General features: G+C 36.5%; 1 protein-coding gene and 1 pseudogene across 4 annotated transcripts; both read left to right on the forward strand.

The window, feature by feature from the left end:
* The first annotated feature begins 14,397 nt into the window (after positions 1 to 14,397).
* On the forward strand, positions 14,398 to 54,367 carry TMEM144 (transmembrane protein 144). Of its 4 annotated transcripts, none has more exons than XM_045986721.1 (12): positions 14,398 to 14,530; positions 18,602 to 18,773; positions 20,951 to 21,073; positions 23,253 to 23,352; positions 25,078 to 25,158; positions 33,785 to 33,866; positions 35,758 to 35,834; positions 38,099 to 38,217; positions 40,593 to 40,712; positions 41,979 to 42,076; positions 45,867 to 45,920; positions 52,810 to 54,367. In XM_045986721.1, the coding sequence occupies exons 2-12, from the start codon at positions 18,665 to 18,667 to the stop codon at positions 52,891 to 52,893; spliced, it is 1,047 nt and encodes a 348-aa protein (XP_045842677.1). In that variant the 5' UTR covers positions 14,398 to 14,530; positions 18,602 to 18,664; the 3' UTR covers positions 52,894 to 54,367. The 4 variants fall into 4 exon arrangements, with proteins under 4 accessions (XP_045842677.1, XP_045842694.1, XP_045842690.1 ...); XM_045986727.1 differs by having other exon boundaries at positions 14,521 to 14,658; XM_045986738.1 differs by lacking the exon at positions 41,979 to 42,076.
* On the forward strand, positions 28,460 to 29,744 carry LOC123930480 (annotated as a pseudogene).
* Positions 54,368 to 72,089: the final 17,722 nt, after the last annotated feature.

Consider the following 72,089-nt stretch of genomic DNA (forward strand, 5'->3'; position numbering starts at 1 on the left):
AGGCCAAAACTAAAGGAACTACATTTATTCTCATATTGGATTTGTTGCCTGTGTAAGTTTTTCACCTTCATGGGTTCTTTTTATTATGTTTTTTCTAGGTTCATTGAGGTATCATTGACAAATAAATATTGCATATATTTCTGGTTACATGATGATTTGATATACATACACATTGTGAAATGATTACCACAGTCAAGCTAATTAACATATCCATCAGCACACATACAGTTACCTTTTTGTGAGTGTGTGTGGTGAGTATGCTTAAAGTCTCAGTAGCAAATTTCAAATTTACAAGTCAGTATTATTAACTAGACACCACACTGTACATTACATCCCCAGACTTACTCATCTTATAACTGAAATGTTGTACTCGTTGACCAACATTTCCCCCAGGTCCTGGCAATCACCATTCTACACTGCTTCCTTGAGTTTGATTTTTTTTAGATTCCATATAAATAGTGAGATCATGCAGTTTTTCATTTCCTTTCTGTGACTTTCATCCATACCCCCAATGACACTTCTCATTTGGCATTCCACCATAAGTATTACATTGACTTTCATAACGTTGACTTTCACCCTGTGAGACACATGGTCATGCCAACCATCAAGGTATGAGAGGCCATATATGTTCATTGGAGGGCATGTTAAAGATTATTTTTGCAAAAGGATATCCTGGCTAAGATAGGGCTCAAGAGATATTATATTTTTGATGAGTAAAACTAAGCAAAAACTTTAATTGAATGTGGCACTGTAATAAGTTGTTTGTCATCTAAAGATGTAGACTTTAAGTTACCTAGATAAACTGTTCCCTTATTTTTAGATAATCAACAGGTAAGCCCTTCAACTATACAAATTTAAGGCATGTCCTTTGTTCTTAACAAAATTGTGATGACCTGTAGGCCAAAGTCAAGTATTGTGGTTCAATCAGTCATTGTGTAAGGTAGAATCAGAACTAGATCTGTGAGCATATAGATTTCATTTTTTTATTAGTTTTAGTATCATTATTATTACTACTGGTTGACTTGTTTCTTTGATTTTGTTTTTGGGGTTTTTTGTTTATTACAATTTTTGAGGATTACTTGTAAGAGATGAGTCACAGAAGGGAGAAGTAGCTTTCCTAGAAGATAGCATGAACAGAATACTCCAACATCCAGAAGATATCATAGTGAGAAGAGACATCCTCTGAGGTCCTTTTAGAACCAACGACGCTCTGCTCCCTTGGTGAGCTAGCTATGAGAACATGGCTCTGGTGCCACATACTCATCAGTCACAGCAACAGGAGATCTTTTTTCGACTACTTGGTTGCTAGTCTGGGGAAGCTAGAACAAGAAAGGAGAAATATGAAAGATGTCACACTGGGAGTGTGAACACCTGGGAGGCTCCCTTTGGAGATTGGCAGACAAAACTGCAAGACTCTTGGATGCTGAGGTCTTGTAAACATGGTGTTGGAGACATTGTAATCTGGGTATTAAAAATAAAAGAGATTTAATTTTATATATGAAGACTGGTGAGGATTTCTTCCAACCTCCTTATTAGGTACAAACTTAAGGGTCTTGAACAAGATTACCCAGGAGGAGACCGCAACTTGTGCATCAATATTTTAATCTTAAACTCTAGGAAGTTTTAATAATATCAGCTAAGAAAGTAAAAATAAAACAAAAAGTCTTCTCTGCCATAAAGTCAAAAGCAACTTTATCAGAAAATAATTATTTCTCCCAAATACACGATGCAACCATAAGGTACTGTAAAAGCCCAGTTCTTAGAGTATCTCCTGATTTCTTACTGAAAAATCTTCTCTAAAATCAGATTATCAGAAACCCTTTAGTTTGAAATGATTTCAGTAGGAAAAAACATCCCACTCTTGTCTGGAAGAGTAAAGTTGTGAGGCAGCAAAGCAGCCTTGATTTCCAGGCCATCTGTAGAGTTTCAGATAGTGGATCTCTGCACATAACATCTGACATCTACTTTAAAATGTTTCCAAGAAAGGTCCATTTCACAGTTCTGGACTGATTCTGGCCTCTTTACAGATAGCACCACTTTGCTTTGAGCCCATGGAAACTCTTATGCATTTACGTTACAACTAAACTCCACTCTTGCAAAGTTCTTAACTCTTCCTTCCTTTGCTGAAACACTCCACGATTCCTTTGATGTGCAATCGCCCACATCACAATGAGTCAGTAAACGGGATTTATTTAGTCTACAGGTTTTTCCCACAGGCTATCAGGTGTATTGGGCTAGGAAAAGACCATGTCTTGGATTTTAGAGTCTCCTTTAAGCACAGTAAATTATCTGTATTTTATCCTATTCCTTAAGCAGAAGTAAAAAAGTGATCTGATTGCAAATCAAAGTATGTTTATAGCTGAAAGTTTCCATGTTATAAACACAAAAAATTCTTAAAACCAAAGACAGAAAAAAAATCAGTCTTTAAAATGAAAACAAAATAAAACAAAACAGAGTTGGTTTCCTTTCACTTTGCTAGAACTCAGACTGTGCCTCTTAGAATACAACAATGGTCAACAAGAGGGGGTTTTCTCCTTATTAGTATGATGAAGCAAGTAATAGGATATGACCATTGCATCACTTGAGAGATACTGATGAACTTGAAATATGAACCTCCAAAAACCTTCTTCCCAGTCCTCATTCTTCACCTATGACATTATTTTCTAGCTCACCGAGAAGCAGAAAACAACAACAAACAGAAGAGAATATGCTCCAACTCCCAGCACTTCTTCCCACCCTCCTGCAATTGCACCTGGATACTATTACTATGGGTGACCTCTCAGTGCACCTAACAAGGGCTATATCTATCCCCTCTGCTCTCTTGCTAGATCCCACCTACTCACGCCCATGCAACCGCATTGTTCCAGTACTTCGCTTCTTTTTTCCCCTGGTAGTCAGCATGCAGGTCAGTCCCCAGCGATCTCCACTCCTGGTATCTACGCCATTATGTAATCTCTTCTCTCACTGAATCAGGGAAGAACCACATGACCCATAGAATACTGCGAAAGCAATGGTGTGCGACTTCAGAAGCTATGTCATAAAGGACAATGACACTTCCACTTTTTAAATTTCTCACCCTGGGAATAGCCGCATCATGTCATGAGAACATTCAAGCAGTCCCATGGTGAAGCCCATGTGAAGAGGAACTGAGGTCTTCCACCACCAACTAGATCCAACTTGACAGTCACGTGAGTAAGGTAACTTGAAGGTAGAGCCTCTACAACCACTTCTTCAGATGTCTGGAACCTCAGCCAACATCTGCTGCAGCTCTATGAGACATTCAGTGAGAGTCCACCCAAGACGCTCCTGAATTCTTGACTTGCAGAAACTGTGAGAGATAATAAATGTTTTGCGTTCTTTAAGCCACTACATTTGGGGATAATTTGTTGTGCAGCAGTAGATAACTAGTACCTCTCTTGTGATCAAAATACTTCCGTGGCTCCCAATTTTTCTCAGAGAAAAAACCAAAGTGCTCTTGATGACTTATATCCTATTCATCGTTACCTCTCCAACTTCATCTCCTGTCTCACTTTAGTCCCAGCTGTAATGACCTCTTCACCATTCCTCAAATATGCTTCAGGGCCTGTGCTTGCCATTCCCTCCTCTTCTCCCCCGCCTCTTTCAGGTCTTTACTCAAATGTCTCTCTCTGGGTGAGGCTTTTCCTGGCTGCTCTTCCAAAAACATAGCTTCCCTATATACACTCACACCCACACACATTCTCCACTATCCCTTTTCTCCTCTCTTTCTTTTCCCCCACCATATATTACTATTTGATATACTCTATAGATTCCTTATTATCTGGTTCCCCTTATTAAGGCGAAAGTTGAGTCGATGCAGTGAATTTTGTCTACTTCCAATGCCTGGGGCAGTGCCTGCTTTGTTATAGTACACACTCCATAAAGATTTGTCCAATGAGTATATGAATGTTAAGGCTGTAAGAATACTCAATAGTGGCTTTAAAAATGCTTCAGACATAGACCTTTTGTGACCCACTCCAACTTTATAAAGCTCCTTCTAAAATTTACTGCTAGAAGGGGCTTTTCTTTCCTAAATAATTATTTCACCAATAAATGCAGTTAAATGGTAAACTATTCAAACCAACTGTTTGCCTTTTTCCTTGTGAAACTCAGACCAAAATTGAAATTAAACTATAGTAATTATGTGAGTCCTTAGGGTCTGCGCCTTTTGTTTCATCTTGATTTTTTTTCTTTTAAGTTCCGTTTTTTATCCTTTATTCTAATTATTTCACTGTATGTTCCCATTCCACACTGCTTCAAAGACATTATGAAATTAATATAAATAAAAACAAGTAAATACTATTTTCTTAAACTCAGAACAGGAGATTAAAACCATCATTGGTTTACTATACTTATGGAAATACGAACTTTTTAAGGAACAAAGCTTTAACCCTTTTGCAAATCCTTTTAAAAAGTCAACATAAGGTAATAGTTTTATTATTCATCAAGATAAAGTTTATTGTAAAATATTTTACAGACAAATATGCTATGAGTCAAGACAAGAATTTTTTTTTTAAGATTTTATTTATTTATTTGACAGATAGAGATCACAAGTAGGGAGCGAGGCAGGCAGAGAGAGAGAGAGAGGAGGAAGCAGGCTCCCTGCCAAGCAGAGAGCCTGATGCGGAGTTCGATCCCAGGACCCTGGGATCATCGTGACCTGAGCGAAAGGCAGAGGCTTTAACCCACTGAGCCACCCAGGCGCCCCAAGACAAGAATATTTATTTCAACATTAAGTCATCAATTCTGAGTACTGTAGTATATTTTATCCAATTTCAAATTATTCTTGGAAAATTTTATTTGCTTTCATTATATAATAAAACTCTTCTTGAAAATTATTTGTGTTAAATTGTTTCCTTCTTTTCCAAAGAAGCCGGAAAGAGTTCTTTTAAACACCAAAGTACAGGATTACACTATCTGACAAATCAGCAGGGGTTTTTGTTTGCCTTCCCACAATTCATAATTTCTCATCATATATAGAGACCCTCACAATGGGGAGCAGGAGCACACACCCTATAGGATTCTCTAGGATCACTTAGCAACTAGGGCAAAGAGAGAAAATAACTGAGATTTTCTTAAAGCTGTTATATCCATAACTATCCCAAAAGATCATAAAATGATAAATAGAAGTTTAGAGATTACATATGGGAAACATTGGTTTTGATTCTATAGGAAAGTAAAATAGTACTTGACGGTAGATGTCTTACTTTGTAAATACTTCTCATATTTAGTGAATAGTTGAATAAGATCAATAAATAATAAAAAATTATATAATATATATACATATGTATGTATATAACCTTATTTTAAATGTGATATAGTTGGTACAGTTCATCTGACTGAGAAAAGAGTATAACTGCTATAAAATAATCACAAACTTAAAATGATAATATTTTCATAGATTTTATTTTTTAGAACAGTTTTAGATTTACAGAAAAAATGAGAGGATAGAACAGAGTTTCCATATACCACCTCTCTCCCCTCTCACATTTCACGGAACTATTATGAACATGTTGCATTGGTATATATCATTGCACATTAATGATGTGTTGCATCATTACACTCAATGAGCCAATATTGGTAAATTATTATGAACTAAAACCCATAGTTTATATTAGGGCTCATTTTTTAGGTTGTACAGTTCTATGGGTTCTGAGAAATGTGTAATGCCATATATCCACATTACAGTATCATACAGAGTAGTTTTACTGCCCTTACAATCTCTGTGCTTCATATACTCATTCATCCCCTCCTTTCCTTGAAATCTTTGCAAACACAGGCCTTTTTCTGTCTCCACAACCTTGCCTTTCCCAGAACATCATATAGTTGGAATCATACAGTGTGTCGTTTTTTTCCAGATTGGCTCTTTTCACTTAGCAATATGCATTTAAAATTCCTCTGTGTCTTTTTGTAATGTGATGGTTCACTTCTTTTCATTTTTAATCAATATTCTATCATACGATGTACTATGGTTTGTGTATCCACTCACCGATTAAGAGATCTCAGATGATTCTCATTTTTAGAAATTATGAATAAAACTGATATAAACATTTGTGTAGGCATAAGTTTTAATTCATTTGGCCAAATACCTAGAAATGTGATTGCTGCATAATATGGTAAGACAATGTTTAACTTTGAAGAAACCCCTCAACTGTCTTCCAAAGGAACCATACCATTTTGCATTCTCACCAACAAGGAATGAGAGTTTCGGTTGCTCCACAGACTTACCATTAGGTCACATTGTCAGATTTTTGGATTTTAGCTATTTCATTACATATAAAATGGTTTTAAAATGCAATTTAATTTGCAACTGCTGTTTTAATTTGAAATTGCCAAATGATATATTATTATATTATTCTGAGCATCTTTTCATATGATTGTTTGCCATTTTTGTATTTTCTTTAGTAAGACATCTGTTTGAATCTTTATTCCACTTTTCAAGTCATATAGTTGAGTTTTAAGAGTCTTTTAAATAATTTTGGATGAAAGTTGTTCATCAGGTATGTATTTTGCAAATATGTTCTCCTGTATGACGGTTGCCTTTTCATTTTTTTTTAATAATGTCTTGCAGGGTAGTATTTTTTTATTCTAATAAGTCCAATTCATCAGTTGTTTACTTCATTGATTGTGTTTTTAGTGTTGTTTATGAATACTCATCACCAAACCCAAGTTCATCTAGATTTTGTCCTATATTATATTCTGTAAGCTTTTAAGTTTTGTGCTTTACATTTAGGTGTATGGACCATATTAAGTTAATTTTTGTGAGAAGTGTAAGGTCTGTATCTAACTTTGTCTTGCACATGGATGTCCAATTGTTCCAGCATCATTTATTGAAGAGCCTATACTTTCTCCACTGAATAGCCTGTGTTCCTTTGTCAAAGAACAGATGATTACATACGTGGAAATCTACTTCCTTGGCTCTCTTTTCTGTTCCACTGATCTGTATCTATATTTTCACTAATACCACATTGTCTTCATTGCAATACCTGATCGTAAGCCTTGAAGTTGGGTAGTGTCATTTCTCCAACTTTGTTCTTCTTCAGTACTGTGTTAGTTATACTGGATATTTTGCCTTTCCACATATACTTTAGAATCGATTGGTCAATTTTCACAAAATAACTTGTTGAGATTTTTATTGGGATTGCATTGAATTGATAAACCAAGTTGGGAAGAAGTGATATCATAACATTACTAATTCTTCTATTCATGAACATGGGATATCTCTCCATTTATTTGGTTCTCTGATTTCATTCATCAGAATTTTGTAGTTTTCTTCATATAGATCTTGCAAGTATTTTGTTAGATTTATAGTATTTTTTTATTTTAGTGAGTGCTAACATAAATAGAATTGTTTTTTATTATAAATTTTATTGTTCATTGCAGGTATACAAGAAAACAATTGACTTTTCTATATTAACCTTGTATCCTGTAACCTTTCTGTAAGTGCTTGTTAGTTCCAGGAGTTCTTTTGGCAATTCTTAGGAATTTTCTATATATACAATCATATCATTTCTGAACAAAGACAGTTTTATTTCTTCTTTCCCAGTCTGTATACCTTTTATTTCTCTTTCTTCTCTTACTTTATTAAGTAGGACTTTCAGGATAATGTTTAAAAGCAGTAGTGAGAGGGGTTACCCTTATCTTGCTCCTGATCTTAGTGGGAGAGATCTAGTTTCTTACCATTAAGTATGCTTACTGTAGGTTTTTTGCAGATGTTCTTTATCAAGTTGAGGAAATTCCCACTCTTTTCCTAGTTTGTTGAGTATTTTTTTCATGAATGGGTATTGGATTTTGTCAAATGCTTTTGCTGCATCTATTGATAAGATCATGCAACTTTTCCTTTTTAACCTGTAGATATGATAGATTACAGAAACTGAGTTTTGATTGTTGAACCAGTTTTACATAGCTGGGATAAATCCCATTTGGTCATGGCATAATTCTTTCTTATCTGTTATCTTGCATTGTTACATAGCTTATATTAGCTAATATTTTGATGAAGATTTTTGCATATATGCATCTATAAGAGATATCGGTCTGTAATTTTCCTTTCTTGTAATTTCCTTAACTGATTTCAGTAGGAGGATAATTCTAGCTTCACAGAATGACTTAGGAAGTGTTCTTGTTGCTGTTTTCTGGAAGAGATCATAGGTAATTAGTATAAGTTATTCCTTAAATGTATAATTCACCAGTGAACTCATCTGGACCTGATGCTTTCTGTTTAGAAGGCTACTATTAATTGACACAATTTCTTTAATAGATACAGGCTTATTCAGATTATCTATTTCTCCTTGAATGAGTTTTGGCAGATGGTGTCTTTCAAGGAATTGGTCTATTTTATCTAGGTTATCAAATGTTTGAGCATAGAGTTGTTCAGAATATTCATTATCCTTTTAACATCCAGGGGATCAGTAGTGATACACCTTTTTCATTTCTAAAATAGTAATTTGTGTCTTCTTTTTTTTCTTTTTTTAATTAGTCTGGCTAGAGGTTTATTAATTTTATTGATCTCTTTAAATAATCAGTTTTTTGTTTCATTGATTTTCTTTATTGATTTCTGGTTTTCAATTTTATTGAGTTCTACTCTAACCTTTTTTTTTTTTTCTCCTTACTTAGGATATAATTTGTTTTTGTTTCTGGTTTCCTACTGTATACAGTTAGATTATTTATCTCAAAACTTTCTTTTCTGATGTATGAATTCTATAAGTTTCCCTCTAAGCACTGATTTCACTTCATTTCATAAATTTCATAAAGAGTATTTTCACTTTCATTTAGTTTGAACTTTATTTCATTTTGAGAACTTTTCTTTGATCCATGACTTATTTAGGCATGTTGTTTATATTCCAATATTTTGGGATTTTCCAACTACCTCTCTGTTATTTATTTCTAGTGTAACTTCACTGTGGCCTGAGAGCATGCTTTCTATGATATTTATTCTTTTAAACTTGTCAAGATGTAGTCTATGGTGGTCAGAGCTCTATTTGAGCTTAAGGAGAATGTCTAGGCTACTGTGATTGGATGAAATGTTAAATAACTGTCAATTAGATCCAGATGATGATAATGCTATTCAGTTCAACTTTATCTTTACTGATTTTTTGCCCACTGGATCTGTCAATTACTAATGGAGGGGTGTTGAAGTTTCCAACCACAACAGTAAATGTGTATTGATTTCTTCTTTCAGTTTTAACTGTTTTTGCCTGTACTCTGACACTCTGCTGTAATGTGCATAGATGAGATTGCCATGTCTTCTTGGAAAGTCAACCCCTTTATCAATATGTTATGCCTTTCTTTGTCCCTGATAATTTCCTTGTTCTGAAATCTTCTTTGAAATTAAAATAACTATTCTCAGTTTCATTTTGATTAGTGTTAGCATGGTATATCTTTCTCCATCCCTTTTAATCTGTGTCTATATAATTAAAGTGGGTATCCTATTAATAGCATGTATCTGGGTTCTGTATATTATTTGCTCTACTGTTTAATTACTGTATTTAGAACACTCACATTTAAAATGATTATTGATAGAATTGGATTAATACCTGCTATAATTTCCTATGTGTTGTCCTGTTCTTTGTTTCCTTTGTCTTCCCCTTTTTTTCTACTTCCTCTGGTTTCAGTTAAGCATTTTATTTTTCCACTTTCTCTCTCTCTTGGCCTATCAGTTAAACTTCTTTTTACCATTTTTTTAAGCAATTGCCTTAGAGTTTGCAGTATACATTTACAACCAATTTAAATCCACTTTCAAATAACACCATACCTCTTCACAGATGGTGCAAGTACTTTTTAGTAGACTATTCCCAATTCTTCTCTCATGCCTTCTGACTTTCCTGTTATTTTATTTATCCTATAAGCTATATAACCATATAAGCTATAACCACCTAATATGTTTTGCTATTTGTTTTGAAGTTATCTATTAGATCAATTAAGAATGCAAATAAAAGATCTTATTTTTGCCTCCATTTACTTTGTTTCTAATGTTCTTCCTTTCTTCATCTTGATCCAACTTTCTGAACTATATTTGGTCCTCTCTATGAAAAACTTCTTTTAACATTTCATCCAAGATAGGCTTACTCGTAATTAATTAATTAATTAATTTAAAAAATCCATTAGTTTTTGTCTGAGAAAGTCTATATTTCCTCTTTACTTTTAAAAGAATAATTATACTTAGTTCAGATGTCTAGTTTGATGGACTTTTCTTTCAATATGAAATATTTCACTATATTCTCTTCTTGCTTGCATGGTTTCTGAAGAAAAGGCTGATAAAATTCTTACCCTTGTTCATCCGTAGATAAGGTATTTTTATACCAAACTGGCTCCTTTCAACATTTTTCTTCATCTGATTTTCTGCAATCGAATATGATATTCCCACATGTAAATATTTTCTGGTTTTACCTTGTTTAGAATTGTACTTCCTAGACCTCTGATTTGGTATCATCTGTCATTAATTTTGGAAAATTTTCAGCCATTATTACTTTAAATATTTCTCTTCCTTTCTCTTTTTTCTTTCCAAATTCTCATTACCTTGTGTTACACTTTTTTGGTGTAATTTTCCACAGTTTTCAGATATCCTATTGAGTTTTTTCAACACTATGTTCTCTTTACATTTATGTTTGCAGAGTTTCTATTGCCAAATCTTCAAGCTCACTGACTATTCCTTGGCTGTAAAAAAGCATTCTTTATTTCAGTTGCAGTGGTTTTTGGTTTTGTTTTTTTTTCATTCTTAAAATGAATGAAAAGCATTTTCTTTTCATTCTTAAAGTTTTCATCACCCATATTACACATTTTGTCTTGTATGTTAACTTTTTCCAACAGAGCTCTTACCATATTAATAATAGGTATTTTAAATCCGAAGTCTGATAGTTCCAAAATCTCTACCGTATCTGAGTTTGGTTATGAGGCTTGCTTTATCTCTTTAGATGTGTTTTTTCCTGCCTTTTAATATGCCTTGTAATTTTTTTTACAAGCCAGATATGATGTATCAAATAATAGGCACTGTTTTTTACAAGCCAGATATGATGTATCAAATAAAAGGCCTGTTGTAAGCAGGCCTTTAGTGTGAGATTTTCTTTTTACCTTGCCAGAGTTAGGTTGTGTTTATTATTTGCTATAGCTGTAGGTGTTATAGGTTTCAGTTTCTCCTAATATCCTTCCTTCTGTCTCCTGTTTTGTCTTTGAGCTTTCCTAGGAACACCTTAAACAGTGTCCGTGTCTTGCAGCTCTCTCAGTTGTAATCCACTGTTATTGTTGGAACGCTTTTAATATGCTCATAAGGTATTGGGGAGTGGAAGCACTCTATACTCTTATGAGTAAATCTCCATTTTTACTGAGCCAGGATCCCTGAACTGTAACCTTCAGAGAAATTTCCTAACCCTTTTTTTTCTTCATGAGAGACAGGAAAACTAGAAGGAGCTCAGATCACCCAATTATTCTTCTTCCAAGTCTGATAAAGCTCTGATAAAAATGTTTATCTAGAAGACTAGGCTTTATTTCAGAGAACGGAGGTTCTGGGCATGTTTCATAATGGCTATATTTCCCCTCCCTTTGCCCGAAGCAAGAGGAAATTTTTCTCTGATCTTTACTGTGAGAACCCAGCAAGACTCCTGAAGGTCAACTCCTAAGGTATGGGTGCTTCCTGGTCACTGGGTCCTCACCATTACTGTTGAAGAGCCCTCTACCCATTACTGGCTCCAGTTAGGTCATAAGGTATGATTCTCTGCATTTACCTACCTTTGCAGTTTTCAGGGAGGTGATTTACCTTGTGACCTCAATTATCTGGTAGATGTAAGAAGAGTTGCTGATTTCAGTGTGTTTAGCTTTCTTCTTATCTGCATGACAGGAGTGATAACTCCCAAGGTCTTCAAATGCCATAGCAGAAACCAGAATTCTAATGATATTTTTAAATACATTTTATCTTTCGACCACATAAAAGGGTGAGGTACACAGATCTTATTATGTCAGTAATAACATAAAAAGGCAAACAAGTTTAGAGAGAGTAAATGAATTTTCTAGAGATAAATGGCTAGTATATGAAGCTAACCTGGATCTCCTAGTGCCTCCCCAAACTTTTCCAATATAGGCTTTTATGTTTAGACATTAATGTATATGAAATAACTCGAAAGAAGAATTTTAGTTTAAGCAGAGGATCATCAGGGATTGGATTAGGTCTAATGGCATGATGTGAAAAGCACTGGACTTGAGACATCCTGTAATAAATGCCCTCAATCCTGACTCAGCCCCCAACTCACTTTAAGATTTTAGGAAGTTCACAACAATGTGAGTCTCAGTTTCTCAATGTGAATCTGAAGTAAGAATGAACCACATGATCACTGAGGTTTCTTGAAATCATGAAGTGAAACAATTCGAGGTTGGACTTAGGCCCTCATATTTTGGGGGGAGAGAGGGTTTGTGAGGAAAGGAGAATTTGTTTCCTCAAAATTTTTCTGAACTCTGAATTTCTAAATTAATCTCTTCCCTTAGGTGAAAAGCCTTAGCTTCCTTAATTTTTTATATGATGTGATACTTTTCCTTCCCATCTGCTGCTTACATTATTGGGTGTGTTTATTTGTTTGTTTGTTTGTTTGTTTATTTATTTATTTTGAGAGAGAGAGAGAGCATGAGCAGGGAGGGGCAGAGGGAGAGAAAGAGAGAGAGAGAGAGACAATCCCAAAAAGGCTTCACACTCAGCATGGAACCTGAGGCAGGGCTCAGTTTCACAACCCTGAGGTCATAACCTGAGTCCAAATCCCAATCTGCTGCTTAACCGACTGAGCTACCCAGGTGCCCCTGCTTTTTCATTACTGTTTATGAATATGAATACTGTTTAAAGATTTTATTTTTATTTATTTATTTGACAGAGATCAAAAGTAGGCAGAAAGGCAAGCAGAGAGAGAGGAAGGGAAGCAGCCTCCCAGCTGAGCAGAGAGCCTGATGCAGGCCTCAATCCCAGGACCCTGGGACCATGACCTGAGCCAAAGGCAGAGGCTTTAACCCACTGAGCCACCCAGGTGCCCCATGAGTACTGTTTAAAGCAGGACTTCCTTCCAGGATACCTCATCTTTGAGCAGTCCTTATGCTTTCTTCCTCTTATAACTCTAACAGTCATTACCAACTACTGAATTGTCACTGTTAACTGTCACTTCCTCAGAGAGGCCTTCCTTGATCTCTTAGGCTAGGACAGAACCCAGCACTTCCCCTTTTCTGAACTTAATTGTTCATATCTACGTCTTTTGCTCTTCCGGAATCCATATGAAGGTAGGACTGCTATAGGTAACAGCTGTACTCCCAGGGCTCTTGAGTCCAGAACAGTGCTGTCCAACAGAACTTTTTGCAATGATAGTAATGTTCTGTAATCTGCATACGTGATTACTGAGCACTTAAAAAGTTTCCAGTACAAATGAACCACTGAATGTTTACTCTAATTTGAATTCAAATAGCCATATGCAGTTAATGGCTACATCCTTGACCGTAGAGGACTAAAGCAAAGTTTCTCAAAATCAAAATCGAAATGTCAGGAATCAGTATTTTAACTCCTTCTCCTGGTAATTCTTCCCACCAATAAAATTTGACTATTGATCTAGAATGTGATTCTCAAGACTGGCTACACATTAGAATCATCTGGAGGAGAAAATGATTCCTAAGCCACATTCCCAGAGGTTCTATTTCAGCTGGTCTGCTGTGGGGTTTGGGTATTAGTATTGTAAAAAACTAAATAAAGCAGAAAACCTCTTCAGTGATCATAATGTACAATCAAGTTTCAGAGGCCTAGAACGTATGTTCTCACATGGTACTCAGTACCTATTAGATAAATATACAGAAAAACCGGTCTGTGTGCATTTAGAAATAAATGATCAGTGATTACAAGTGAAATCTTGTGATGCCACAGAGATGTTAGTGACATTAGTGATTCAGAAGAATTACTTGATGGTGAGGATAAATTCAGCTTTAGATAGCCTTTTACAATTGTATGAAATTCCTTGGCCTTTTGTTTCATCCATAATTAGTACAAATACCACCTAACTCTGTCACCTTTAGAGGGTGACTCGCACAGAGCTCCATGAAGGATCAGCTCTTAAAATACACAAAAGCCTTTCTTGTTTGCTAGTTGAGCCACACAGGGCCCAAGGACACCTCCTCAGGGTCACATGAGTCACAAGACCGTGCTTCCCGCGCAGCAGTTGCAGGAAGGTGTTTCTCAACCTGCAGCCCGGGGCGGCCTCCACGTCTCCTTTATGGCAGTGCTCCCTCCTTCTCCCGGCGTTGTGTCCTAATTGTCCCCGCAGGAAATAATGGCTGGCGGGGCAGCCGGGTCGCGCGGAAGCAACAGACCTCTGGGTCATAGGTGCTAGAGCCCGCCCATCTCCCGCCCAGTCATAGGTAATTTGTCCCGGCAGGAAGTAAAGCCCGGTGGGGCTGTCCCAGCAACCCGGGAATAGGCGGGTGCAGGCTCTGCGGAGGCGCAGTACCGACGGACCGAGTGGGTGCTGAGCTGGAGGGAGTTTTAGCGCCAGCCCGGAGCACAGTGAGTACGAGCAACCAACTCAAAGTAACCCGGTAACCTTGCGGTGGAGCGTCTCCTGATTTTTCTGAATGCGCTAATGATTAAAAAGAAAAAAGAAAAAAAAAAAAAAAGATCAAAGCTCAGAATAAGTATGTTCAAGCACTGAGATTTTTTTTTTTTTTTTTTTTTTTTTTTTTTTTTTTTTAAAGCACGGAGAATTTTACCGAAGATGTCGGCAGATCTTTCCAGGAGAGTTGAGGAAATTAACATGAAACTAAAACTGAAATCTTAGTTGCAGTAGAAGAAGCATTATTCATTAGAACGTGCCAAGTCCTAACAAAAAAAGGTCTACGTAGAAGTTTAAATTGACAGGAAAAATTGAGAAGGAAAACATTTACAAATAAATGAAATAAAAGTACAAAAATAAAAAATGAATGAATAAAATATCAGAGGACACTTGAAGGCAAGCATTTAAAAACTATTTTATTTTAGTGGTTTGAGACTTGTTAACAAGTCTGCACTAAAAAGAATTGGGAGTTATGTGCTAAAAGTGATATTGCTTCACTTTTGCATATAAATTTTATTGATTTAGGAAGGTAGATTCTTCCTTAACGATGGTGCGTATAGCCAACTTGCCAGCCCACATTGAAATTAGGTCATTTGCTTTCTGAAACGTACTAGAGCTGTATGCAATAAATTTCATTTATTTGCAGGATATAATATGGATAATGTTCACTCAGCAGTCAAAATGCAGTTCATGTACTCGGATTAGCTCTTCAAATTATTACTTCAATAGCAATGAAATCTAAGAGGTTTAGGGCTGTCAATGGTCTTTAATAAAGCCATCTTTTCACTTAAATAATTTGCCACTTCTGAAAGTTAGGCATTCTCTTATCAGTTTGTGTTTATAGAGGTTTTGTTTCACTTTGCTTATTTTAATTTAAATGGAAAAAAATTAATTTCTTAGCTATCACCAAATCATGTGTCTTCTTAGTCCCATGATATCCTTCCCAGGAAACTCCAGTTCCTCTGAGCTATTACCATCCTGATACCTTAGCAGCAGTACACCTGCTTGACTCTTGAGCAATATTCCACGTAAACCATTGCAGGGCTAAACTTTACTTGTGCCTAACAATAAGACTATTATTTTTATTGAAGTAGTGTTATTATGTCACTGTTTCAGTATGTCTCAGGGTCTCTTCCTCAATTACATCCCCAAGGAGGATATTATCTTACCAGCATTTGTTTTGGTTTGTTTTAAGAAAGCACATACAATTTCAAATAGATGTTTTTCTTACTAAGATTTATTGAGTAATTTTGAAGTTATCCCTGTTTTCAGTTAAATTATCCTTAATAATGCCAAAGGATATATGTCATAGGCAGTTCTATATTTAATATTCTCTGCAAGAACACATAAGGAACAATACATGGAAAAATGAAACACCTTTTTTTTTTTTTTTAAGATTTATTTATTTATTTGAGAGAGAAAGAGAGAGAGAGACCACACCAGCAGAAGCATGGAGGTGGGTACAGGGAGGGACAGAGGAAGACAGAGAGAGCATCTCAAGCAGACTCCCCACTGAGCATAGAGCCCCATGCATGGCTCAATCCCAGGATCCCGATATCATGACCTGAACTTAAACCAAGGTCAGACGTGTAACTGACTGAGCCACCCAGGTGCCCTAAAATACCTTTATGTTAAATATCATTGTAAAATAAAACATCAAAGAAAGGTGATTTCAGGTGTACTTTATTCAACGCATATCCCCAAGAAGTCATCATAACATTAAATTTGGAGGGGAAAAAAAAGACTGGATTGAATACCTTCCATTCCAGAGGGCTAAAGGAGATGAAGTGAACCAAAAAGTCAGTGCACAAAATATGATTTCAAAATGATATTGTGGGAAGATTCTGATTACCTCCTATGATAAAGTGACTCTTTTGTGTTATTTTTCCCTCATGTAGATTATACAACTAAAAGAGTAAATTATATTCAATAGCCTTTTCTAATGTTATGAAGAATGTCTGATTCTTGGCTATTTGTGGTTTGGATTCTTTTCTTCAAAGGGAACCAGAACTTTTTAATAAGCTTAGCAGGGCTCTCCAATAGAACGTCCTCTAATGGCGGAAATATTCTATCATCTGCATTGTTCAGATAACTACCGGCTATACGTGGCTATCAAGCATTTGATATTAATTAGCTTGGCTAAGGAACTGATTTTTTTTTTCTAATTTTAATGAAAATTTAGTTATCCACATGTGGCTAGTGGCTACCAGATTGCACAGATGGTTAACTGCCTCACATTGTTCTGCTGACCAGGTGATAGTATTGTTCCCCATACCACTGTCGTTCTTGTACTTTAGGAGATTCCTTTTTTTTTTCTTCCAATTTTTTATTTAAATTCTAGTTAATTGACATTTATTGTAATATTGACTTCAGGAGTAGAATTTAGTGATTCATCACTTACGTATAACACCCAGTGCTCATCACAAGTATCCTCCTTAACCATCACCCATTTAGCCCACCCCCCACCCACCTCCCTCCATCAACCCTCAGTTTGTTCTCTATCCTTAGGAGTCTAGGATAGGGATCCCTGGGTGGCTCAGGGTGGCCTGGGATCAAGTTCCGAATCAGGCTCCTTGCTCATCAGGGAGCCTATTTTTCCCTCTGCCTGCCACTCCCCCTGCTTGTGCTCTCTCTCTCTATCTGACAAATAAAATCTTTAAAGAAAAAAATGTCAAAAAAAAAAAAAAGAGTTTAGGAGGTTCCTGAAGGGATACCTCAAGGACCTAAACCTTGAAGAGACTTAAGAAATTCTTGAAGAGATCTTTAAAGGATTCTTTTATCTGTTTAGTTATTTTTCTTTTTAAGTCATAAAGATACAAGGTTTCATGAACAACTTCAACTAATACACACCATGAGGGTACTGCTGATGAGGACAGTGCCTTTGTCTCTAAGTAATCCCTGAATCGATAGCAACAACACAATCTACATGTGCCCTTAAGCTCCTATCTGAAATTTTTAAAAAAACTTTTGCTTTTGAAGCACTGATAGTTCTTTTTTTATATATTTATGTAAAAAAGAGAGGCAGAGGGAGAAAGAATTTTAAACAGGCTCCATGCCTAAGGCAGAGCCCCAAATGGGACTCGATCTCATAACTCTGAGATCATGACCTAAGCTGAAATCAAAAGTCAGATGCTTAAACAACTGAGCAGCCCAGGCTCCTCAGACTGTAAGTTCTGAAAGTCTTCACATTTTTCATTGTCATTTCATTTTTAATTGTCACAACAACCGATTGAAGTAAATTGAGTCCTGGTCCACCACAAATCTTTTCATTATGCCAGTCCATGTACACAAGAGAATTTTTTTATAAAATAATAAGAATTATCTGCAGAAGCACCTGGGTGGCTCGGTCTGTTAAGCATCCAGCTATTGGTTTCAGCTCAGTTTGTGATCTTGGGGTCCTGGAATGGAGCCCTGAGTTAGGCTCTGAGCTCAGCGGGGAGGCTGCTTAAGGATTCTCTCTCTCCTCTCCCCCTCATCTCCACTATCTCTATTTTTCTCAGATCAGTGAATGAATCTTAAAAAAAAAAAAAATGTCTCCAGATTTTAGAAGAAGTTAGATTTTCAAGCTCTGAAGTCAAAGTTGGGGTTTTTTTTAATTGTAGATTAATGATCAAAAACTATTTGTTGATAAAATAAAAGAAAAAACAAATGAACATGGAGTATGAACATAATACATAATTGCATAGTGTCCTAACTTTTTATCTGGAAGAAGGAATTTTAGCATACTTTCGAAAAGCTCGAAAAATATCACATAGTAATCACAATTTATTCATAGTCTCACAACTTTTTTTTTTAAAGATTTTATTTATTTATTTGACAGACAGAGATCACAAGTAGGCAGAGAGGCAAGCAGAGAGTGAGAGGGGAAAGCAGGCTCACTGCTGAGCAGGGAGCCCAATGTGGGGCTTGATCCCAGGATCCTGGGATCATGACCTGAGCCGAAGGCAGAGGCTTTAACACACTGAGACACCCAGGCGCCGCTAGTTTCACAACTTCTTACTGGTTTTATTTTTATTTTATTTCAGAAGCTCTTGAAAAGGACATCAAGTGCAAAGTGAACCAGCTCACTCTCAGGCAGTACTGGAACCATGAGCAGTAACGGAACAGACCTGACCATTGGTTTTGTGTCCTCTTCTGTAGCTGTCCTTTTGTTTGGCTCAAACTTTGTACCACTTAAAAAATATGATACTGGTGATGGTAATTATTCTTCCTTCATGGTTAACTTTAAATTACGTATAAATGTGAAGTTCTCTTTTTTGGTGTTTTTTTGTTTTGTTTTAACGATGGCTACAAATTTTCTTGTACCTGGCATCACATGAATAGAACTTAATGAATAAATCCTTCGATAATGCTCATTCCATTTTATCTGAGATTTAGTCAGTATAGATTAGTCTTAAGGTTGTGTTTCATGGTAAAGCTGGGAGAGTGACTATCAGGAAAGATTTTTAGCCTTATCTGTTATGTTTACAGAAGAAGAAATTTAGTTCTACCAATATACACTTGTTTTGAAAACGCAAATTGCAAACACACTTCATACAATAGAGAACAGTTTGAGTTTGACATGGATTTTGTGCTTATGTGCCATTTTGACTCTGATACAGCACTAAGTGAGCACAGAAAATGGCACCCAGATGAATAAAGGTGCGTGGGAAAGCACGAGATGTGTTTGCTCGCACATCCCTCAACATTCCAAGGCTCCCTCAGCACCACACCTGTTCACGTCTGGTGTTAGGATTCCCCCATCCACCAGCTTCACAATAGTTCCCAAGCTGCCTCAGTTCTGATGCCCACTCCCATAAGCAACCTTCAAGTCTTTTTCAAGTTGAGGTGCCATATTTATTGTAATACTTGTGAATTTCTTAACCACTTAGCCAGTGTAAAACTGTACTTTCTTTTAATTAGGTTCCTGTCTTTTTTTAATTAGGTTCCTATCTTTTTTTTAATTAGGTTCCTGTCTTTTTCTTTAAACACATTGTTGATGAAATGTTTTTTGAGCATTGTTCCCTTTTCCCCATAAAAACTGTGGTTTTTATTATGTGATTTTGCATAGCGCAGTGTTCAGGAATGCACGTGGCATGTTAGAGTTGACCTGACTGTAATGTGAACTTTGAAAAAGAGAAGGAGGAGGTTTATTGATTGTTTTTGTTTTTTAATCCACCTGCCTATACATAGCCAGGAGTAGAAGACGTTCAGACGTTATGCTGAACACCTGTTGGGAAGCCCTTACTTTATCACCTCTGTTCCTTCTGCCTTGTTACTACTTAATAGAATTACAAATCTTTTTCCCCAGAGCTTTTCTCCTCGTTTTCTTTGGAATTAGGATGGAAATGGAAACTATTAAAAGAAGAAAAAAATCTATACTAAGGGGTAGAGGAACTGGTTTTCAGGTGTCTCCCAACAACTGTGATCCTGGACAAGTCTCACCAGCTTTTCTGTTCTCAGTTCTCAATTGTAAAATGAAGAACTTGTAAGATAAAGTTCGCTTTCATCTCTGTGATCTTCCTTTGTTGCCCTCGGGGCTGACAGCCATTTTTTTTTTCTCTCCTCCACCATGAAATTGAATTGAAATAGGCAAAAATCTTCCACAGGTAGAGTCAGAAGTGCTACTACACTGAGTTATCCCTGCCCTAGTATTTCTTCCTATATCGACTATTTCTTTAACTTATGAATCCCTAAACCCTTGAGGGAACAGAAGCCTGGTACAGCTAGACTTCATATCACCATGTCATCTTCAGTAACTGGCAGATGGCAACCCAGAGCACAGAAAGGAGAGTGCCCCAACCCAGAATGCTAATTCTCAGGTTTGGACTGTCAGGCTCATCAAAGGCATTCAACTCTAGCTGTGAGGGATCTACCTGTGGCCATAAGTGGCTTTGTTTTTATCCCAAAGGTGGTATAAATGATCCCGAATGGTCTAAATTACCATTGTGATATTCTGAAGTTCTTAATGCTGTGTTTTGGTGAAAGATGGCACTAGGTGTAGCATTCGAATAAAAATATATAGATTTGGGCTTACCAGTACTCTTCGGTAGAAAATTCTTGATTTGTTTAATAGGTGAAACAAACAAAAGAATGTTAAGCAGGAATGCACTGTCCTTGGCACGGTCTGGCGTAAACAGTATATTTAAATTCGAGCTCTACAAACCATTAGCTGTTGAGACACATTGCTTCATCTCACATTCATTTTCTCTTACCTTTAAACTAGGGTTAACTATGATGCATAGTAGTTGTAAAAATTACATTAAGTGTGCAAAGTACCTGCATGTAGGCATTCAGTAAGTGGTGACCATTCCTATAATATTGCGTTGATATCCCTAAGGGTTAATTTACTCAAATCAGTTTGAACCACTGAAACCAATTTCTTTTATTTCCAGGAATGTTTCTCCAGTGGGTACTTTGTGCTGCCATATGGTTGATTGCCGTGGTGGTCAATCTGATATTACATTGCCCTAAATTTTGGCCTTTTGCAATGGTTGGTGGCTGTATTTGGGCAACAGGTAATGCATGATTTAATTTATTTGGTAATCACTAATATTATGATCAAAATAACTGTGGTTCATAATAAAAAGAGATAGCACAAATAGCAATTCTGAATAATCCTTAGTCATGGATATAAGAAATTAATTTCATTCGGATGCTCCATGAATATTTTGGGTACATATTCTGACCTTTTCCTCTTAATGATTTCTTTCTTAGTTCCTGATAAAAATTATAGCAAAAATGTTTCAGTTGCTCTCTATCTGCTCAAGCATAACTCATATATTAGTTTAAGTGCTCCAGGCTTTCTTTTCTCTATGTTAATTGGAAAATATTTTTTAAAATAGTAGTCTCTACTAATATACTTAAGACTTGTTCTTAAAAGTAGGCAGACACATTTTCATTTCAAAAGCACTGGCAAAAAAAAAAAAAAAAGGCAAACAAAAATCTTCCCTCTGTTGCTTTATCAGTATCTGAAATTATATAACTGGAATTTATACCTTTGTTTGGCCCGTCAGGATAGTTTTTCTTCTATTAATATAAATATATCCTGGGAGAATTCTATTCTATTTAGCAAAAAGATTTCCAAGTATCAAGGATTTGGGGAGGTTAATTTGATTAAAAGCAAATAAATTTTAAAATATTAAAAACTTATCGGGTACCCACCAAATTTGAATCTCTGCAGAATTAAATGATTTAGTGAAGTTCCTGAGTTCGAAGACAAAAGAGTTCACTTCTAAATTTCCACTGGAATTTAAATTATTATACCTCATTTATACCTTGGTACAACTATGTTTATCACATCTAATGGGGAGAGGGAAACAGAAAGCTCACTGTATCCTACAGCTCTTTATAACAACTATAATATTTATAATTACCCAGCAGGCTCTATTGGGATTCAGTGGGGAGGGTTGTAATTTGAGAAATGTTGCAGATGTGGATGCTGTAGGTCATAGTAACTGAATGGAGATGGGGAGTAGAGGAAAGGGAGCAGCCAATGATGATGTAGGGATTTTATCATAAGTGATTAGGAAAGTGGTGGTATCACTGATACAGGTGATGAAAATAGAAGTATGTGTCCAAAAAGAAAAATGATGAGTTCAGTTTGGGACCTTTTGAGACTGAACTTCCTGATGTTCCCACATTGGGGGACATCTGGTTGGAGATCTCTTGTTGGGGACAGACACTAAAACTGTGGAGAAGGTCCAGGCTAGAGCAATAGCACTGGGAGTATGTGTCTCTAATTGATAGCTGAAATCTTGAAAGGGCAAGTGCCCCAAGAAGGCTATATAGCAAGAGGAAGAATGTGTTCAAGGGGAAATATTTAGGGGGCACCTAAATCCAGACAGTATGACAAGAAAGAGTAGCCTGTGACAGAGAGAGACAGGAAGGAATCAGGAAATGAAGGCATCTTGGAAGCCACCAGAGGAAATCTTTCAAGAGAAGATTGCAGAACTGAGGCCAGACTGCTCAGTGGTTAGAACTATTAAAAAAAAAAAAAAAGAAAAAACAATCATGCATTTGGCCTTGAGTGACCTTCCGGAGCACAAAGCACTGAATACAGGGTTCTAGAAGGTATGTCAGTGAGCATGGGGAGCATAGTCTGGGGCCATATTGGGCCAAAGACTTCTCTGTCAGTGCTTGGCTCTGGTTCAAGTCTAAGAGGACAGTCCCCACTGATTTTATCATTGACAGTTTCTACAAGAAGTTATAAAATAGAGACCTATGTTAAGGATAAAGCGTGTTAGTGCAATTAGGCAAAGAGCTAATTCATCATTTTTCTTTGTAGGATTTTGTTTTATGCCTAGTTCTTTTAGCAATCATTAACCTGAGTTTAATGCCCAAAAGTGTAGTTATTTTATTAAAAATTGAGGAATTGTGCTTGTGCTTTCCTAAATTTGTGAAAATCCCATAAGCTTCATCTGAAGTTAAAAATTAATTCAATTTGGGGCACCTGGGTGGCTCAGTGGGTTAAGCCTTTGCCTTCGGCTCAGGTCATGTTCTCAGGGTTCTGGGAAATAGCCTCTCTGCTCCGCAGGGAGATTGTTTACCCCTCTCTCTCTGCCTGCCTCTCTGCCTGCTTGTGATCTCTCTCTCTGTCAAATAAATAAATAAATCTTTTTTAAAAAATTAATTCAGTTTATAAATTTATTTTTGTATTAGAAATAACATATTTTTTTCTGTATGTTATATCTCCAGGGAACATTGCTGTTGTCCCAATTATCAAAACCATTGGTTTAGGCCTTGGAATCTTAATCTGGGGATCATTTAATACCTTAACTGGCTGGGCAAGCTCAAGGTAACACAAAGCAATTTCAACTAAGATTCTCTACTGATGTAAGGCCAGTCTTAGGGATTGGGCTAGCTGAGAGGAATAACCTGGTTTTTACTCTCACAGAGATTATAGCTGGTAAGACATACACATGAAATATGCTACTTTTAATTATTATTTGCCTGAAATTCTAATATCCCATCTAGATACTTGGTTAAGATATAGGAGAAAATTAGCTCCTCAGAACAGAAGAAGGAAGAAAGGAGGGAAACTGATGTGCATTTTCCTTTTTTATTGTGTGACAATTTCTTGGACATGTTATATGCATCATTCTCCTCTCATTTTCACAAACATGAGGTAAGCAATGCCTTATAAGAGAGCTGAGAGACAAGGAGACTGAGTAACTTGCTAAATGTCACGAAATGAATAAGCTAGGCTTCAAACCCAGGTCTTCTAGTTCTAAAGCACATATTCCTTCTGGAGCCTGGGCCATGGTCAAAAAACCATGGCCCACCTTCCCAGCCACTTTTGTAAATAAAATTTTTTGGAACACAACCAAACCCATCCATTTCACATTGTCTCTGGCTGCTTTTACACTATAGTGGCAGAGCTGAGTAATTGCAAGAGATCTATCTTGCAATATCTTGTAATATCTACCTAAAATATCTACTCTCTGGCCCCTGCCAGCCCCAGCTCTGGAGGGATCCAGCAGGGTCACCATAAACCACATGGTGTCCATTTATATTTCAAGTTAAATAAATTAAAAATTAAAAAATAAATTTAAAAAATAAATTAAATAAATTAAAAATTTAATTAAAAAATTAAAGTTAAATAATTAAAATTAAAAATTAATAAATTAAAAATAAATGATAAAATTAAATATTCAGTTCCATGCTGCACTGCTCATAGATCAAGTGTTCAATAGCCACAGATGGCCAGAAACTACCCTGTTACACTGTGCACCTGTAGAAGCCCCCCCAATTATCATAGAAACTTCTATTTGATTGTGCTGCCCTTGTTTAGTATTCAAATTAACACTCAAGCGGAGTTTGGGAAAAGAAGTAGAAAGGAGGGTGTCACTCTTACCTTAATTTGGGGGCTCCTCTTCCCTCTCAAAGCATTATAATAACCTCAGTAATAACAAAACAAATTAACTTCCAATCTGTTCTTTCCTGGCCTTTCCCCATTCTTCGACCAGCTTCTTACAGGTGCAATTTTCTTTTGCTGCTTCTGCTTGCCTCTTTCATTCTTGCCCTGAATGGGCAACAGTGCTAACAGTAATTGTTAGTAACAAATGCTACAGTTGATGTCAAGGCATGAAAAAAAAAAAAAAAGGTAATGCCAAAACATTGCGATCTTTAACCAAGCAGTGACTTAAACGTCTGTCTCAATAAACACTGTACAAAATTGCAGCCAATTAATTAGGATTCACTTAGGCACTAATGTATTTTGTTTTCCTTCTTCCTTAATCTTAATAAGAAAGGACACTCACAAGAACTTTTATGTATACTAACTCATTTTAGATATCTTTATAAGAAGGAAGGGATATATATGACAATTATACCTACCTTCTAGGTATCCCATTTTAAACATGAGGAATTGAGGCATGGTAAAGAGTTGTTCAAGTCGCAGTTAGTAAGAGAGGGATGTAGGATTTGAATCCAGGAATCTGACCCTGAGTCCATGCTCTTGAACACTATGATGAACACGTTTTCAAAACTAGCTACACTGATGCAGCTTTCTCAATTCCAGGTTTGGCTGGTTTGGAATGGATGCAGAAGAAGTAGCAAAACCGGTGCTAAATTACGTCGGTGCTGGATTATCAGTAGTGAGGTATGCAGTTGTTTCGGACTTAACTCTTCTTCTAAAAGTTTAGAACGCATTTTAGAGATCCCAATGTGTTTACGTTTTTTTAAACCTGCATTTCATAAAAGTGCCATGATTTGCCCTCTGATTCTTCATTTATATTCACAGATTTGGCTTTCGAGGACAAAAGTGTCAGCTCTTGGAAAGCCCCAGCTTTAGTTCTCAAAAGCTCTGAGACCCCTGGAAAATCATTGAGCTGCTTTGAAGCTCATTTTCATTTACCTGATCTCTAGAAAAATCTTAGTACATAGCTCCTAAATTAGAATCAAAAGGCACATTATTTTGCAAACTCAGCTATACTCTATAAATAAATGTTATGCTGGCTCCCCAGTGCCCCTGGAGTAGTCCTTGATTCTCTCCTCGTATCTCTTCTCATTACTCACTTCCTCTTTGCCCACCCCCCACCTCACCTCCCCTCCCTCCCACCCCCCACCCCCCACCCTGTTCCCACATCCCTGCTGTCACTTCATCTCTGCTCATCCCAGTCAGATAACTACTCTCTCACATATGAAAACATGTATTCATTTAAGTATGTGTTTTGGGATGTATCTGTGTCTAGTCATATGCACTATGTGGATGAAGATGAAAATGACTTTAAATCTCTATAGGTCAGTGTTCAATCAATAAAACTCCAGCAGGAATTAGGTCACCTTAAATTCAGTCCCCTTTCCTTTCTAGTCTCCATTTATATTCCCTGTCAGTGCTTCACATAATGGATAGCCATGCCTAGAAAGATTTTAGTACTTTTTTATTCTTCAGGGAAAGAACACTCTATTTCTCTTCCTCCTGCAGTGATGGCTTTTCCCCAGCCACATTTAGGAACAATCTCTTTGTCATTGAAATGTTGCCTAAGAGAGTGGTTCCAGGCCAATTGGAGAAGAAATAACATAGATTATTCTAAAAAAGCAGATTCCTGACATTTTTGGTTAGAGGCAATTTTATGTATTCTGTACAACTCACATGGCATCCTAGCTTTGAATAGCTCTCACAAAAACAATTTCTTTACACCCCAAAATTGTAATGTAGCATGCCTTAGTTTTGACTTAATAGTAATTTAAGGCCAATTTACTCAGTCTTTCAGGCATTGTTTTTCTCCATATTTCTTCTTTCTTTAGAAAATGTCCATTCTCTAAAATTGCAAATTATTCATGTTCTACCCACTTCTATCTGTATGACCTTGGGCAAATCACTTAATTTCTCCAAGTCTTGGTTTCTTCATCTGGGGCTAAAGTGAGGGAAATAATTGTGTCACCCTTATAAAATATTTTGAAGATGAAATGAAAAGAAATATGCTAAGTGCTTTGTATATTGCTAGGTAGATAGCTAATACTCTAAAATTTGGGTAATTTGTATTATAATTATCATTATTTGTATCAATAGCTAGTTCATGTTCAATTACTGGTTTCCCCTGGAGGGGGAATTATTCAGCTCTGTAGTAAGCTGTCTGTGCACTTGGAGATCATGCGGCTTGGTTTGGAACTTAGTCTATGGCACAGGAATGTGATGATCTCTTCCTGTAGGGCATTCCACCTCCCTTCTGGGTTTCTTTACCAAGAGGACCTCTGGAAGCTTTTGTTTCATTATTTTAACTCCATTAAATCAGTTAGTTCAAAAGGCATTCATTGAATAAGCTTAGAGTTTCATGGACTGTATAAGGAAACTTAGAATATGGTCACATTTGTTTAGTCACCTCCTATTGCTTTTCTTTTTAAAGGAATAGGTCAGATAGATTGTTTCTAGCCTTACATTTTTCCTATATGTGGTATCACTCAGTTTCTACAACTAAAATCACTCTAGGTATTTTATTTTATTTTATTTTATTTTATTTTATTTTTTGGGGAAGGGGGTTGGCAGAGGGAGAGAGAATCTTAAGCAGGCTCCATGCCTAGCATGGAGCCCCATGAGGGGCTCAGTCTCATGACCTTGAGATCATGACCTGAGCCATAATCAAGAGTCGGACACTTAGCCGACTGAACCACCCAGTCACCCCAACTCCAGGTATTTTAAACAGAAAAGCATTTCACATAGGGGAATTTTCACAAAATTGTGATAAGGCCCAGTGGTGCAAAAGGAGGAAGAGTGCTCCGCCCAAAGCCCTGAAGCCCACGCTCCAGCCAGCCCAGCTGCCTCTGCCCTGAGTTACCACCACTGCTGAAACTACCGGAGCCGCCATCAAAACAAAACAGCTTCTCCCAACTTTTAAGCCTATTCATATGCCTCCTGCTGGCACAACTTAGTTGCTAATACAGTTTGGGATGACACAGTTTTCAGCTTTCTAGGCTCCATGGTTCAGGAGAGAATAAATAAGGGTGGGTGTGAAGCAGACACCAAGAACCGTGTTCTCTAAAACAAACTTAAATGAAGATCCAGGAGTCAGAGTTCATATAAAAGCCAATTTCTTTTCCAATTAAAAAAAAAAAAAGTGCTTTAGATTATCCTTGAGGCTGCTCCCCATTTCTTACTCAACTTGCTGTTCCTGGAGAGTTGTGTGTAAGGAAATCCAGTTTTTGTTTCCAGCCCTTACCTTTCTTCAGAGCCACAGTCCTTGTATCTAACTAGGGTCAAACTCCACATCGCTACCGAGATGCCCCCAGGCACCTCCTCCCCAACCTGAGGTGAAATAACCAGTGGAAGAGAACCCTGCTGGGTCAGGCACATGGTCAGCAGTCTATAGACACTAGCCATTAGTTCTTTTCTCTCTACCTTCATTATTTCCCAGTCAGAATTACTTTTCTTGTTCTCCTCTTCCCTGCCAACTGGTTACTCTTCCTGTGTTCCCTCTCTCATAGAATGTAATAGCCATAGTTATTCAAACTCAAAACCCTAGTCATCTTGAGCTTTTTTCCCTTTCATACCCCATCCTATATCTAATCCTGTAAACATTTTTTCCTAATGTTTCACAGGTTCTTTCTCTCCTTTCCCCCAGTTCCTTAATATAAATTCACCTGTATGTGATTATAAAAATCTCACATCTAGGTGCCCTTAAGAGGCTCAGTTGGTTAAGCATCTGACTCTTGGTTCTGGCTCAGATCATGATATCAGGGTCATGATCTCAAGGTCATGAGATGGAGCCCCTAGTCAGGCTCTACACTCAGCTTGGAGTCTGCTTGGGATTCTCTCTCTCTCTCCCTCTCTGCCTCTCACCCTGCTTGCTTGTTCTCTTTCTCTCAAATAAATAAATAAAAATCTTTAAAAAAAAAAAATCTCAGAGCCACTGCCAAGGAGTAGCAACCCCCGTTGCCTAAGCTTACATCCTTAGGGAGGAGACATGGCAGATGACCTCAATGCTGCCAACAGGAACATGGAGGTCTGTAAGATCAAGAAGCTCATCAGGAGCTTGGAGGCAGCCCACAGCAATGGCACAAGCATGATATCATTGATCATTCCTCCCAAAGACCAGATTCCACCAGCTGCAAAAATGTTAGCAGATGAGTTTGGAACTGCATCTAACATTAAGTCCCAAGTAAAATGCTTTTTAGTTCTGGGAGCCATTACATCTGTACAACAGAGACACAAGCTTTAAACAAAATACCCCCAAATGGCCTGGTTGTTTATTGGAGTACAATTGTAACAGAAGAAGGAGAGGAAAAGAAAGTCAACATTGACTCTGAACCTTTCAAACCAATTAACACATCATTGTATTTGTGTGACAACAAATTCCGTACAGAGGTTCTCACAGTCCTCCTTTTGGATGACAGCAAATTTGGCTTCATTGTATAGATGGTAGTGGTGCACTTTTTGGCACACTCCAAGGAAACACAAGAGAAGTCCTGCACAAATTCACTGTGGATCTCCCAAAGAAACATGGTAGAGGAAGTCAATCAGCCTTGTGTTTTGCTCTTTTAAGAGTGGAAAAGTGACGTAGCTATGTTCAGAAAGTAGCTGAGACTGCTGTTCAGCTGCTTATTTCTGGGGACAAAGTGAATGTGTCGGGTCTGGTTTTAGCTGAATCGGCTGACTTTAAAACTGAACTAAATCAATCTGATATGTTTGATCAGAGGTTGCAATCAAAAGTTTTAAAATTAGTTGATATTTCCTATGGTTGTGAAAATAGATTCAACCAAGCTATTATCTACTGAAGTCCCCTCCAACATGAAATTCATTCAAGAGAAGATTTTGATGAAATCAGGCAGGACACAGGCAAGTACTGTTTTGGAGTTCAAGATTCACTAAAGGCTTCAGAAATGGAAGTTGTAGAGATTCTAATAGTCTATGAAAGTCTGGATATAATGAGATATAGTCTTCATTGCCAAAGCACAAAGAGGAAAAAATTATCTAACTCCAGAACAAGAGAAGAATAAATCTTGTTTCACAGACAAAGAGACAGGACAAGAACATGAGCTGATTGAGAGCACACCCCTGCTGGAATGGTTTGCTAACAACTATAAAAAATTCAGTGCTGTGTTGGATTGTCACAGATAAGTCATAAGAAGGATCTCATTTTGTGAAAGGATTTGGTAGAATTGGAGGTTATCTTGCAGTACCAAGTAGATTTCCAGAGAATGGAATATCAAGGAGGAGATGATGAATTTTTTGACCTTGATGACTACTAGGTAGTCGACACAGGTCTGGCAAAATGTGCCTCACCCTCCAGCATCCAACCCAAGAAGCATACCTGTGGTGGAATCCAAACAGTTCAATTATATAAGAGAATATTATGAAAATGTATACAGCAACAAACTGGGCAACCTGGAAGAAATGGACAAATTCCTAGAAACTGACAAACTGCCAAAACTGAAACAGGTAGAAACAGAAAATTTGAACAGACTCATAACCTGCAAAGAAATTGAATCAGTAATCAAAAATCTCCCAACAAATAAAAGCCCTGGGCCAGATGGCTTCCCTGGAGAATTCTACCATACATTTAAAGAGAGTTAATACCTATTCTTCTCAAACTGTTCCAAAAAATAGAAATGGAAAGAAAACTTACAAACTTGTTCTACAAAGCCAGCATTACCTTAGTTCCAAAACCAGGCAAAGACCCCACTGAAAAGGAGAACAAGAGGCCAATATCTCTAATGAACATGGATGCAACACTTTTAATAAAATACTAGCAAATTGAATTCAACAGTACATTAAATTATTAATTTATTACTCATTTTAATTTATTAATTTATAATAAATTATTCACCACAATCAAATGGGGTTTATTCCTGGGCCACAGGGGTGCAGATCTCTGCCTTACAATTCCAGAATTTAATCCATGAGTTTAATTAAGTTCCAGAACTTAATCCATGAGCATTGGATATTGAGAAGAAAACCGAAACAAAACCAGACCCAACCCTGTACTTCGGTTTGTCATGGTGTCACTGCAGCAGCCTAGAACTAAGTTCCTAAAATGCCACTTTGGACTAATTTAGAAAATAATTCCAGTTTTAACTTTTACTTGGTAGTAAAATTGGTTGTTCCTCTATTTTATGAAAGAAAATTATTTTTTTAACCTACATACATAGAATCAAAAATACTTTTAACTACTGTAAACTTTCAAAAGTTAATAGAAATGAGATAATTAAAAGCAAACTCACATCTACTTTACCTGGTTCCATTTTTTTCTATTGCCAGCATAACTTTCTTGTATCTTGTATCAATCATCACTCTTCTAATTAAGAACCTTGGAAGACTCCCATTGGATTCAGAATAAATCTGTCTCCTTAGCCTGGTATGTCCTCCACCATCACAGATTCAACCCTTCCTAGACTAGCTTTCTCTCTATATTTTCAATTCATTGACCTAGATTATTTATCACTCCATACCCCAGACACTTCCCCCAGCCCAAAGACACTTTTCTCAGCTTCTTTGGCCTCCTGTAAATATCAGTTGAGATTTCTTGGGTTGTTTTCTTGTGTTATTTTCTTTATTTCCCTTCTTCCTAATTAGAGTGAGTTGCCCCTAAACTTCCATTGCATCTTGAACTCCTATTATAGAAGGGTCTGTTTTGTGTTATTCTTACAATTCCTTTATCCTTGAACTGTGTTCTCCTTTGAAGGACAAAGTCTGTTATTTTCTTGGAATACCATCTCTCCCACCATCACCATTAGACTTTGCCACACAGTGCTTGAAACTTAAAAGATGCTCAATAGAGGCTTGTTAAATTGTCAGGGTAAACACATACAAACAAGTTCTATTAATAGTAAGATGTACAGAGGTACAAATCTAGGGAAACTGGAAAGATCAAAAATGTAAAGAAGCACTCCTATGTATAACATTGATTTTTTAAAAATTTTTCATGCTTTTGACAATATTCACAGACTTTATCATGTATCTTTGTGTCTTAGACACTGTATCAAGTTCTGTAAGTCTGTAGCCCAAAAGGCTTTGTGATCTATTTGGTTTTATGTTAGTATACATAAGATAAATTTCATTAGCTTGTCCTAACTTAGTGCCCTGCACCCACTCTTGACCTAACTGATCTGACTTACCTATTTTGTGACAAACACTAGTCACACAAGCTCAAAACAGCTGAATTCTTGGTCCTGATTTTTTTTTTCTCATGCTCAAAACCCCCCTCCCATCCAATATTCTCTTTATTTCCTAACATATCTTGAGATTTTACCATGTTCCCAAAAGTACGCTAAGAATTTTGCATGCATTGTTATTTAATTCTCATCACATTTCAGTAAAATGGGCCCATTCCCCATTTCTTTAGATGGAAAAAGTTGAGACTTAGAGAGCCTAAGTGATTTGTAAGAGATCATACAGTTGTTTGAAGAAACACTCAAAGACTTTCTCCTTGGTACTATTCAAGTATTTCTAATATACCATCTTATATTGTCATTAGGAAAACATACTCATCTATACAAAGTTGAGGGTTTTCATGATAATTTTGAGAAGAAAATGCAATTGAGATGTCTAATAATAGCTTTGCAAATTAGCAGGTATGTAAGCACACATTTAACTAAGATACACGTTTAATTAGGTTTCATGCATTCATTTTTACTGAGTGTTAAGTGCTTTGAGGATCTTGAAGGAGATCTTATCTTCCATTGAATTAGAAAATCTGTAGAGAAAAAATTTCACAAGGACTTGTGGTAAATGTTCTGGATTATGCGATGACTATTCTTAGTATTGTGGGAATTCAGAGAGGAGGAAGAGTCAGTGAGGACCGACCTGGGAATGGGGAGGATTCTTGTCACATTCAGCCTTCAGTTCTTCTTTAGTATGGATAAGAAGAGGAGAGTGTGTGCTGTGTTCAACTAAGAAAGAGAAACAAGCAAGAGCAGGTGGTTGTGGAAGATGGGGGTGGAGGAGAGGTTGGAGCAGGGACAGGTCAGAGACGAAAGTCGCTGTGGAGAATTATGTGGAGTAGGTTATGGAGTACATAATGCAGAGAGTAATAAAACTCAAAAAGGACAGTTACATTTGCTATAGAAGGGAATATAGAACCGTTCAACTTTTGAAAGCAAGTAAGAGGCTGAACTAAGTAAGCTAAGAAATTTTAAATTCATATTAAAAAAATCACACATTATCAGCCCTTGTCTGCACTTTGCTACCTACACTATTTCAGCCTCCTCTGTACTTTGAAAACTCCTCATATATCTTTAACTTTTGAACCATGCAAACATATTTTTTTTAAGATTTTATTTATTTATTTGACAGACAGGGATTGCAAGTAGGCAGAGAGAGAGGAGGAAGCAGGCTCCCTGCTAAGCAGAAAGCCCGATGCGGGGCTTGATCCCAGAACACTGGGATCATAACCTGAGCTGAAGGCAGAAGCTTTAACCTACTGAGCCACCCAGATGCCCCCATGCAAACATATTTTTGAAAAGGAATGTCAAAAGTATACCAGAGTTGTTAATTTCCTTAAGTTAATTTAATATTTTAACACATTTTAACCTATTTCCATGGTTCAAAAGTCAACAATGGTAAGCGAAACATTTGTTACAAAGATAGTGGACATGAATAGAAAATGCAGAATGCAAGAATGTCAAAGGGGGGAAAGTCATTAGGCTTATGCATGTGTTTTCATCTCTTAAAATATGCTCTGGAGATCTTTCCATATCAGAGCACAGAGGGTGTCCTCATTTCTTTTTTTATATCTATGAAGCATTCTGTTGTGTGACCGTGAAGACTGCCTCATCTGAGTGTGGGTGTAGTGGCCACAGCATCTCTTCTGTGGGGGCTGTACAGTTCCCTGCTCACACCCGTGGTACCTATCTGCTGAAGTTTGTCCATCAAGGATGTTGTTAAACGTCTAGGGTTTTGTCAGTATAACAGGTGGTTTTCACTTTCATTTTCTTTTAACCATGTGATTCCAGAGTTAAGAATACTTCCATTCTTCCAGAGTTAAGAATAATTCCAGAGTTAAGAATAAAAGAAGGATGCAGCTATAGACTAAAACAAGAAAATCAAGAGAAAGATCTGATTTGGGGGAAAATTTTTTGAGTTAGGCTTCTAACTCGTTGCAGTTAAGGACACAGGGGATGTCAAAGAGAATGGCATCCTAGAGAAACGGCAGGACCCCTAGAGAAGCAGTGTGGCAGTAATTGTCCGAGCATTAGGACTGGATTTAAGCTGTGTTTTCTCATAAAATGCAGGCAGCTTGCTATTGAACCAGGGTAATGATAAACATCACTAAAATTTATTTTCTTTACAGTGCTTTCATATTTTTGTTCATCAAAAGTGAAATACCAAATAACATGCGTTCTGTGGACACCACACCATTAATGACAGATCATGTGAGTACAGTGTGAGAAACAATATGATTTGAAACATAAAATTTAGATAAAAGGAAGATTTGAAACAGATGAGAAGGCAGTTTTGTCATTGTTTTTCATTCAAGGCCATTGACACTATATTTGCATATTTATTATAGTTAGGTCTGTGTGGCAACCAATCAAGATTGCCATAGGAAAGCTTCTCAGCAAACTCAGAGGTCTATTTATAGCTGTTAATGGTAGATCCCAACTAGAAGGTATATACACAAGCCCATATTTTGGTATGGCTTAAGGATTTCTGCAGTGGGAGGACCCTAAGTACAGAAGAGTAATGTGAAAGTTACTTAAGAAAGAGGGAGGAGGGAGGTCTTAAAGTAGGCCAGGGGAGAGCAGTAGGGAATAGCTCAGAGGCAACCAATGAAATGAAAAATCAAGTTGTATGAAAGGAGGAGTAGTACTTGATTTTCTTCCTTTTTCTCTCTCATCACATCCTGTTCCATTCAAAGGTAATGATAAGAAATATGTAAGAAGTTGCTGTTCGACCTTAAAGAACCTGAATTAGTCTGGGGTAGCAAATCTATATTAAACAGGGACAACCTGTAAGAGATCTGACAAAGCACAAGGGCCAGTGGCTACATATACAAAAATGATTACAGGGCGAACCCCCATGGCCATGAGCCAGACTCCAGTCCTTCCTGTTTCAAGTCTCTCTTCTGTCTGCTGTGGGTCCAGCGCTATCCGACTGCCCTCAGAAACCAGAGCCCTACACCCCCACATACACATTGCCTCCCTGGAAGGTACTGGCTCTACTCCTTACTTCAAAATTAACCTTTTCTTTTCCCTTCCTTCTTCCTTTCTCAAAACCCTTATCGAATAAAGTGACTGAAATGTTAGCTAAATTGACACTAAATTTAGCTAATAATTAGCTTCAGGATTAAAGAAAAGAGATTTATTAACCTATAGACATCTTTAATTTGTAAAATGTTGCAGAGAGAATGGAGGAATTGAGACAGCGTGGAAGTGTCCAATATTCCTTACCTCCCCTAGGGATTCAGATACTTCCTGACCAACCACACTTCACACCTAGGGAGAGAAAAAGAAAAATGCAACTCTGAAAAAGATACATAATAGGTTAACTGCCTTAGATTTTTCTAGGCACGGTGGAAAAGTATAAGCAAACCCTAGTGTGAAGATACATAAACGGCATGATTGGGTAATATGCAGCCATGCATTATGAGCTCCTCATCATTGAAAGAAAGCATTGCTGCCGAACATGCGTGAACACATGACAAGTAATTCAAATCCAGTCTCTTAGCTCTTACGAATGCATGAGGAGAATCACATTAAAGAAATTTCAGCTAAAAGACAAAGATGATTACATTTGATATTGGAACTATTAGAAATTGGCCTATAATTTTTCTTGACTTAGAATATTAACCTAAAAAAGAATCTTAACCTCATCAAGAAACATGGCTGGAAATGTTTTATTAACTAATTCAGTTAAAGAAAACTGAATTTAAAAAGCACCTGTCAATTTTAAGTATTCCATAGAAGAATATGAGTTTTCCTTGGTTCTAATTTTTTATAGATTATTAAAACATGCAAATGAAACACAAACATTGTTAACTTATGTTACTTTTGATAGGTGTATCAAAATAGCCATAGGTTGAACTGAAAAAATTTAAACAGAGAAGTTACCAACCGCCCAACCTTTTCTGAATGAAAGAGTCACAGAATCACAAACGTTGGAGTCTAAAGATAGGCACAGGATCAGAATGCAGAGTGTCACGTGCTCCTATTTTAAAGTCTGTTTGAGAAAGAAAGATTAAAAACATTGAAAATCTTCTTGACACCAGGGTGATTATCAGTTGAATGCTGTTTTTGTTTTGGTTTGTGCCACTGTTTTCCATAGGTGATCAACAACACTCAAGATTCCTGCCCTGACTGTTCTTGGGTGGATAAACTTTCTACAACACAACAGCGCACAGTGTAAGAAGAGGTTCTGTTACTGTCTTTCATTTTTGGGTAAAGCAAGGATTCCCGGAGTGAAGTGGTAGTCATAAGTTCAAGAAGCAAATGGTAACATAGGCTTTGACTCTCATAGTTCCATGGTGGACAAACTTTCTTGTCCCCTGCTGAATTTTTAGGTACGGGGAGGTCCATGATCTCAGTGTTTCAGGAAATTCCTAAGCCACTGCAGTATCTCTAGCCAATAAGTAGCTGACAAAACCAATCTCCTTTTGCAGCACTTTTGTGCCTAAGGTAAAAGAGGTAATACAGGCCACAGCATATATTAATCAACAGGCCTTCAGCAATTATAGTCAAATTAGGCAATACAATTCTCTAATACTGCTTGGCCTCCACTGAAAATCCCTACACTCATATTAGATGATTTTATAATCTCAAGATATTCATTTCCAAATATAGTAATAGAATATTTTGGGTCCATAATAGTTAGACCCCTCACTGTCATAAAGACTGAGTTTGGCTCACCAGGAGCCCTGTATTTTAGAGTTTCTTGTGGTATGTTTTTGGATTAGCAGAGAAATATGGAAATATGTAAGTGGTACCTTGCATTTTACAATCGGTGACTGTTTTGAACTTTATGTGGTGACACACATAAGCACTTCAAGAATATAAAGCATTTCCTCTGTTAGTATCCACACTAACCTCACAGTGGGGAGGAGGCTGTGCCTGATGCCTAAGAAATGCTCAATAAATATTTCAATCAATTGAGTGAAAGAATGAGCTCACAAACAAGCTTCAGAAGATAAATACATTGCTGTTTTTGCTTAGAGTAAAACAGATCTCTCAAAAAAAGGCAACAGCAAAAACAAGCACATTTTTTCACAAAGGTTTCTCCCTTTTAAGGGAGTATTTATTAAGAAAGACATTTTTTTAAAATATTTTATTTATTTGACAGAGAGAAATCACAACTAGGCAGAGAGGCAGGCAGAGAGAGAGGAGGAAGCAGGCTCCCCGCGGAGCAGAGAGCCCGATGTGGGGCTCGATCCCAGGACCCTGGGATCATGACCTGAGCCGAAGGCAGAGGCTTAACCCACTGAGCCACCCAGGAGCCCCAAGAAAGACATTTTTGATTGTCTCATGATTAGCCAGACCTGGTGTGTTAGTCTGGTCTGTGTCTGGGACACCCCTTTGAGGACGATGGAGTCTAGGCTTCCCCATGACACAGGGATTTCCAGTGTGGATGGAACTGATTGTCAGGTTGGCCCTGTGAGTTCCTATTGAAATAGACTTTAAGAATTTGTTTTTACAGGGTGCCTAGATGGCTTAATCATTAAGCGTCTGCCTTCAGCTTGGGTCCTGATCTCTGGGTCCTGGGATTAAGACGCCTGTGGAGCTCCCTGCTCTGCAGAAAGCCTGCTTCTCCCTCTCCCACTCCTCGAGCTTGTATTCCCTCTCACTGTCTCTCTCTCTCTGTGTCAAATAAATAAATAAAATCTTTAAAAAAAAAAAAGAATTTTTTTAAGTTTGAAAAGGAATGTTTTTTTGTTTGTTTTTGCCTAAAATTCTTTCCTGGTTCATGCTATTGCCCTTTGTATTAAGTTAAAGGGACTATTCCAAAATATTAATCATCTCTCCCCAAAATTATTGGGAAACTTGCCTCATGCAAATGTAGCGCAAGTCTCAGGAGTCCACATGGTTCCATTGCTTTAGATGAAATATTTTCTTTTTACGACAGGAAATGTTTTACCCAAAATAGCCAAATTATTTGATTAAATCAGCACCTCCTGACCATACCCTAGTCAACGAAGGCCAAGTCCAGGGATATCAACAGTTCTTGAACAAGCATTCATTTAGTATTTTGTCTATCCTAGCCCTGTACTAGATATTATTGAGTGTTCAAAAAAGAAGCATAAAGCATATCGTCAATCCACAAATAGATCATATTTAGAGAGCCAAGTTCTTTATGCAGACGGTGTAATGATAGCAATGGTTACGTCTATGTAAGAACAATTTATAATGATAACCCATTATAATTTCTGTAATTGTATACTTCTAAAACTAGGAAGTGGGGGACAGAAACTGCACTTTGAGTTCTGATGCTGCTCTGACCCTAGAGAATATTGCATTGACTTTTTGACAGTCACAGAGCTTGAAATAGATGTGTGATTTCTGCATAACTGCCTGTGATTTACACTTAGAAGCATGCTTAGTTATGATTCCATTTGTGTGTTTGTCAGAAATATTGCTGTGGGCCAAGATTAACAGTGATGTGTTTGTTTTTTAAGGGGCTGCAGTCTTGCAGTGATATCTGGAATACTCTATGGGTCTACATTTGTGCCCATCATTTATATCAAGGACCACAGCAAAAGAAATGACAGTATATACGCAGGGGCAAGCCAGTATGGTAAGAGTAAAACGTTATTTTCCTTTATAAATGAACTCAATACCTGTTTTTCTACTTAAGCATATAAAAAGAATGTGATCATAGTAAATCCTGGTACATAGATTCGACTTATTTTCATTGTAAGTGGTAGATTAGAAAACCATTGAAGACTAAAAGTAATAAAGGACTGTTTGAGTCTTTTCATATGATCATCAAAATACAAATATAATCAACTTTATTCTAGTCAGGGTTGATATAGGCTACCTAGATCTTAACACACAGTTCCTGGATTTACTGTAAGATTTGGAGATTATTTTCCAGTTAGGTAATCTCTGAGAAAATATGTATTCTTCTGCTCTTTTAAAAAAAGCTAAAGTGCAGTGCATACCACTTTAAAATCAAGTTAAAGGCCAAAGTATAATCTGCCTGAAGGTCAAAGGATAGCCTAGTCAGAGGATATTGTTTTTAAAGCATAGAACAGCATATTGAAAAGCCCAGCATAATGCCCCCAGATTATCTCAGTTTCTAGGGATAGATTGAGTCTGTCAGGTATAAACTCAACACTATGTGCAATAGCCCTTGTACAGGCTCATCAGGAGATGAAAGAAGGTCTACTTCAGGGGTCCTATCATTTTGTTGAAACATGGCTTCCACCCATGAACTCATAAAAATCATAGGTGATAAAGTTCTAAATTGGATGGAACAGAAAATTAATGTGATCTACATTCAGATAAGGGAGAAATTTGGAAGGCAAAAGTGATGAGGGAGAGACTGACGACAAAACTGGGATTTGAAGGACTTTGAGTGGCTAGACTGTGTAGACACCATTGTTTCTTCGTTCTTTTTTATATTCAGTCCAAATAACATTCAAATTTTTTATGAACTTGTCTTTTTTTAAGGTATTCTACAAATACTTTCTGGGCTTTTAGTATTTTCATCTGTAAAGGATAAGAACCAATAAAAATAGAATAACATAAGATAAATTAAAAGAGAAGGAAAAACAAGAGTGAAAAAAGTAAAACAGAATCAGGAATGAGTCTAAAAATTGTAACATATTTTTACACTTGCTAGAAATGAGCCATAAATTTGGCTCTAAGATTTCTTATAGACACAAGGGAAATCAAATCTGTCCCACAATTCAGTGAACACAAGATAAAAAGAACTAATCGTCCAGGAGTTCAGTTGTTCTTGGTCCTGGCCATAATAAATAATTTCAACAATCTCTTTACATAAATAGTACAATAAATCCTTAGGGACCTTTCTTACGATAACTTTAATGCCATCTAATAGGAACACACTTTATTCCACTTTATTAAAACATAATTCTAGGGAGGTGCAATTTTTTATTTCATTTATTTAACAAACACAGAAGTATTATATGCACTGTGCTAGCACTTGTCTAAGCACATTACGATAATAACTCAGTTGACCCTCATAACAACCTTATTAGTTAGGTACCATTATTATCCTTGTTTTACAGTTGAGAAAATTTAGACAGTGAGAGATTAGGTAATTTGCCCAATTCTTAAAATTAGCAAGTAGTGGATTGCAGATCCCACTCATGTGGTATGTGCTTTTATTAACGATGTTATGCTGTTCCTTATGGTAGTTCATACACATGTTGTTCTTATATGATCCAGAAGTAGGCTTTAAGATTTTATAAGAACAGACACACTGGGTGACCTTCAAGCTCTTCTCCTTAAACATGACCCCTCACCTTTGCCAGAATTTCCTTTGAGGGAAACATTGAGTCTAGTATGACCTTCCCAGCCAAGAACCTATCATATACACATCTGTATGACTAAAGGATGGTCTGCTCAAACAGTTGGCGCAGTCGGGGTTTCTCAGATATTATACCATCATGTGTCATTAACTCCCCCATGTAATGAGGCCTATAGTAAACAACTAAATAAAACCCTCTTTGAGATAATATCCTCCCATATAGTTGTCATCTGTGACAGAGATGCTCGTCTCCAGATTGGTCACCATATAAAATTAGCACTCTCCCGTATTTTTCACACCACCCCCACTACTGTCTGCTTGGAGATTTGCTACATTGGCATTAGTAAAATTAAGCCTGAAACCTATTTTTAAAAAGAAGATGGTTTTCACATAAGATTTATAGTTTCTTATTTATCTTTCCAAGATAACCATAAAAATCAGCCTTCTAGATCTGATTAAAGTAACTAATTTACTACTTAATATTTCTAAGTTTTAGATATGTTAATTAAAATTCTTTATAAACAGCATGTAGAAACCTAAGATCATAAAATATAATTAATAGTTCCTTTATTTTTAAGGTTAATTTTGGTGAGTTTGTTTTATTTTTGGAACCCTAAATATATTTGAAATGAATAAAAGTATATATTTGAGAGTCTTATGGTCTGTATTTTCAGATTTAGACTACGTTTTTGCACACTTCAGTGGCATCTTTTTTACAAGCACAGTCTACTTTCTGGCCTACTGTATAACCATGAAAAATAACCTTAAGCTATATCCTGAAGCAGTCTTGCCAGGTAAGAATATTCACTACAAAAAAATCTTCTTACTCTGTGAAGTATTCTCTACTCACTTAGCTTGAATAATCATCTCCTGGAAACCAAGCCACCCTGTGTGTGTGTGTCTGTATATATATGTTCATTCCCTAGTTGCTCTGGCCCAACTCACCAGTAAATGTGAAAGATTTAAAAACCATGAAACTTGATATGAAATGCCAGTTATTATAGAAACTGAAACTTGAAAAATCAATCTAAGGTGATTTCCTATGACAAAATACCTTCTGTATTAACCATCAGACTTTATTATTTCTTCTTCATTATCTAAGGATGCTTATTAAAAGTCAGAGTCAATAGAACTTTGTAGTCACTTAGGTAAACAAACATTTTCTCTGAAAAGGAAGGAGAAATTCGTTTTAGAGTTTGAAAAGGATATATGATAAATGCACATGCTTTGGACTTAATCCATTTGGCACTGGTGGTAAAAAAATACATATATAGTTTCTTTCTTTTTAGGAGTTTGCCATAAAGCAATATGGAATATAAGTCCACAAGGAAAAAATTTTAAGAACAAAATAAAGCATATGTCAGAGATTCATTTTGAATACCTGGTTTAGGTCAAAGTATGCCCGTATACCATTATAAAAAATGATAGAGTATTTATTGAACACTTCGATAAGTATCCTGAAAATTTTATCTGGTATTTCCATTCAAATTCTAGGAGCTTCCCCCCCCCCCCCCTTAAATGATGTTCTCAGAGCATGCCCAGATTCAGTATCTTCCCTAGGTCCCTCTCCACGACCAAATCTTTATCTCAACTACAACTTTGGGTATTTTATTTAATGTCAATAAACTGAAAAGGTTGATAATTATACCCACAGCCATCAAGAAGAAAAAAAAAAAATGACTCCGTTTCCAAATGGATCCTAAAACCATGTTGGCCAAATATGTCGATAAGAATGCTTTGATAGGGGGCGCCTGGGTGGCTCAGTGGGTTAAGCCTCCGCCTTCGGCTCAGGTCATGATCTGAGGGTCCTAGGATGGAGCCCCACATCGGGCTCTCTGCTCAGCGGGGAGTCTGCTTCCCCCCTCTCTCTCTACCTGCCCCTCTGCCTACTTGTGATCTCTCTCTCTCTCTCTCTCTGTCAAATAAATAAATCTTAAAAAAAAAAAAGAAGAAAAAATGCGTTGATAGGAGCACTTTAATATTCCCATTGTATCTAGAGTGTGGACTTTTCAGGAGAGGAACATGGCTTTATAAGTGTGCGCTGTTTGCGTGTGTTTCAGGATTTCTGTCAGGAGTTCTTTGGGCAATAGCCACCTGCTGTTGGCTCATAGCTAACCATGATCTCAGTGCTGTGGTCAGTTTTCCGATTATCACTGCTGTAAGTAGCTGAATGTTTTTCCAAATTGTTTTTCAAATGTAAATCTGATTTCTCTGAAGCATTCTTAGTGAATCACTGGGGACTATCACGGAGTTTGATTTTTTAGGAGTACAGTTTGTATGACAGATTCATGTAGCTTCACCAACACCCTCTCATCTCACGTCCCTAATTGCTCAGGGAATATCGCTAACCTCATTTTAGCAGGTTTGTTCATCTTTGATATCCTTGCAGTTTTTGTCTGGTCATTTTACTTACTATCATTTTGGATAAATAGTAATTTTCTCTTTATAACAATACTTATCTCTATGTAATATTTACAAATTAAAAATGCTTTGGTGTATATTCTGACGCTTGAATCTTCTGACAACCTTGTGAGACAGAAAGGACTTCAGACTCCTCATAGGGTCCTTTGGTATTTTTAAAGGCTTTCAGAAAGTCCTAAAGCAAACTGTTGTCTCTGGATGAGTTATGAGATTAAACATTAAGTTTTGCTTTGTGTTTACAACAGGGAGTAAATACAATGGGGTAGTAATTCTTTATAACTGGTAACATTATTTCTTCAGAAGATATTTATTTTCTAGCACTAAATTCTTAATAAAATGTACCATATAGGGCCTTTTACAGGGCACACTGAATAACAATAAATACTATTTCTTAAAAAAAAAACTTATAATGGACAAGATTTGGTTTTTCTGTCACTGTTTCTTATATTAAATTATGGTAAAGACTTAGGATAAAACATTAATGCCTAATTCCATGGAAATAAATTGCTGAGGTAGGTGAAGTATGGGCAGAGAGTTGATGGGAGTAATCACCGTGGCTCTTGGAGACTTGTCTGTCAGATGAACTATTCTCCAGCCACTGTGATATAAACGCAGTTATCTCACCCACCAGGTTTAGCTTCTTTTGGTACTTGGGGATTGTTACCTGTGAAAAACAGGTGTTTCTGGGACTTGAGGGAATTGGGAAAAATTGCTATTAGGTTCTTTTTTTTTTTTCTTTTCTTTTTTCTTTTTTATTTATTTGACAGACAGAGATCTCAAGTAGGCAGAGAGGCAGGCAGAGAGAGAGGAGGAAGCAGGCTCCCTGCTGAGCAGAGAGCCCGATGCGGGGCTCGATCCCAGGACCCTGGGATCATGACCTGAGCTGAAGGCAGAGGCTTTAACCCACTGAGCCACCCAGGCGCCCTGCTATTAGGTTCTTGCTTGGTTTCATTTTTGTTATTCTGATCAAGAACAAGATTTTCCACATGCAGAAAAGATCTAGTCTTTTCTTCAAGGAACTTACATTCTTCTCTATTTCTTGAGAGAACTGGATTTTTTTTTTGACATCAACTTTTTTTAGTGGAAAATTTTAAACATACCCATCATCTAGCTTCAACAATGATAAATATGGTCAATTTTATTTTATCAAAAGAACACATTTTTTGTTACTCTAGCAGTACTGTTCTTCCCAGGTACATATATTTCCACTGTTGTATACCCATTGGTAGCTAGATTGTGAATTTCTTGAAGGTAGCATCTATAGTTTATTACAAATAACATTTAATTAAAATTGACCATATTTATCATTGTTGAAGCTAGATGATTTTATTTTATCAAAAGAACACATTTTTTGTTACTCTAGCAGTACTGTTCTTCCCAGGTACATATATTTCCACTGTTGTATACCCATTGGTAGCTAGATTGTGAATTTCTTGAAGGTAGCATCTATAGTTTATTACAAATAACATTTAATTAAAAAGGAGAGAGAGAAAGGAAGGAAGGAAGGGCGGGAAAGGGAGGGAGGGAGGAAGGAAGGAGAGGAGGAAATGGAATAGGAGGGAAAGGGAGGGAAATGGGAGGGGAGGAGGGAAAAGGTGGGGAGGAAAAAGAAAGAAAGAAAACAAGAAATGATGTAGCAGCAACAAGGGCTTGATACCTCTGCTCCAAGTCTTCGCTGATAAATCTAAAAGCTGACTCAGTTTATCCAGAAGTTCAGCTTCTCACGGTAGCTCAGCTCACCTTTTTTCAAAGGCTCATTTACAAATATGTAATTTATATTCATTTTACAAAAGGAAAATATGTGATCTTAATTGCCAAAACAGCTGTCTCTTATCTAAGATGTCCTTCCTTATTTGGCTCTCTTTTGCCTGAATCAAAGAATATGTACACACTTTGACCTGTGCTTGTTTTACTTTTAGCAAAGCACCACTTTTTTTTTCTTTTTTTTTTTTTTTTGCTACCATGCAAAGCATCACTTTCTATAACCACATTACTCCTCGCAATAACCCTTAGACCATATCTAAAGTAATATTTAGGAAATGACCAGCCAAAAAACCTCAAAGGTCAGTGATACCTTTTGGCATTGTCTTCTATCATGTTCTCTGAAGAGAAATAAATTTCCAGATTAGAGAGGATAAAATTCTTGAGCGATTGGCCTGATAACATTAGTATTATATTCCCTTTTCTATTGTTTCCTTCCATCCTGTCCAAAGTCAGTATGGAATTGCCTAAAGGACACAGATGCTTCTTGTTTGGTTTGGATTTTGAGGCTTAACATCTTACGTCATTGATAAAAGACAGTTCCTTTGACCTATTTCTCTGGTGCTTTTGATGTTGAATTTTCCAGACACTGATAAACAGAGAGTAATGTATTTTTATTGCTTTACTTACATGCCTGGAGTGGAGTCAAACTTTGTTGACCCAGTCATGTAGACAGTTGGAGTAGTGGAGGGTGAAAAATCTGTTGGAGTTGTTTATGAGAAACCCTTCCAGAGTTTGTGCAGGGCTTGAAAAGGAATCATAAAAATGCTGATACAATACACTTTCTCCACAAAGACCATGATTAATCCAAATACCTTTTTTTTTTCCTTCTCAGCTAAAAAAAGTTAATAAACTTGAATAGCTTCAAGTTTCAAACTGCAGAATCATTCTTTCTTTCCACCTCATTTCTTCTCATTTACCTTTCCTAGATTATTTCATTCCTGTCTGAATAAACCTTTTGTTTATTTTTCCTTACATGGCTTTTCTATCATCCTATAATACTGTCTTAAGCATCCATTGGAGTTTAATGTCAGACATAGTTCAGCACCATGCAATAGTACCAGTTTAAGAATTTTTTTAAAGTACAGTATTTGACAGGTCCAAAAGAACATCCTACAGTTTCTTCAGTTATGAGATTTCTATATGACAAATAAAGTTATGAATTATTCCCACACTTTGGGGGCACCTAGGTGGCTCAGTCGGTTAAATGTCTGCCTTCAGTTCAGGTCATGATCCCAGGGTCCTGGGATCAAGTCCCACTCCAGGTTCCCTGTTTGGTAGGGAGTCTGCTTCTCCCTCTCCAACTCCCTCCTGCTCATGCTCTCTCTCTCTTCCTATCTCTTTCTCTCAAATAAATAAATAAAATATTTAAGATAAATTATTCCTACACTTTCTCCTATTAATCCCATTTCTAGTGTCCTAAGCTCACTAGAAAAAAAATAAATCATTTGCTTATTAAAATTTACTATAAATAGATCACATTTATTAAAGTAAATCACATAATAATATGACATCATCAATGTAATAAATATGAAAACTATAAAGAAACAAGAAAAAATTTTTTTACTGACTGCTACCTTAGTTTAATGTTGAGTTGGGGTTGAGATTATGAATAATTTTCCCTGAAAAACTATTATACTGTTTTTACAGTAGAAAGTTATTCAATGGAAGTATTGGGTCAGCTCTCCAATATACTATATTTACGTAGAGTACAGGTCACAGAAAAAAAATAACCAATTTAATTACAGTTTTTCCTTTTATTCAAGGGTCCAGGATTTATAGCTGCAATGTGGGGTGTCTTCATTTTTAAGGAAATACAGGTATGTATAAGAAAGGGGAGATTTAGAAAACAGGTGTAGAGCCAGGTAAGAAAGGTTTTTCATACTATGTTTGTGTCATTTTCTGAAAACTGTATGTGACCCCTAAGCACTTCTGCCTCAGATGTTCAAAATGTTATCATCCCTAACAAGGAAAGAAAATACTAAAGATATGATAAGTATTATGAAAGTGTTCCTCTCCACCCCAGTACCCAGTCAGAAAATGATTTAGTTGACTTTTTATTTCCCATAAGAGATTTTGGTTACATAATCCAATAAAATATGATAGAGGGAAATTTTATTTAATTTAAAATATGATAGATAAACAAGATGAAAGTTTTTTTATCCTAAAGATTAAAATATCCTTGAGGTAAATGGAATTTGGGAATAAATTCTTCTGTTGGTTCTCATGCCTCCCAAAGGCCTCCATATTAAACCAGCAATTTTATAGGAAAATAGTATGGTAGCAGGTGACTCCTACCCCTTCTCTTTCTTTCTTTTTTTTTTTTTAAGATTTTATTTATTTATTTGACAGACAGAGATCACAAGTAGGAAGAGAAGCAGGCAGAGAGAGAGGAGGAAGCAGGCTCCCTGTTGAGCAGGGAGCCTGATGCTGGGCTCTATCCCAGGACCCTGGGATCATGACCTGAGCTGAAGGCAGAGGCTTTAACCCACTGAGCCACCCAGGCGCCCCTACTCCTTCTCTTTCAAGTGTAAATGATAGTGATTTAAAATTTCTTTTATCAACTAGCTCTAGGATGTGTGTGTGTATTTTCACTAAAAATTGTTTTTAGGGACGCTTAGCTGGCTCAGCTGGTGGAGCATAGGACTCTTGATCTTCAGGTTGTGAGTTCTAGATTGGGTGTAGAGATTGCTTAAAAACAAAGTATTATTTTAAATATTTTTAATTGTTTTACAATTTTTCCCATTAACCTTTATTTGAGGAATATATGTGAATAGTATTTTGAAATAGTTTTTATTATAAATATATATAAATCAAAGGCAGTCTGTCAAGGTAGCATAGATATATTTTCTGTCTTCATATGCAGCTGTAATAACCAATAATTCCTGCTTCTAAAAAGATCTGATGTTTCTAATCTCTGGGAACCAAAAAGCAACCTGTGTACCTGGATAATTGCTAAAATGATTATTCAATTTTAGATTTAAAATATCATTTCATTTATCCTAAGTGAAATGTTTTGATTTAGAAAGCCATATTTTGATAACACAGGATTCTCAGACTTAAAAAATAATAAATTTGCTTAGGATATATGCACCAAGATCTTAATTTTTGTACTTTTTAAAATACAAAAGACAACTTAAAACATTTATAGACCCATAAATTGCTTCCATCCACATTTCTCGTTTGTTTTAGTTAGGGTTGCTTTCCACAAAAAATAATTATATGTCCAAAACATGCCATAATCTCTTTGCAAATATTTCATCTGCCTCCCAAAGGATAATTGTTGTTATTTAAGAATTGGGTTTTTATTAACCAGTATAACATCCTGAAGCCTTAGAAAACCACAAGTGAGCATAGCTTATTTGCAGTTACAGATAGGAAGAAGCACAAACGAAGAATAGATTTAATATAAAGGATTTGAAAATTCTTCTAGTCACTACTACTGTATTAATTATACGAACTTAAAAAAACCCACTTCCATAGTTATAAGAACTTGAGAGAGAGAAAGAACCTCTAGCCATTCAGCCAAATGGTAATTCCTGAGTCCTCTAAAATGATACTAAAATTCATTTAAAGAAAACTTTTTTTAAAAGGCACCTATAAAAAGACAGCTCAGATCAAATAGAGAAGAATTTTCTTAAAATGATAAGCCATGACCAAGTAGGGCTTAATTCAGAAGTGCCAGTAAAGTTTATAATATGCAAATTAATCGGAGTATTATAATATTAGGTAAACAGAAAAACTATGTGATAACATATATTCAAAAGACATATGCTGAAATTAAAAACCAGTTTTTAATTAAGAGAAAACCTCTTAGAAGTGCTACAAATAGGAGAAATCTATCAAAAACAATAGGAAACACATAGCTAAGATAAAACCTAAAAGTTCTCTCCCAATTATACCTCAGTAAAGCTGAAAAAAAAAAAGTTTGCTGTAAGTTGAAAATCAAAGATTTCTCCATATCAGTATTTTCTGGATATCCTAGCCAGTATGGTAAAATAAAATTAAGAAAGAAGAGAAATAGATGTAGGAGAGAAAACTGTCATTTGCATGTAACATTATCTGCTTTAGAAATCTAAGTGAATCAGCTGAAAATCTTGAGATCTAATAAGATCATTTACTAAGTTCTGAAATAGGATAAATATAAAATCAAAAGCTTTTTAATATGCCACCAATAACCAATTTTAAAAAGGAAAATAAGGGAAACTGGATGGTTAAGTAGGTCAAGTGTCTGGCTCTTGGCTTCAGCTCAGGTCATGATCTCGGGGTCCTGGGATCAAGCCCCTTGTAGGGCTCTGCACTTAGCAGCAGGGGGTCTGCTTGAGGATTCCCTGTCTCCTTCTCCCTCTGCACTTTCCCCTGCTAGTTCTCTCTCTCTCAAATAAGTAAATAAATCTTTTTTCAGAAAATGAAAATAAATGCTATTAAAAATTACAAAAATTATAAAAATATAAGAAAATAATCAACAAGGAATTGCTAGATTTGGAAAATCATTCACTTCCCCCACAAAAGTTTCCTATAGAACATAAGAAAATATCAGAACAAATGGGGAAGCTTACCACATTCCTGACGGAGCAACTCACTGTTGTTAGTAGGCAGTTGTTTCCAGTTACATTCAGTGTGATTCCAACAAAATTCCAATGGAGTTCTATCTGGAATTTTGAAAGTGTGTTCTAAACTTTGGCCAAGTTTGTATGTAAAAGTAAAGAGAAAGAAGACCAAGCTGGAAGCAAAGAATGACTTTTATTGACTTCTGGACTTAAAAAAAACAAACAAAACAAAACAAAACCTACTTACAAATCTCTCTACAAACAAAACTTAAGAAATATCCAGTGAGACTTGTAATAAAGTGCAGGTGCCTAATTGCCTCTTAACAGGAAGTTCAAAGGCGAGTTTTAAATACTCTACATGCCAACTCCTTTAAGAAAGAGCTATGAACTAAACACTGAAACCAAAATCCTATTGGAATTTTTTTTTAAGATTTTACTTGAGAGAGAGAGAGAGAAAGAAGGCAGGAGCAGGGGGAGGAGTAGGCAGAGGGAGAAGCAGGCTCCCCGCCGAAAGCCCAGTCTGGAACTCCAACCCAGAACCCTGGGATCATGACCTGAGCTGAAGGCAGATAATTAACCGACTGAGCCACCCAGGCGCCCCCTATCAGAATTTTTTGAATTATTTTTCTTAGAAACAAGATAAGACCCTAGAGGGAAACAAAAGTAAAACATGTATCTTTCCTTTTAGGCCCTATTAGTTATGTCTTGAATCAGTATTTGAAAACACATATTTGAAAGTCTACAACCTACGGCAGTAAGAACTTAATCTGAGATCCAAGCACTTTTTGTGCTAAAGAGTTTTTAGCACAAAAAGTGCTTGGATCTCAGATTAAGTTTTGTGTTTTTTTTTTTAAAGATTTTATTTATTTATTTGACAGGGAGAGAAATCACAAGTAGGGAGAGAGGCAGGCAGAGAGAGACAGGGAAGCAGGCTCCCTGCTGAGCAGAGAGCCCTATGCGGGGCTCGATCCCAGGACCCTGAGATCATGACCTGAGCCGAAGGCAGAGGCTTTAACCCACTGAGCCACCCAGGTGTCCCTCAGATTAAGTTTTTAATAAAAGTTGGAGGCTTTCCACCTTCCACGATGCTCTTTTATATCTGGTATTTGTTCATCTTTGGGAAGTTTGTTTTAGAATTTTACTTTTAGCTATTTTAAGCTAGATGCACATTATTATCTTTAGAAACAAACTTCAGACATGATGTCTACAGAAGTAACAATGTGGGGAATTACTACCACAACAGTTTATAGGTCAGTAGCTACTCCCAGATAAAGAATGGGATTATCTGTTATCTTAGTAGATGTTTCAGAGATCCAAGTTTAAAACTTTTTGCTTTGGGGAGAATGTTAGCATGATCTTTCTAAGTGTTAATATTCACTTTTGACAAAGGGAAAATATTGCTATCGCCCAAATATAATCGGTCTTTGTCTTTAGGAGACTGGGCAGTTTAGACAGATTCTTAACCTTAAAGGGGAAAAATATTTTAATCTCTGAGAACATCATTCTTCTGACTACGTAGACAATAAAGGAGAGAGCCCAACAAAGTATTCACATAATTAATTAGGTTGTATAAAGTGCTGATAATTGTTTTTCCTATTTTTTTAAAGGTTTTATTTATTTCACAGAGAGAGAGACAGCAAGAGAGGGAACACAAGCAAGGGAAGTGGGAGAGGGAGAAGCAGGCCTCCTGCTGAGCAGGGAGCACAGTGCAGGGCTTGATCCCAGGATCCTGAGATCATGACCTGAGCCAAAGGCAGATGCTTAATGACTAAGCCACCAGGCACCCCTATTTTTCTTATTTAAGTCATTATATCAATTGTCTAATTCACAAAGGAGATTTGGGAATCACCTGATTGTATTCCTTCTTTGAGCAAATATTTGAGTGCCTACTCTCTATCAATGCTGGTATCTAGGTAAAGGTTGCAATCTTCAAAACTGACAAGATGTCAGGGAAACTTAAAGCTCAGAAGGAGAGAGAGAGAGATGTGTGAGAGTGTGTGTGTATGTGTGTGTGTGCGCGCGCGTGCACATGCACACGCGTGCATGCACATAAATAAGCTGCTGTGTGCTTGGCAAGGCTTTGTGGTGCTTTCCTTTATGGAACTGGATTAGAGTGACTTCTGGTAGTACTCATACTCACAGTGAATCAGAAACTTCAGTTGGCCCCAGCCCAATTAAAAGACCTCTCCCTGCACTGGGTGTTGTGCAAAAACAATGAATACTGTTACGCTGAAAAAAATAAATAAATTAAAAAAAAAAAAAGACCTCTCCCTGTCATCAAATACAGATCATTTCATCCATTTCCCCTCCAATTCTTTATGAAGTTGAAGAAAAACGATATGAGCTTTTGGAATTTTGGCTATGTATTAATTGATATTAATGTTAGTAAGAGATAAAAATAATATTATATTATTTGACTGTCAAGAGATCTCAGTGTTGTTTTAGAATTTTATCTGAAGTTAGGGAGGTACTGGTTCTGTTTTACTTTGTAATGTTCAAACCTTGCCTTAGAGCATCAGGACTTAAAATTAAAGAGGGATGTAGCGTGACAACCATTCAGATGGAAACAGCCAGGGAGCCTCAAACTATTTCATATGAAACATGGTCAAAGAAGCTAAAATAATGATCCAGAAAATATAAGCTTTAAGAGCATAAGACAGTTATTTTTTTAATATTTGAGGGTTTATCTTGTGGGATAGAGATTAAAATCGGTCTATCTGTACCCCTGGAGATAGATAGAACTTACAGTAAATAGGAACACCTGGGTGTCTCAGTTGGTTAAGTGTCTGCCTTTGGCTCAGGTCATGATCTCAGGGTCCTGGGATTGACTCCCACATCAGGCTTCCTGCTCAGTGGGGAGTCTGCTTCTCCCTTTCCCTCTGCCCCTCTACAACGTTCATGCTCACTCCCTCCCTCTCTCTCAAATAAAAAATAAATTTTTGAAAAGGACAACTTAAAGTAAATAAAATATCTCTACTTAATACAGAAAGATACTTCTTTGTTAGGGACACTGAAGTGGACTGTCAGTTAAGCATCCAAATCTTGATTTCAGCTCAGGTCATGATCTCAGGGTAATGAGATGGAGCCTGGTGGTTGAACTCTGAACTCAGTGGGGTATCTTTTTGAGATTCTCTCTCTCTCCCTCTGCCCCTTCCCTCTCTCTAAAATAAATAAGTAAATCATTTTAAAAAAGATACTTCTTTGTTAATCAAAGATGGACTGGCGACATTGAGAAGTAGTTGTCACTGTTTCCTGTCTTTAAAACCAGTGCACGTACCCATAGCTGGGCAAAGCAGACTCAGTCTGTTTCTTCCTCACCCTTCAGATCCATGTCTGTCTCTCCATCTGCACCTCAGAACCTTTGCCCAGGAAGGCTGTTGTTGCCTCCTTCATCATCTCCTTGCACCCATTCTGGACCCCCAGTCTGTTCACCATCTACAAAAAAAAAGGTGGACTTTATGAAATGTGAATCCCCTCTTTTCACCACATCCAGCTGCCTGTTTCTTTACTGTCTTCCCATTACTTGGAAAAATAAAACCCCAAATTGTGCATGGACTATGAGATCCCCATAAGCTCTGACCATAGCTCTCCAACCTGGTTTTGCTCCGTTTGACTCTCATAATCTGTGGACACACTGTCTTCCTTTCAATCCCTGGCAAGTGTCACACTTAATCTTACAACAGAGATTTGCACATAAAATTCCTTCTACCTGGAACCCCTACTTGTTTCCCTACCCGATTAATTGGTACTTACAGTTAGAAGCTTAACTCCTCATCCTCCAGATCAGCCTCACTAAGATTCCGTTGTAACCCCCCTCAGAAACAATCATGGTCATTTACTTATTAACGCCCCTCTTGCTTCGTAGCATTCTTTCTGTGATGATTAACTTCTATCTCCCATCAGGGCACATTTCCTCACAATTTTAACCCCAGCACATGTTGCTGCAAAGTGGGTACCCACATGTATTTACTGAGTGGGTGAATTAGGAAGGTTCTAATGGGTTTTCGAGAGACTCTGGATGATTATTTGGCGGGATAGCAAAAGGCCTACAGGTGGCTAGAGCTGATGGTTAGTAAGTTTCCTAGAAATCTAGACATTCTGTGTTTTCTGCATGTTTGATTCAGGTTTCCTTAATTACACTTACTTTTTTATTATTCAGGGTCTACATAACTACCTATTGATGATATTTGCATTTTTCATCATCTTGACTGGAGCATTATGCACGGCTTTCTCCAAAATCTAACAATCACAAGACCAGCAGATGGCAGCAGTGGGTAAGAGAACCCTGCTACAGGACTTGAGTGATTATGCTGAGAAGAGACATCATTTTCTTCCAGCAAAGGGATCTCAACCCGTCTTGGACTGGGTAAATGATTTTTTTTTCCCACAAACGTGAGAATAAAGAATAACTAAGTTTCAGTCAAGTAAAAAAATGGAAAATTCTTCTAATGAGCTATTTATGATGGTAGGACTTTACTGGGTGACTAAAATGTCTGCCTTTCTTACAGCATTATAGCCAAGAGTGCTCCTTTTACCATAATACACACTTGTTGTTGCATAATCAGCAAAACAGTGTGAAGTTCATATACACAAAGAATTTTGTACTTGTCCAAGTTTCCAACGTATTACCCTCGTTAATGAAGAGAGGCAGAAAAATGTTGGGGAGAGGAATGAGGAGAATACCTACCTTAAAATAGAATTAGACTCCAAAGCTATCTAGATCCTTTGCCAGAAAAAGTAAATGTCAGAGTTAGTAATTGAATATGAAAAAGGCCATTTCATTTTTTGCCCAAACTTATTTTTACTTCAAATTAATATTGCTCAACTCTATGTCATCCCCTCATCTTAGCTCAAAATGCTTTTGATTATCTCCAGATAAAATCCATCTTCAGAAAACAAAAATTTCCAACCATTGATAATATGTGTCTAATACACATACAGACATATACAGGTAGACACACGTAAATATACACATGTATATGTCTGTATGATTCTAAACTTGGGGGGAATTCTAGAGTTGCTATAGTGAGGGTCCAGCTTATTAGAGTAAGAATTTGCAGGGGTCAAACACTTTGTATGTAAAATTTAGTATTATTTTTCTGAACTATACTTTTCTAAAATCCCTTCTTAAACTGGAAGTTTTCTTCCTGTTTTAACTGGTGGTTTCCATTAGGGAAAGAAAATTAACGGACATGTTATTTATATATATATATATCAAAAGAGACAGAACAGCATTCTGCTTATGTATTTGTACTCTAGTACTAACCCAGATGGGATTCATCTTCATCGTATGACTTTGAAGAAGTTCCTGAGCCCCCTGTATCAGATTCCTCATCTATAAAATGGACATAATGATAATGATAATGGTTATTGTAAGTCTCAAATTGATCAAAATCCATAACATGTTCATGAGTATCTGGCACTTGGCAAACATTGTATAATTTTTAGCTATAATTATTATCTACTGTTTGAGAAAGAAGATGTGTCTATGGATTGGAAGATATTTTGTAAGAGCTACTGGCCTCACCACAAAATCATCCAAACAACTAATTATTACTCATTCCTCTATTTGAGTGCAATTTAAATAATGATACTAGAATCTCTATTTCATTGAATTCTTTGATTGTAACACCTTACCAAAACTCATTTGAATTTTAACCTGAAGTATCATTAATTATGTTGATAACTTTAAATAAATTGACATGACACAAAAGCTATTTTGCTTACTTGAATATATTTTCAAATTTCATATTGATAGCATTTAATTATTCTGTAGTTGAGAATGCCAATTTATATGCAAAATTTTAAATGTGAAGTAAAGCAATTGCAGAAGAAAAATGAGGAAAAAATCTTATTACCACTATACAGTTTTTGCTACCACACAATGCTTTTAGTGTTAGTAAGAGGTAAGGGAGGGTGGAGGAGGGAGAGACAAGCTTTTCAAAATGATTACCATGTAGAAAACTTGCTATGTAAAGGTTGGTCTAAACAAGTGATTACCAAATTTCTACTTTCTTTGCTCAATTTAAGAAATTAACACCTATTTCTCCAGAACTTTTGAGGCTTTGTTTTTCCTTGTCTAGTATGGTCAGATTCTTATGTTTTAACTTTTTCTTGCTTCACCTTCTGTCTCTGTGTACAGAGAAGGCACTACCTTAAGTAGGGGAGTGGCAGCCCAATGAGGCCAGCATCCAGATTATGAGAATTGTTTAGTATCAAAATAAAAACTCCTAACTTCACAAAATTCCTAATGGGTTTTATGAAATTAATAGTACAACATTTCCCCAGAGTTAACAAATCTCCATTTATTCCTCTTGTATTCATTTATTTGTACTACCTATATGTATCAATATTTGTGAGCTGAAAAACACATTGAGTTAAAGAGGTAAATTATAGAACCATGTGCAAATATGATACCATTTAGGTAAATTTTTAAGAATCAAAATAATTTATATTTTTCTATAAATACTTATATATGCAAGAAAATTAGAAAAATACATATACAAAGCTCATAATAATGTTTGCCTCTAGTGAGGATAAATGAGATAATGGCAACACTGGGGTCAGTGTGAACTTGAGCAGTATCTGTAATAATCTAATTTTTATGGCAATGAATTCATATTTTTTTTCTTTAATATCTGTTAAAAAGTCAATAGCAAAAGAACTCCCAACATGTGTCTAAATGTTAAAGTAATTAACACTAGGTAAGGAAAATATGGGTGTATGTTATTTTCCTCATTTTTTTTTTTTAGTACTTTTCAATTTCAAAGCAAGCATGCACATGCACATACACAGACAAATAAAAGAGATCAAGGCAAAGTCGGGAAATTTTCCAAATTAAAAGTCCCACCTTCTAAGGATAGAATCTAGACACTCACTTTCCTATCCTCCCTTGCGGTAGGATGTCATTGATGATTATATAGCCTCCAAATAGATAAAGTAATTTAGAATGACAGAAACAAATTATGGTAGCCTGGGACATGAGGGTTAACTATGAAGAGTATTAGGGAACTTCATAGGTTGCTGGAAGTGTCCAGTATCTAGGTTGTAGTGGTGACTACATTAGTATGTGTATTTGCTTATAATACTCTCCCCCTGAGTGGGAGAATTTTATTGGATGCAAAATATACCTCATTAAAGTTGATTAAAAGTTTATTAAAATAGGCTATCTTTGTGTGTGTGTGTGTTTGTGTTTTAATGAGGCCAAATTTCTGAAACAAGTGTTTTAGAAATTTAGAATATTTAGGATATTTAGAATATCCAGCAGGACCATGGAATTGACGTCGGAGGCTACATAATCAGGAACGATACATCCTACTGCAAGAAAGGATACTATGTTTTGTGAAAAATTTTTTTGCCGCTTTTGAGATAATCATGTTTTTTTCTTTTTACTCTGTCAATATGGTGAATTACATTTATTACTTTTCAAATAGTAAACCAATTTTGCATTCCTCTGGTAAACACTACTTAGTCATGATGTATTTTAGCCTTTCTATATATTGTTGGATTTAATTTGCTTTTCTCTTCATGATGGATATTGTTCTGTAATATCATGCCAATGGCTTTAAAAACTTTGCAAAGGATTCGTACTATTCTTCCTTAAATGTTTGGTAGAATTCAAAAGTAAATATATCTAAAGCTCATTTTCTTTAACATATATAGGTTGATTCACATAATCTATTTCTTCTTGAGTGAATTTTCTTAATTTTTGTCTTTCAAGGAATTTACTCATTTCATATACATTATGATTATTAGCATAGTATTGTTTATACTGTTTCTTCATTCTCCTTTTCATACCTATAGGATCTGTAGTAATGTCCACTTTCTCATTCTTGATATTGATAATTTTTTCCTTCTCTTTCTATGAATAGTCTAGCTGAAAGTTTATGAATTTTATTCATCTATTCAACAAATTAGCTGTAGATTTACTTGAGTTTTCTCTACCCTGTTTCTGTTCAATTTCATTGATTTGTGTTCTCTGTTGTTTATTCTGTTCCTTGTAAGTTTTTAACTTCCTCTTATTCTCCACCCCCTCCTCTTTTTCTATATCTCCAATTATACATACGTATATTCTACCTTCCTTGATCTTCCCAAATCTCATTTCTGTCTGCTTAACTCAGGAAGACTTTTGGGCTCTGGTTCCTCCTTACAGCACTGCAGCCTGTAAACTCTATGTAGGCAATAAAATTGAAAAATTACAGTGCTCAGCTTACTCATTTCCCCTTCTGACAGGGATCATGGTCCTGTCCAGCCTTTGGTCCAATGTTTCATACATTTTTCCCATTTTGCTGTTTCTTCAATGTATAAAGATTAACATGATTCCTATTACTCCATCTTTATAAGATGTAGAAATCCTCTGATTAGCAATTTGTTATATTTTAATTTCAACTTCTCCTTCATCACATTTTTATGAACAGCAACATCAAAGAATAATTAGGCATTCTAGTTGGTTGAATATGGCTCCCCCCAAAATATGTCTAAGTCCTAATTTCCAATACCTGTGAGTATGACCTTATTTGGAAATAGGGTCTTTGCAGATGTAATTAAATTAAGGATCTCAAGATGTGATCATCTTGGATTTAGGATGGACTCAAAATCCAATGACTAGTATCCTTATAAGAGAAAAGAAAGATATTGTTTGATACAGAAACAAGAGAAGAAAGCCACATGAAGATGGAGGCAGAGATTGGGGTGATATAACTACAACCCAAGGAAGGTCAAGGATTGTGGGGAGACACTGAGCTAGGAGGCAGGCATGGAAAGTGGTTCTCCTTCAGATCTCCTGAAGGAACCAACTGTGCCAGACTTTTAGCCACTAACTGTGAGAAAATAAATTTCTGTTGTTTTAAGCATTCAAGTTTGTGATAATTTATTGTCTCGTCCCTAGGAAACCAATCCAATGAGCATACAAAATAAGACACACAAATGCAACCCATAACCTTTAATACTGGCAATACTACTATCCAGATAAAGATGTTGGCCTAGCTGCAAAGCAAACACAGAATAAGTAGAAAAGTTACATGTTGTGAAGGTCTCAAAAAGTGGCTTTTTGTCTTAACAGAGTTAAGTATTTCATCTTTGGATAATACAGGATGGGGCATACCTCTCTTCCTCTATAAAATGCCATAGAATATCTCAGCTGATTTTTGTTTGTTTATTTTTAAGAAAGAAAAGAACCAAATGGTCTGGAATATTGTATAAAGCATTTTAGGCCCACATCTCTGTATAGAAAAAGCTGTGACAGGAATTAGATAAAAGGAGTAGGATTTTTTTTTTTAAGTTTCTTGATATTGACGGGAAGATTCTTCTTGCAGACAAAGGACATCAGAGCTAAATCTGTTGTTTTTTAGCTGCTGAAGTCTTCATGAGGGATTGTATCTCATTTTTTGTTGAAAACAACAGTTAAACTCCTATCTTTTTAAGCATCCTGAGGAAAGTATAAAATAAAATTGAACAGAGAATTTTAATATGTGTGTTGTAACTTACTTATCACTTGTTTACAGTGATGCTACTATAATCTTCATATACTTAACTCACATGATTATAGAGGTTGAGAAATCTTAAGATCTGCAGTTGGCAATCTGGAGATCTGGGAGAGCTCATGCTATAGTTACAGTCCACGTCAAAAACCTGAGAAGGAGAAGCATTGATGGTGGAAACTGCTGTCTGCATTTGAAAGCCTGAGAACCAGGATAGCCAATGCTCTAAATTCTACTCTGATTCCAGGGTCCTCCAAAGGCAGGAGAAAACCCACATTCTAGCTTAAAGACATTCAGGATGGCAGTGAATTCACTCTTATTCAGTCTTGAATGAATTGGATGAGGCCTCTGACATGAGGAGGGCAATCTGTTTTACTTGGTATACCAATACACATGTTAATCACTTCCAGAAACACTCTCATACACACACCAGCAATAATGTTTAACCAAACACCTGGACACCCTGCGGCCCAGTCAAGTTGACACATACAGTTAACTATCACAAGTATGGTAACACATTTTGTGGTAATTAGCTCATTAACCATAAAAGGAATTTGAGTTTAAACTCTTAAGTACACTGCTTGGTATTACTATTCTGTGAAGATTGTTTTATAATGTGTCTGAGACTATAGTAAAAACATGTTTATTATAAATACACAGAAGAACGTGCAATTCTTGGGGAAGTTTTCCTCTGGGTTATACCTGATCTGACAGTAATTAGAATTTCATTTGCTTATATTGAAGTCAAATTAAGCAAAGGTGTTGGAAGCAGGAAAATAAGGAACCTAATAAAAAATATGGTGAGAACTTTTTAAAAAATTACACACAGTCTGAAGAAGGAAACAATATAGTCTCAAGAAATAGCCTTATTTCTTGATTGAAACATGACACACTGCTCTTGAAAGACAAAGTAAAGTAAGTTGTCATTGGCTTGACTGGGCACAGCATTATGAGTTTGATGGTCAATTCATTCATGATAAATTTTTAAAATACCTAAAATGTTTTATTATATACAAAATTCCATAAATTTTGAGGTTAAAAACCTGTTAAGACTATTTTCGAAAACAATGTCTATATTTGGTTCAAAATATGATATAGTAAGACAAAGAGGTTTGGGGGGAACTTTGAGGATTAGTTTCAGTGAGGCAATTTATGAAATTTGCATGTTGATAGAACATGGATAAGAAGAGTTGAAGAGACAATAATAGTCCAACAAATAGAAAAATTGTAATTGAATATGACATTTACTTTATTGAGGCACAATTTATATACAATAAACACTCACCCTGATCAATTTTTACAAAGTTAAACATTTGACCTGCCATGATATCACCCAAGAAATTTCCCTCATGATACTTTGTGGTCAATTCCCCAGGCCTAGGCCTTCTACCCCACCCCACGTCCTATGCACATCATTCTATGCAATAGCTGTTCTTCCACCACTATAAATTTTGCTTGTCCATATAATATATATAATGAAACCATAAAATGTTTCCTTAGTTTTTGGCTGTTTTCCCTCTACATAATGTTTTTGAGGCTCAGATATTTTGTTGTTTGTCTTTGTTAATGAGCGGTAATCCATCGCATTTTATGAATATGCCACAATTTGTCTATCCACTCTTCTGTTCATAGACTACAAACACTCCTGCACTAGACTTTCTATGGATATATGCAGGCATTTCCTTTAGACATGTACTGAGGAGACGAGCTGCTGGGTGGAGATGAGTGAACGCTGAGAAAAATGGCCCTGATAGCCAGGAACTGGGTCCAGTACTCTCAGGCCTTGGGTTTCTGTTGAACGGAAGCAACTTCACAGAACAACAACATCAGACAAGGCCTCTCTGTAACCAAACGGATCAAGAGAAAAACCCACAATCATGTCTGAACACAGATAAAACATAAATATTGTCCGAGCCACGAAACACCCCTTCTGGTTGAGATGAGTGACTGGCTGCTTTACCAATGGACAGCTTTGGCCTCTCTCTAGTCTTCCCCCCTCCTAGAGAAGATTTAAAAAGACACCCAGTCATAGAATTATCCACTTCCTGACAACATCCAATCCAGAGCAAAGCTCCACTTTCTTAAACCCTCTCCAAAACCACCTAACAGAGTCTCAACCCTAATTGTAATTACCAATATACCCAAAATAGGGAAAGAAGGAAGAAGTTAAAGACACCACAGGAATCAAAGCAGCAAAACACCAAGTGTGGGAAACTGTATGGGACAGATGATGACTTGATTCCTTCAACAAATACGCATGTGTGTGTACATATGTATTTCTGTATATCTATATAATACATATTCAGCTGCTTATATGTATGCATGTGTGTGAAGGTGTACATTCAGAGAGATAAAGAGAAAAGGGTCTATAGATTTAAAACAACTTCATAGACATGTGAATCAAAAGCAATATGTGGACCTTATTTCAATCCTTATTTCAAGAATAAAGCAATTGAAAATTTGAAAACTGTCTAAATTACCTTGAAGTATGTTTAAGTTCCATAATGATAGTTTGGTTACTTTTTAAAAGTGTCCTTTTTTAGAAATTCAAACAGAATTACTTCTGAGTGAAAGCAAATGAGGTCTGGGATTTGTTACAAAAAGGCTACAGGGGTGGGGTTAAGTGGGTTGGTCTTTTAATAACAAAGCTGGATGTTCACTGAAAGTCGCAGAAAGTGGTTGATGGGTACTTGGGGTGGTGTTATGTTATCATTTTGCACATTTGTGTATGTTTGAAATTTTCCCTATTAAAAAATTAAAAACATTTTTTAAAGTTAGTATCCAGCAGACTAAAAATAGCCTGTCATTTACTTAATTTGCCTTTCTTTTATTACTTGTTTTAACATTTTTTTGACAAAGTTTTCTCTTCGATGAATTGACATTTTGTACCACAATCCTTTGATCTATTAAAATACTAATGTTTTCTTCTGGATTTGCATGCCTTCTATTAAAAAAAAAAAGTGCTCCTCCTTCTAGTTTACCATCTGCCCATCTCCTCAAGGAGCTTTTATTTCAGCTTAAGCACACTCCTGGTCATTTCTGTGATACAAGTGCATGTCTTCACCTTCTCTTTACAGTGTCACTTTCCTTAGACCATTCTTGTCTCTTCGCAAAGCTCCAGGCATCTTAATCTCAAGATAGGTTTCTGATTTATCTTTATCGTTCTCCCTCAATGATTTAGGGAGCCAACACAATATTTTTTTAAAGGTACACCATGACTGTTTATTGAATGAACTAAAATAAGCCAAATCCCAAAGGCCTTGTTTGGTACTAAAATTATCTTCTATCACATATTTAGGCTTTATATTGAAAGATGTTGGGTGAGCCTGGTGGTGGGTATTAAGGAGGGCACGTATTGCATGGAGCACTGGTGCATAAAAAATTAATCTTGGAACATGGAAAAAATTAAATTAAATTTATAAAAAAGAACCCCTAAAATAAAGAAAAAAAAGAAAGATGTTTATCTGAGAAAGAGAAACTTTGAGATCCTAAAGTTCAAGACCATTTATAATTTCACTGTGACTTTTTTAATAAGAGCTCACATCCAGTTAATACAGTAGATAAAATATACAAAGTTAACAGGAAACCATTTTAAATCCTCTAATTATCTGACAGAACAAAAGTAAAACATAGATTCTGTCCTATCTTCCTTAATTAAAAACATGTCTTATGATTAGAATAAAAAGAGGAACCAAATAAAATTATTTATACATTTTAGGGATTGGGTTTTTGGGGGGTTTTTTTTGAGACTCAAGGAATACAGCAGTAAAAAATTTTGTTGGCTCTCATATGAAATTATACAAGATGATGTTAAAACTAAACAGTCAAGAAAATGCAGGCTTTAATTTTCTCTAGATAGAAAAATTAATATTCCAAATAATTTATCTATCTATTTTGCTTAAGGATCCATACTCTAAGATATGTCTAAGGTGTGTATACAGTAGCCATAAAGCACTAGGTTTGGTTGCTGAGTGAGATTCTATATCCTGATATTCTTTGACAATCATGTATGTATCTGTGTTCCTAAAATTTTCATTTTAATGTTCATGATAAAATAAGGCATTAAATAAATCACAGCCTACTTCCCTAAAATGTAGAAAAACATTCTTTCCTATTATTTCTACATAAAGTGTAACGTACATGAATACCTAAATTCCAAGTATATAGGCTGTGTCATCTAACACAACTTACTACTTATAGCCCCTGCATAACAGGGGAAAGTTTAGAATAATTATGACCTCTCCGAAGAGGAGCCAGTCAACTTTAATAGTTAGGAGAAATGTTGTAGTCAGATGAGTTGGTTAACGAAATAGTCACTCAAAGTGAAGCATCTGGTTGCCTCACCTTTAGTTATTAATGTGTATTAAATAATCATTAATTTAATTTCTCTGTAAAAATACATTTTAAATTTTGACCACCAGAGGACAGTGTAGGTTTAATTGTGATAGTCTTTATGTTTTAAAAAAAAGTTTGGACTTCCTTTCTCTTTTTCCCCCCCTGCATCTCTCCTCTGAAATGCCTGTATTTTGTCATTTATGGATTTTTAAAAATCTGAACTGAGAAAACCTACTTTCTATCTCACACTCCATACATTCAGTTGAATTGTCAATGTGACATCAGTCTTGGGTTTTTATTACTTTTTGACTTTAGTCTTTATCATTTAATTTCCTAGCAGTGGAACACATCACAAAATAAATCCATTTTTAGAGTTATGTAAACAGGAGAGTGTGTTGCCTGAGAACATTCAGGACATAGGAAAATTCTCAAAGCCAGTGCTACCCGCCGTGGTGAATGTGGCTGAATAAATACTGAGCTAGCAGTCACATTATTCTCTGACCTAATGACAGAGAGACATCATTACTAAATCATTAGGCTGAATAGCTTCAGGTTTCTCTATGATGCTCTAATAACTCTTCTTCAGCTTCATTAGACATTTTAGGTCACAAAGACCTGGGACTATTTGCCCTGCTATTTTTGAAGACCTTTTTGCAACCCAGAGGCGGAAATGTTTTCCCAATAGGCTATTAAGTAATCATTTGCTGTAATTGGATGGATTCTGAATATGGATTCTTACAGCTTCTTACAACCACCGGGTGGAGTGGCTTGAGGAAGGGGTGTCCTCAGTTCCTATTTCCTGGGTACAAAATGATGTTTTACTAAGGTAAACGTCTGATGTGAAGTCGGGTACCAAATGGTCCTGTTTGTTTCAGCTCTGAAATGCCTAGTGGAAAATTACCAAGAAGCAAATTCCATGGAGTTAGGAAAGTTGGACGTGTCTAAAATACTCAAATCATAAGCTGAGATATTTTCCAGAACCTTCTTCATTTCTCTTCATTTACACAACAAAAATCATTTCAAATCCTGTCTCTTCACTGGTATCATCTTAATTGTGATGCTTCTTTTTTTTTTTTTTTTTTCATATTTTCCCCCATTTTATTTATTTTTTTCAGCATAACAGTATTCATTGTTTTTGCACAACACCCAGTGCTCCATGCAAAACGTGCCCTCCCTATTACCCACCACCTGTTCCCCCAACCTCCCACCCCTGACCCTTCAAAACCCTCAGGTTGTTTTTCAGAGTCCATAGTCTCTTATGGTTCGCCTCCCCTCCCCAATGTCCATAGCCCCCTCCCCCTCTCCCAATCCCACCTCCCCCCAACAACCCCCAGTTTGTTTTGTGAGATTAAGAGTCATTTATGGTTTGTCTCCCTCCCAATCCCATCTTGTTTCATTTATTCTTCTCCTATCCCTCTACCCCCCCATGTTGCTTCTCCATGTCCTCATATCAGGGAGATCATATGATAGTTGTCTTTCTCCAATTGACTTATTTCACTAAGCATGATACGCTCTAGTTCCATCCACGTCGTCGCAAATGGCATGATTTCATTTCTTTTGATGGCTGCATAGTATTCCATTGTGTATATATACCACATCTTCTTGATCCATTCATCTGTTGATGGACATCTAGGTTCTTTCCATAGTTTGGCTATTGTAGACATTGCTGCTATAAACATTCGGGTACACGTGCCCCTTCGGATCACTACGTCTGTATCTTTAGGGTAAATACCCAGTAGTGCTTCTTATTGAGAACCTCAGGTCTGAAATTCAAAATCACATATATGTGTTGTCCTGGTAATAAAGCCGTCAATTTTAATATGAGAGTGTTACAGATTTCTTAAATAAGTGGTAAGAAAATATATAAAAATCTAAATCTCACAACATATTCCAAGAGATTTTTTGTGCATTTTATGTGGGGGCTGGGGGAGCCAATTGGAAGGCAACTTGGAATTGAATGCTTTCTTGTAGGAGGGATTTTCTGCAGAAACCGGGCTTTCTCTACGTGCTGCGCCATTTTACGTAAATGTGGGTATCTTTTCTGTGGCTGTTGCAAAAATTCAAAATGCCTAATTATTTCTGAACTTCAATGCTTTGTGGAATTGATTTCTCCTCCTGAAAAGATGTTTCAAAATCATAAATCAAAGGAAAACAACGTAATTTTCCTCAGCTTTTGTGTGGTTTTACTAGGTTCTGTAGCCCCATCTGTTTGACTTACTATTCAGTCAGGCGAACTTTTCAGAAAAGTCTCACAGAATCCAAGGGCTTTCTTATGGCCCCTTAGGCAGTTCAGCTGTGGAAGAGAGAGAAAGAAAGAGAAAGGAAGAGAAAGAGGGAAAGAAGCACATCAACATAAATTGTTATTCACATTAGCTGGAGTTTAAACTACACTAAAAGAAATTTCTTTAGAGAACAAGAACTCATTTTTTTTTAATCATAACTTATGATGCCCATCTACATTCTCACTGAAATGGACATAGGTTTTGTTTAAATTAGTTTACCAATAAAAGGAGTTTATTTTAAAACAATGAAAAAAAACAAAAATATAAAACAAAATTAAATAACATCTTGATTCATTCTCTCATTTTTCACAATCTCTCAATTTCTTTCACACACACACACAGGCACACACTCGGTCTTAGAGATTATTTCTTACATCTGTTACTAAAAAAACAAAATGCTGTCATTAATATACTTGCATGAATATTTTGTGCATTTCTGTGTATAAGTTTATAAGTCGTATTCCTAGTAGGATTATTATATCATAAGATAGATACACATTTTAAATTTTGATATATATTGTAATACTCTGTGAAAGTTGTAATTGTATTTTAACCCTGCTAAAAGATTTCTCTGTACACTCAAAGTGATTTTATCAGTTTCCAAATTATTTACCAAGATGATTTGATTAAAAATGGCATCTAAACATCTAAGTGTGTCTAGGTATGTATTAGTTTGTGAGCAGAATTGATCATTTCTTTCCACATATTACTAACTCCTTGTATGGCATTTCTCTGGAAATTTCTTCTTGTTCCTATCTCTTGACAATTTTTTCTAGGAAGTTTGGGGACTTAAAATGATAATTCGTAGGATCTTTTTGTATATTAAGGGAATTAAACTCTTTGCTTGTGGTGTACTTTTTGGTAAATACTTTTCTTAGCTTATTTTTCATTTTGCTTTTGTTGATGATTACCACCCATACGTTTAATTCTTACAAGGTAAAACATATCAAGTGTTCCCTTTTAACAGATTATGGTCACACTCTCAAAATAATTTTTATCAATCTCTGTAATTTTTTTCCTAACACTTTTATTTACGTGTCTTATATTTAAAGTGTTAGTTCATATGGAGTTAATATTAGAGCAAGGGGTGAAGATTTACCTAAATAATTTTTCCAAAAACCCCTTAAGTTTTCCCAGCATCATTTGTTGAATAATTCTGCTTTTCTTCAATGTTCTGAAATGTTTTTAATGTATGCTAAGTTCCTGTCGGTACTTGAGTCAATCTCTAGATCATGTAATCATTTTTTGTGCTAGCACAAAGAGTTGTACTTACTGTGTCTTAATAGTACATCTTAAAACTGGTTAGCTTATTCACTGTGACTCCTCTTCCCTTTCAGGTTATTTCTGGTTATTTTTATATGTTTACATTTCAAGCTAAATTTAGAATAAGTCTGTCATGTTCCAAGCAAACAAATAGCAGCAACAATACATCTGTTTGTTTGTTTGTTGTTATGGAGTTTTTTCTAGAGGAGGGAAGGAGCAGAGAGGAAGAGAATCTTAATAGGCTCCATGCCCAGCATGAAGCCTGGCATGGGGCTTGATCTCATAACCTTGAGATCACGACCTGAGCCAAACCCAAGAGTTGGTCACTTAATCAACTGAGCCACCCATGGGCCCCCATCTATTGGTATTTTGATTGGATACCATCTAAATCTGTAAATTTAATTCCGGAGTGATTTACAGCTTTCAAATTTTTTAGTGTCTTGGTTGTGCTACTGCATGGTTTTATATTTTATTATTATTGGTTTAAAATGCCAGTTTGGTGAAGAAAAACAGTTCTTGTTTTTATTTATCAGTTCTATGATTTGTCTTTTACATTTCTGTTGTAATCATTTTAATCATCTATTTTTAATCTGAGTTTTTTTTAAAGATTTTATTTATTTATTTGACAGAGAGAGAAATCACAAGTAGGCAGAGAAGAGAGAGAGGCTGGAAGCAGGCTCCCCGCTGAGCAGAAACACCCCCCCCCCCATGCGGGGCTCGATCCCAGAACCCTGAGATCATGACCCAAGCCAAAGGCAGAGGCTTAACCCATTGAGCCACCCAGGCACCCCTGAGATAAGTTTTTAATTCAATATTTTATTCTAGCTCCTATAGTAAAGTATAAGTACTTACATCTATTAATTTTTCTCTGAATATAGCTTTAGACAAGTCACCTAAATTGTGATATATCTAACTTTTATTTTCTATTTTTAATTTTTTATTTTCTAGGTATTCCGTACAATTAGTTAAAATATTATGTTCTTCACAACAATAGTTAAGATAGCATTTTAAAATTTCCAGATGGTTGGGGCACCTAGGTGGCCCAGTCCATTAAGCGTCTGACTCGTGATTGCAGTTCAGGTCACGGTCTCAGGTGAGATGTAGCCCGGCTCTGCACTCAGTGGGGAGTCTGCTCAAGATTCTCTCTCTCGCCCCCAACTATCTGCTCTTCCCCTCTTTCTCTCTCTCTTTCCCTCAAATAAATAAGTCCTTAGAATTTCCAAGTAGCTAAAGTTTTTAAATTTTTATTTTTGTAATTTTTATTCTTCATAAAATTAATGTAATCCATATTCTTTCTAGTTAATAAAATTCATTGAAGCAGTTTTTATGAACTAAGATAGGATCAATTTCTATAAATGCTTAATGGAAGCTTGAAAATAAGATGCCATGACTGTTCTCAAGCATTTAAATTCTGCATAAACAAATCAAATCAACCCTATTTGTTGTCTTTTTCGCACCCTTTAAACCAAATAATTATTTTTAAAATCTAATCTGTCCATTAATGTTTCCTAAAAGGATTGTTTTCCTATTCATTTCCTTTTCTAATTCTTATAGGTTTGCTTCTTGAATTCTGATGTTATACCACTTAGTCCAGAAAAATTTATTCCAGTTAGATCTTTGTCACAGAATAAAATTTATCTTTATCAAGTTCCACTGTGTCTTTTGAATGCACTTTTTGACCTACCTTTAGATGAGTTGCTTGTGAACAGCATATAACTGAGCTTTGCTTTTTGACCCAATGGGAGTCTTTTTATCTGACCGGAGAGTTTATGCTTTATCATTATCCCTACAAATCCTGTCTGGTTTCCTTTCTTCCACCTTATGTTACTTTTTCATTTTTCGTAACTTCCCTTTCCCCTTCTTTTTCTGTTTAATCTGTATTTTCTGACTCTCTGTCCTTGTAATTACAAAGCGTGTGGGTCCCTCTTCACTTTTCTGGTGTGGTGTACTGTCTCTAAAAGTGTGAACCAGAGACTAACAGAGTCAGCTCGGTTCTTGTCACACAGGCAGATCCCAGGGCTCCTGAATCAAGAATCTGAGAGGAGAAAAGTCGTGTGCTCTTCACAAGCTTACTGTGGTTCTTTTGAACTCAACCCAGTCTTATTTTGCAAAATATCAAACATACTGAAAATTTGTACGACAAACTCAGGTTTGAAAATTTGAAAGAATACTAATAGAAATGCCTGTATCCCCTTCATCCAACTTTAATAATTGTTAACATTTTGCTTCCTTAACTTGTGCTCTCTCTCTGTCACTCTGTCTCTCCTCCCTCTCTCCTGCCCTCCCTCCCCAGAGTTCGGAAAGGTAGATTCCACCAATCATGTAACAAATCATGTCACATTACTTTAACACCTTCAGCCTTTATTACTGAAGACTAGAATATTGTGCTTCATGATCACAAAATTATTGACACAGCCAAAAAGCTTAATATTGATCCAAACCCATTATCTAATATGACATCTGTGGTTGATTGTTATATTGATGGGCACTATAAACCTCTGAACATTAACAAAAGGACCCATTGCAAGCAGAGACTAGATAAGCATATGCTGACCAGGGCCTGTCCTCATGGAAGGCTGCTGGTGCCACTGAGGACACTGGTCTGGCCCTGCTCGAAACTAAGCGAGCCTGTGAAGAGAGGATCCCAGCCATCCAGGAGTTCCCTCCAGCTGCATGAGCGAGTGCTAACAATATCCACAGAAGAACCTCCCAAGCCATCCACAGAACCCTGAGAAACAGTAACTATTTAAGCCACTTTGAATTTGAATTTGAATTTGTTACACAGCAATAGCTATCTGACACTTAGTCTATATTTAAATTACCCTGATTGTGAAAATAATGTCCCTTATAGCTTATCACTTTTTTGATCCAGATCCATTCAAGACTTACACACTGAATTTAGTTATCATGTTTCTTTACTGCCTTTTTATTTATACCTATTCCCTGTTCTAGCTGTTTTTATCTTTAATGATATTGACTTTTTTATTAAAGAATCTCATCCTGTTGCCTTATAAAATAGTCTATAATCTTGGGGCCCCTGGGTGGCTCAGTGGGTTAAAGCCTCTGCCTTCGGCTCAGGTCATGGTCTCAGGGTCCTGGGTCCACATCAGGCTCTCTGCTCAGCAGGGAGCCTGCTTCCCTTCCTCTCTGCCTGCTGCTCTGCCTATTTGTGAGCTCTCTCTCTCTGTGTTAAATAAATAAATAAAATCTTTAAAAAATAATAAAAATAAAATAAAATAGTCTATAATCTTGATTTGTCTGATCATTTCCTTGTGAATAGCTATAGTTTAGATATTTTGTCAGATTACGATAGTTAATGTGGTAGATTTCCCATTATATCATATCAACAGAGGTGCTAAGTTTGATAATTTGATTAAAGTGTTTCCTATCAGACTTCACATTATTAAAAAGATACTTTGAGAGTTTGTAAATATCCTGTTCCCCACCTAACTTTCACACATTGACTATAGCACCCAGTGATGATCCCTGCCGGAATAAATTACATCAGTGACTGCAAAAAGGTGATTTTGTAATTCCATCATTAATTGTACATTTTCTACCCAGTATTCTTCTGTGAAAATAAACTTTTCCTTCTCCCTCCCTTCTCTCTTTTTCTGTGGGCTTGGAAACTTGTTGTTGTTGATGTTGTTCGGGGGGTCAAAATCTATTGTAAACGTCATTGTTTTTAATAGTTCGGTTCAGCCAGCAGGGAGGGTCCCTCGGTGCCCCCTCCATCAGTCTTTGTGTACTTCTTAGCTTTCTGGTACATTAATTCATCCTGCACTTCTCCCACCCAAACCATTATCAATCCTTCCTTCAATGAGATTAGTTCCTTTTACTGGGAAATGACATTTAAAAACCAAGAATTGTCTAATTCTCTGGCATACTAGAGAAATCATTTTACTTATCTGTATTTTTTTCATTTCTCATTTACTTCCCACACTTCTTTTCTGATGTTTTGTACTATCCAAGGAAAGGCCATGTTTTACACCTTTCTAAATATCATGATTTTAATGAGGCTGTTATATTTAGTATGCAGTTTGCTCAAGAATATTGTGGGGAAGGGGCTGGACCTAGAAAATTATAGCTTTAATTTTAGCAATTACTTTCAGAATTTTTCAGGTCTACTGTGTTCCTGTCCCAGTGACTTACCTCCTTTCACCTTCTGTTGCTTCCTGTTCAGAGGAAGAAGATGCCCCCGGCAACAGCTGGGCATGGCTCAAAGAGAAAGCACGTAGCTCATAGCTGTTCATCTGGTTATTAATCTCTATTCCTCCAACGTTGTTCAGCAGCCTGCTTCTCTGGGCTAAGAGTCTAGATCTGACAGAGTAGAGAGGACACCTCTGCACTTTTCCTTGCTCTTCTGCAGCAAAGAAGAGGCCCCAACTGAGGCATTTCCAACTTTCCCTGTGGCAACCCTTACTCTTATTTCTTGGTCTTCCTAATAAAGAATTTTAGCAGAAGCCACAAGATAACTTCTGCATGGCTTCATCTAGCACAGCTCATGTGTTAAGTCTTTTGATTTCAAGGGGAAAAAAACACAACATAAACCAGCTTGAGATAAATAGAAAGTTATCCATTTATATAAATAAAGAGAGAGTAAGTGTAATGGTATTCAAGCATGACTTGAGAATTAGCGGGTGCTCAGTCTCTGTCCCTCGTCCCATCTTGTTCTTGTGTCCCTCTGCTCCCCTACATTTTCTAGGACTCTCATTCAGCCCCACATATCCTTGCTTGCTTCTGCTTTCCTTATTCTTATATAGGCTATCTCTACATGGTAGTGAGACTTCACAAGCAGCTCCAGCTACCTGCCATTCTTGCTCTAACATCTCTTAAGAAAAGCACCTTCCACGTCAGCTAGAAAATAGAGAGTCCCAAAAGAGAACGTGAGTCACATGCTTACTCTTGGAGCAATCACTAGACTGGGGAAATGGACTACCATGAGTGGGTGGATTGTTTATTCCCAAGTGAGGAGGAAGGAATCTGTGAGTGGAACCCCTAATAGAACATGAATGAAGAAATAAAAGGACCAGGAGGGAAGAGGCACATCAAACAAAAATAGCATGTATCCACTACAGCTCAGCTTTTATAACAGCGGTACCTCTGGCCCAGAAGATATGAGGCAAACATTTTGGTATTGTGATCACTATGTCCAATGTTGCAGCATCCACTAATCCAACATATCAATGGCTCTTCAGAAGCATATGTGGCTTCATGGCATCAGAAACTGACCCTGAGAGAGAGCCCGAACAGAAAAGAAAGTGGGAAGCTCCAAGAACTGTATCTTTCAGTTTAGACTAAGTCATGCTGCATCTCCAAACAATCCCAGAACCACAGTGGCTCACACAGCAGGGTCTCTGTCTTGCTTTGAGCTCTGGAGATACACATCATCCAGGACCAAGGCTGAAGAAGCAGCTTCCATCTGGAGCCTTCCATTCTCCTGGAAGAGAGAAAAGGGAGAAAGCAGAACGACATGATGGTGCCTAAAACTTCTGAAGTGTCACCATTACTTTGAATCACACTCACCTTTCCCTGGGCAATGCCCGTGTCCTGGCCAACCCTGGTATCAACAGGGTAAAAAGTATATTCACTCAGCAGAGACAGCTGAGTCTCTGGTAGAGTAGCCGGATAGAAAGTGGTTCAGTAGAGAAAGCCAGCAATTTATTTTCTCAGTAATACAAATGACCACAATATTAGAAAGACAAAGAGAACTGGTTTTTTTTGAGGAGATATAAGCTATCTCTGAAGACTCCTAGGAATAATGAGTCAGTAAATTGTAATTTGTATCATAGCTTGAGTTTCTCTGAAATACCACCCTTGGACCCAAAGAGATATTGTTTATATGCTTGGTCTAGGGAAACATTGAATATACTGAGCTAGGCAAATGTGAAAGGAAGAAGGAGAAGCTATATATATGTCTTCCCTATTTCAGGAAAGAATGGCCTATTCTTAGGATGGCCATATTGTTTTATCACATAAATTGGGATACTTTGGAGGATAGAGGGGGAATTTTTGATAAGTATATTGGGCCAACTCATAAGCCTTAGAAAGTCAGGACCTATAATCACTTTACTTTTATC

Source organism: Meles meles, chromosome 2, assembly GCF_922984935.1.
Source record: "Meles meles chromosome 2, mMelMel3.1 paternal haplotype, whole genome shotgun sequence".
NCBI lineage: Eukaryota > Metazoa > Chordata > Mammalia > Carnivora > Mustelidae > Meles > Meles meles.

Bases quoted from the DNA above. Each gene is read 5' to 3' on its own strand.
- TMEM144 (XM_045986721.1), top strand. From the start codon at position 18,665: ATGAGCAGTAACGGAACAGACCTGACCATTGGTTTTGTGTCCTCTTCT. The intron at 18,774-20,950 runs GTAATTATTCTT...TTTTATTTCCAG, and splicing joins AAAATATGATACTGGTGATG to GAATGTTTCTCCAGTGGGTA. The intron at 45,921-52,809 runs GTATGTATAAGA...TTTATTATTCAG, and splicing joins TCATTTTTAAGGAAATACAG to GGTCTACATAACTACCTATT.